Consider the following 68,313-nt stretch of genomic DNA (forward strand, 5'->3'; position numbering starts at 1 on the left):
ACCTGGGTTCGATCCCTGGGTTGGGGAGATCCCCTGGAGAGCATGGCAACACACTCCAGTATTCTTGCTGGAGAATTGCTATGGCTGGAGGTGCCTGGCAGGCTATGCCCATGGGGTCACAAACAGTCAGACACGACTGAGCGACTTTGGGCTTGCCTGGTGGCTCCGTCAGTAAAGAATCTGCCTGCAGTGCAGGAGACCTGGCTTTGATCCCTTGGTTGGGAAGATACCTTGGAGAAGAAAACAGCAAACCACTCCAGTATCCTTGCCTGGAAAATGCCATGGACCGAGGAGGCTGGTGGGCTGTAGTCCATGGGATCACAAAGAGTTGGGCATGACTGAGCAGCTGACTCTTGTACAATTTTACTTTATACACTGTTTACTTACACTGTTTGCCAGGCACACTGAGCCAGCTATTATATTTAGCAAGAACAAAACAGACAAAATCCTTACCGTTGTTATGGTGCTTCAGTCCTAGTGAGGCAGACGGACAATAAGCGAATAAAGGAAGGGAAACCTACACGGTGTAATGCACCGTTGTTTTACAAAGAAAAACAGTTCAGGTGAGTAAAGCGGGCCAGGGGAGGGGACGCAGAGGATGCTTCTAAAGGTCAGGGTCCACAGAAAGCCCTGCAGGGACTTCCCTGGAGGCCCAGCGGTTAAGGCTCTGCTTCTGCGGCAGAGGGTTGGTGGATCCCTGCTCAGGGAACTAAGATCCCCCACATGAAGCATGGGCAAAAGAAAAGTGAGAGAACAAAGCATGTAACTGTCAACCACAAATTGGCACTTGCCAAGAGCATCTGCCAGCAGCTGAACAGCAGCAGCAGCGCTCGCTATCTGCCTCTGTGGAGACGGAACCCTGTGGCTCTGCAGGGGCCTGAGCTGTGAACCTCCAACACCCGGCGTGGGAGCTCAGGGTGGACGGAGGCACTCTGTGCTCTAGGGAATCCAGTAGAGCAGGTCTTTAGGTTTAGATGTTTTCAGGAACTGATTTCATGGTCCCAATCCTCGCATCTCTTCATCTCTAGAAAAGCACTGAAGTCCTTTCATGGTGACAGCCGCTCCTCGCGACTAGCAGCAAACCTCTGGTAAAGTAAGCCCTGGATGGCACTAAACCCCCCCTTCAGCAAAATTTTCTATATTGATTGACCTTCCCCAACTGCCTCTTTGGAGCCGTCTCTCAGAGATATATCTGAGGTGCTGTCTCCCAGGCTGCAGTCCTCATTTTGCCCCCAATAAAACTGAACTTGCAGCTCTAACACTGTGCACCTTTTTAGTCGACATAACGACTTGGGGGAAAATTGGGGATGAGCTCACCATCTAGGAACAGAAAACAGAGAACATCTCCAGGACGGAGCAGTGTCTGAGCCAGAAGACACAGGCGAGACGCATCTGGAAACGTTCAGAGGGGTGGCCTGTTTCAGTGTCCATAGACACAGGTCAGGAGTTGACGATTTTGTTCTGATTTGACCGGAAGCCGAGGTAAGGCTGCGTGTCCACTGAGGACTGTCTGAGCCCCGCCGTGGCTGTGGCCCTGCTCCAGGCTGCGTGCGTGCTAACTCGCTTCAGTCGTGTCTGACTCTGTGCGACCCCATGGACTGTAGCCCGCCAGGCTCCTCCATCCATGGGATTTCCCAGGCAAGAATACTGGAGTGGGTTTCCCTTTCCTCCTCCAGGGCATCTTCCCAACCCAGGGATCGAACCCACGTCTCCTGGGGCTCTTGCATTGGCAGGCAGATTCTTTACCACTGAGCCTCCTGGGAAGCCCATACATCACACCATTGGCCAAAGCGAGTGGCATGGCCCAGAAAGATGCCAGTGGGTGGGGAGGCATTGTAACTCACAAGAGAGAGCGCCAGCAGGGACACAGAAGCTCTGAGAAGGGGGGGCATGTTTCTGTTCTCAGTCTGTCTAGCCATAGCTTTAGTTACTTTGATCTTGGGAATCTATATTCAGCCCAAATTTCCCCTGTTGGTTACAGAGTGATACATTCATCAGACTGCCTCGGAGAGACTTATACCCAGGTGCCTGTCACCTCTCAAAGGTAACATTTCCCAAACTGAACTTACCGTCTTTCCCCCCAGTTGTTCTCCCAGGCTCCTTCAGGGTCGCTGCAGCCATTCAGCCGTCCAGCCCAGAAACTGGGGCTCTTGCACTCCTCCCTTTCCTCCCCTGCTTCCTCCACCTCCAGCTGATGGTCAAGTCCTTTGGATTCTAACGCTTCTCCATTCATCATCTCTTTTTCCCGCTCAGAGGATTTATCTCAGGTCCTCAGCATCCCTCTCCTTGACCTTGTCTTGCCCTCCAGAACATGCCCCATCACCTGACATACACATCTGATTGTATCAAGTTATCTATTTCCTGGAAGTCAATTCCAGAATCCTGGCCAGAGCCTGTGGTGCGTTTGTAAATAGCCTCTTCTTTCCACACTCCTCTGAACAGCCAGCTATGCCAACTAGCTACTCCCCAAACTGTGTCAGGCCACACTTCATACCTCCTCAGCTTTTCTCAGGCTCCTCTGCCCAGGAAAGTCCCTCCACTCCTCATCTGTCAAAATCAGCCCATCTTTCTCCTTTTTGTTTAAGTGAGCTTTTATGACCTTCATCCTCAAGTACACCATTCTTTTCTGCACTGAGTGTAAATGTGAACATCGACAAAGCATTTTGGACTTGCTTGTCTGTCCGTCTCCCTGTTTTTGTGGGTGGCTGGCCCTTCCTCAAGTTTTCATGGGGGGAGGGTCTCCAGCTGGAGGAAGCTGTTGGCTTCTCCTCCCACCCCAGCTTCCTCCTCTCCATGGAGAACTGACATCCACCTGACCTCTGTTCCTCACTTGGGTAGAGCTTATCTACTGAAACTTCGAGACCACTCAAGATTCGCTCTTGTTTTCTTCCATTAACTTTCCCCAAGCCAGTAGTTTTAGGAAGTGGGTCTAATCTGCCACAACTTTAAGCTAGAAATCCTTTCCCCTATATTAAACGAAAACCCTCCATCAGGATACGATTGGTGGGAATTCCCTGGTGGTACGGTGGTTAGAACTCTGAGCTCCCAACGTAGGGAGCGAGGTTTTGACTCCTAGTTGGGGAAGTTTAAGATCCCACCTGCCGCGAGGCAACTAAGGCTGTGGGCTACCACTAGAGGAGCCCGAGGGCCACAACGAAGGCCCAGCGCAGCCCCAAAATTAAAAACAAATAATTTTTTGAAAAGATATAATTGGCACATACATTGAGTAGGTTTAAGGTGTGCTTATTCGAAACACGAATATATTGCAAAACCGGCACAGCAGCTGCGTTAGCTAACACCCCCGATCACGCCTCATAGTTATCATTTCTTTCTTTGTGGAAAGAACATTTTAAAATTTACTCACTTAGCAACTTTAAAGGCTATGATGAAGCGCTCTTAACCATAATTACCATCCTGCTCATCAGATTCCCAGAACTTATTCAGCTTCTGACCGGAAGTTTGTACCCTCCCTCTGACCAATTTCTTCCCATTTTTCCCCACCACCCCCCTGCCCCTGGGAGCCACTATGCTGCCGATTCTCACAGTTCAGTTTTTTGAGAGGTCACTGAGATCACATTGTGTTTGCCTTTCTCTGTCTGACTTATCTCACTTACCATAATGCCCTCAAGGTTCATCCATGTTGTCACCAGCATCAGGATGAGAAGCCAGAAGTCTTAGAAAGTAGGTCTGCTCTGTAGACCAGTCTCCGTGGGTGGACTCTCAGGAGCCCAAGGTCTGTCTAGATTTGGGTGATAAATCTAAAGCTATGTTCTCCAAACCTTATGTCAGTAATAATGCTGGTATTCTGATTCCTTGTATGTCCCTTTGCTTTTTATTTTTCTAAGTTATTAGTATTAACTGTAAACCCGAGAGAAAGAGAAGATTATAAGGTAATTATCTATGCTGCTGCTGCTGCTGCTGCTGCTGCTGCTGCTAAGTCGCTTCAGTTGTGTCCGACTCTGTGCGACCCCATAGACAGCAGTCCACCAGGCTCCGCCATCCCTGGGATTCTCCAGGCAAGAACACTGGAGTGGGTTGCCATTTCCTTCTCCAATGCATGAAAGTGAAAAGTGAAAGTGAAGTCGCTCAGTCGTGTCCGACTTTTAGTGACCTCGTGGACTGCAGCCCACCAGGCTTCTCCGTCCATGGATTTTCCAGGCAAGAGTACTGGAGTGGGGAGCCATTGCCTTCTCCGGTAATTATCTATAGATTGTCTAAAACTTCAATAACTCCCTTTTAGATGGAAATTTCCTTGAGATTTTATTCATATTTAAATCCAAAATGCTTAGCACAGATCATGGCACATAACAGAGGCTCTGAAATATTTATTAAAAAGGTTTTTTCTGAAGTATGATCTTAGTGTCTGTAACACTAAAATGCACACGTCTTAAATGTATAGGCTGATGAATGCACCCTTGTAACCACAATCCCAACCAAGTTACAGAACGTCCCCCCCCCCACTTAGGAAGTGCCCCCATCCTTCTTCCAATCAGTATTCCCTTCCTGCCAGAGATAACCACTTTTCTGATTTCTATCATGATGCACTCGTTTTTCTTCTTCCTTTACTTCATATAACTGGAATCGTGTGTATTTTTTTCCAGAGGGCTTGCTTCTTTCACTCAGCATAATCATTTTAAGATTTATTTATGTCATTCCACATATCAGTAAGTTTTTCTCTTTTTTCTATTACTGTATAGTATTCCACTGTATAAACAGACCAAAATTGTTTATTCTTCTACCAATAGGCGTTTCGAATATTTGCAGTTTTTGATTATTATAAATAAATCTCCTGTGGGCGTTCTCTTTTTTTAATTTAATTTTTTAAAGTGAAGTATTTTGGGGCTTCTCTGGTGGTGCAGAGGTTAAAGTGTCTGCCTGCAATGTGGGAGAGCTGGGTTCGATCCCTGGGTCGGGAAGATCCCCTGGAGAAGGAAATAGCAACCCACTCCAGTATTCTTGCCTGGAGAATCCCATGGATGGAGGAGCTTGATGGGCTACAGTCCACAGGTCGCAGAGAGTTGGACACGACTGAGCGACTTCACTTCCCTTCACTTCATAGTTGATTTACAGTGTTGCGCCCATCTCTGCTCTACAGCACAATGGCTGACTCATTCACATTCTTTGTTTTAATATTCTTTTCCATTTTGGTTTATCAGAGGACACTGAGTATGAGTCCCTGTGGTATATGTCAGGGCCTCGTTGTTTATCCATCCTACATATATCAGCTCACAGCTGCTAATCCCAGATTCCCAGACCGTGCCCCCCCCGACCCCCGCCACTTAGTAACCACTAGTCTAGTCTATTACGTCTTTGAGTCTGCTTCTGTTTTGTAAGTAGGTTCGTTCGTGCCATATTTTAGGTTCCACATGCAAATGATATGATATGGTACTTGTCTTTTCCTGCCTGACTTTCTTCGCTTAGTATGAAAGTCTCCAGGTCCGTCCATGTTTGCTGCTAATGGCATGACCCCATTCTTTTCTTGGCCGTAGTATTCCAGGGAACACACCCAGCACAGCTTCTTTATCCATTCATCTGCTGTCGCACATGTACCTTGTCTCCGTGTTTTGGCTGTTGTGATAGTGCTTCGATGAACGTAGGGGCGCACAGATCTTTTTGAATTATAGTTTGCTTGGGGTGTATGCCCAGAAGTGGGATTGCTGGGTCATATGGAAGTTCTATTTCCAGTTTTCTGAGGGACCTCCACACTGTTTCCCGTAGTGACTGCACCAACTTACAGTCCTACGACCAAAAGTGTAGGAGGATTCCCCTGTGAACGTTCCTTTTTTTAAAAATTGATTTATTTATTTAATTGGAGGCTAATTGCTTTACAATATTGTGGTGGTTTTCGCCACACATTGACATGAATCAGCCATGGGTGTACATGTGTCCCCCCCACCCCGTCCCGAACCCCCCTCCCCCTCCCTCCCTGTTCCCTCCCTCAGGGTCGTCCCAGAGCACCAGCTTTGAGTGCCCTGCTTCCTGCATCAAACTTGAACTGGCGATCTATTTCACACATGGTAATATACATGCTTCAATGCTATCCTCTCAAATCATCCCACCCTCGCCTTCTCCCACAGAGTCCAAAAGTCTGTTCTTTATCTCTGTGTCTCTTTTGCCATCTCGCATAGGGTCATCATTACCATCTTTCTAAATTCCATATATATGTGTTGATATACTGTGTTGGTGTTTTTCTTTCTGACTTACTTCATTCTCTATAATAGGCTCCAGTTTCATCCACCTCATTAGAACTGATTCAAATGTGTTTTTTTAAAATAGCTGAGTAATATTCCATGGTGTATATGCACCACAGCTTTCTTATCCATTCATCTGCCAATGGACATCTAGATTGCTTCCATGTCCTGGCTATTATAAACAGTGATGCAATGAATATTGGGGTACATGTGTCTCTTTCAATTCTGGTTTCCTCGGTGTGTATGCCCAGCAGTTCTATTTCCAGTTTTTTAAGGAATCACCACACTGTTCTCCATAGTGGCTGTACTAGTTTGCTTTCCCACCAACAGTGTAAGAAGATTCCCTTTTCTCCACACCCTCTCCAGCATTTATTGTTTGTAGACTTTTTGATAGTAGCCATTCTGACATGAGAGGTCATGAGATGGTACGTGATGTGGTTTTGATTTGCATTTCTCTGAGAATGAGTGATGTTGAGCATCTTTTCATGTGTTTGTTAGCCATCTGTATGTCTTCTTTGGAGAAATGTCTGTTTAGTTCTTTAGCCCATTTTTTGATTGGGTTGTTTATTTTTTGGTATTGAGCTGCATGAGCTGCTTGTATATTTTGGGCATTAATTCTCTGTCAGTTGCTTTGTTTGCTGTTATTTTCTCCCATTCTGAAGGCTGTCTTTTCCCTGGGGACCTTCTTGTACAACGTTTTTGTTGACATACTCAAGTTTGTTGGTATATGTTGGAGTGTTGACTACGCAACTGCCAATCACTTGAATATTGCCAATGAACAAAGCTGCTAATAGCATTTTTGTAGATATAGATAGTCAATTCTCCTGGGAGGCTTCACTACCTAGGTACAGTTGATTGGCCAGTGGAGACTGGACTCCATCTTCAGCCCTCTCCCCTCCCTGGAGGTCAGTGAGAGCAGAACTGAAAGTTCCAGCCCTCGAGTCACATTGTTGGTTCCTCTGGTCACCAATCTCCATCCTTGGACGCTTTCTAAAATTCATCTCATTAATTACTCCTTGGAAGAAAAGTTATGACCAACCTAGACAGTATATTCAAAAGCAGAGACATTACTTTGCTGACTAACGTCCGTCTAATCAAGGCTATGGTTTTTCCTGTGGTCATGTATGGATGTGAGAGTTGGACTGTGAAGAAGGCTGAGTGCTGAAGAATTGATGCATTTGAACTGTGGTGTTGGAGAAGACTCTTGAGAGTCCCTTGGACTGCAAGGTGATCCAACCAGTCCATTCTGAAGGAGATCAGCCCTGGGATTTCTTTGAAAGGAATGATGCAAAAGCTGAAGCTCCAGTACTTTGGACACCTCATGCGAAGAATTGACTCATTGGAAAAGACTCTGATGCTGGGAGGGATTGGGGGCAGGAGGAGAAGGGGACGACAGAGGATGAGATGGCTGGATGGCATCACTGACTTGATGGACATTGAGTCTGAGTGAACTCCGGGAGATGGTGATGGACAGGGAGGCCTGGCGTGCTGCGATTCATGGGGTTGCAAAGAGTCGGACACGACTGAGCAACTGAACTGAACTGAACTGAACTGAACTGAATATAACAGAAGACACTTTTATCATCCTTAAAACTCAGGAAATTCCAAGGGTTTAAGGAGCTCCTTGCCAGAAATGGGAAACAAATACCAAATATATATATTTCTTATCAAAAACCACAATATCACACTCCCTGTTTTCTTTCTCAACAGGTTCAGAACTCAGAGGGGAGAGAGATGAAGTTAATTAGCACCTTGAAATCCCAGCACTGTGGGTATAATAGAGAAGATTTACACATTGAATAAGGTTAAGCCTCTGTCAGCCCTATAATGATACAATCCCATGATGACTGTTCAATTCCATCCCCTTCTCTTACTCAAGAAAGCATAGAGGCTTGCAGGCAAGTCACTTTACGGCCTTGGATGAGCTGATGACCCATATCAGATTTCAGGAAAGTGTTTTTAAACTGCCTTCTTTTCTTCAATGATGTTCAGGTCCAGACAAACAAAATGTCTCTTCCTAGAGCAGGGAAAACCAACTATCAAACAAGAGGAAAATGAACAGATGGAAATAATTATGTTTTTCACCTTTCTTGTAGCAGAGAAAAACTGTTTTTGCTAAAGGAGGAGGTCTCAGCTTTAAAGGAAATGAAGGAAGGCTACTTGTGAAAAAAACAGTTCACTAGCATTTCTCGTTCTGTTTCTTTGAAGGTCACAATTACAGATATTTTGATAAAGACATCCTCTTCAATGCTTGTGGTCTTTCCACTTGATGGAGGAGATACAGTTGGCACTGTTTAGTTACAGCTGTCATCTTATCTTGAAATATGGTAGAATATAGGAAGAGGGAAACAGAAAAATTTTTTTTTCATTTTCCCCAAGGTCATTTCATCATTTTCTAGCCATATATGTCTACCTAAACACTTTCATTTTGATTTCCATACTCCCTGTTAAGAAACAACCCTCTGGTTTAAGAATGTGTGTTTTGGAATATGAGAGTGGGTTGTGGGGAATCATTATTTGGAATTTCACAACTAGGACAAAAAAAAAAAAAAAGAGTTTGAAATGCAACCTGCCATCAAGTAGGATCATAAATAGACCACTGAATAAATCAACAATCCATCACTGAATTTGTCATTGAATCAAGAAATGAGAGACACTGGTGAGTTTTCACTTCATAAAGCCAAAGGCAAACTTGAATAATTGTTACATTTAGTCCAAAGGAAGATTGTGACTAGCCTGTGAATTATATCTGTAGTAAACCTAAATAAAAACCTCAACAGCTTCATGGCAAAAAAAGAAAGAAAGAATGAGAGATTTTCTTGAAATTTTTATTACAAAGGACATTTTTATATGAGTCCCTCAGGAGCAAAAGCCCTGTCTGGGTTCTGTGGATCCTCAATACTAGCTAGAATCTAGTGGCTGGAAGAGGCAGTAGGGAGGGGTTCTCTCTTGTGCAGAAGAGGTCTTTGCATCTTCTTGAAATAAAGAGGATGCTGGCTGGACATGATTTTCACAGTGTCTTCCACCCTCCTGCCTGCTCAGGAGATGAGAGACCCTGTATGCTGTTGCTGCTGCTAAGTCGCTTCAGTCGTGTCCGACTCTGTGCAACCCCTTAGACGGCAGCCCACCAGGCTCCCCCGTCCCTGGGATTCTCCAGGCAAGAGTACTGGAGTAGGGTGCCATTGCCTTCTCCGGAGAGACCCTGTATAAGCTTCTGGAATTCCTTTGGCTTTCAGTTGCTCTTTAAATGCCCACAGCTTTTTATTTCCTTTGTGTAAAACAGTAATGGAACCCAGAGACAGCCATCTGCTATGGTTTAAATGTTTGTGCCCCCAACCTCAATTCGTATGTGAGAACCCCAAAGCTGATGGTGTCAGGAGGTGGGGCTTTGGGAAGATGAGGAGGTCATGAAGATGGAGCCCCCATGAATGGGATTAATGCCCTTACAAGACACCCTGGAGAGCATCCTTGCCCCTTCCTCCACGTGAGGACACAGTGAGACTATGGCTGTCCACGAACCAGGAGGAGGGTCCTCAGTGATCCTGAATCAGCCAACAGCTAAATCTTGGACTTACCAACTTCTAGAACAGTGAGAAGCATGGTTCTGTTGTTTACGACCCACCCAGTCTCTGGTATTTTGTTATAGTAACACATTAACCTCAGACAGATCTGGGTTCTCATCGTGGTTCAGCCACCTACTGTGTTTAGCAAATTATTTGATCTCTCTGAGTCTCAGTTCCTGTTCATAATAACGCCTGTCTCATTGGGAGTTTAGGGATAAATGAGACTGATGCACATTAAAATTCCCAGCACACAGTGGGCACTAATCCTCCTCTGCTGTTCTAGGAGCACCTTACCTTGGAGGTGAGCTGTCGTTCTGCCTCTCTGCAATGCTTTTGCTCCAGAGAGGCACAGAGTGTAACTTGAAAGGGTTACTAATCCCTCGAAACCCTCTGATCACAGATAAACTCATTTCCCGATCCTGCCACGTAAGCCACTGATCTGGCTTTGATGGCCCGATCACAAGTTGAGGACCACATGAAGGTTGCCACTCAAAGCTGTACTTAAGATCAAAGTTCTGGAGCCAGGCTCGCTCCTGCCCACGCTCTCCGGGGAGGCACCCAACGACTTGATGGAAAAGATAACAGACCCCCGCGAATTATTGCCTACAGATCAGGATGTTGGTCTCCCTGCTCAGAGAGCAGGGACCTTAGTGCTGGCAAATGATAAAGACATCTTAAAACTCACTGGCCTATTTAGGTGTGTGCATACGTGACCTAGGACTTCCCTTGTGGCTCAGCTGGTAAAGAGATACAGGTTCAATCCCTGGGACAGGAAGATCCTCTGGAGAAGGAAATGGCCTCCCACTCCAGTATTCTTGCCTGGGAAATCCCATGACAAGAGGAGCCTGGTGGGCTCCCGTCCATAGGGTTGCAACAAGTCAGACACGACTGAGCAACTAAACGTGTGAACTCGGCTTCTAAAAAATATCCACAGGCAAGTCATAAAACATGCACAAAAATCATTTTTAAAAAGGTCCGTTTCTTATTGGAAAGACTAGTTTTCAACCAGTCAAAGCAACTAAAAAGTTATAGAAAACCTTGTCATAAAAGCAGGACAGACACCAATTAGTAGCAAATGAATTAAAACTTTTTTTTTAATTTAGAAAATTGTACATTCTTTAACAATGTTTTTTACTGAGAAAAAATACAAACAAGCAAAAAAGATATATATAAATGGCTATAATCCTACTTATCTTGATAAAATCTAATTGGTAAATATCTGGGTTTGGTTTTTTTTTGGTAACTATCCATTAAATACTGTCTGTGTATATATTTCCATATTTTTAAACCAAGACTGGGATCCTTCAATATAAATTGCCACCGAACATCATTGAATTTCACTAAATCCTTATTATTGGACTTCTGAATTTGTTTCTAAGTGTTTGCTGTTATCAACATTACGGGAATAACTGTATAGAATGACTTAGGAAAGAAATGAAGGGGAAAAAAGTCAAAAAAAGTTTCTGAAAAGTGAACAAATTGTTTAGCGATACATTAAACAAAAATCATCCTCTGTGGAATATCAGAAATATCTCTACACACAGAGTCCCTGGGAATTAATTTTTGGTCAGATTATAATTTTGATCTAACCATCATCTTAATAAGTTATTTCTTCTGTATTCAGCATCCTTTTATTTCTCTCCTCTGCTCCCTTCCTGCTCTGTCTTCCGAAAGCCAAGGCATTTCATGCCAGCCTTTCTCCTGCCAGTCCAAGCTCCTCCCAAGCCTCCTCTCTTTCTAGGACATCTGCTCTGCTAATGTCTAGCTTGTGATTAATTCTACCACCCACTTTCTGCCCTTCTCCCTCCAGGCTGCTGAGCGCTGCTGGAGAGAAAACCCACGGCTTGTTTTGCTGGTGTCACTAGGTAGGTTTTTCATCCTTGCTGGACTGGCCCTCTCCCAGGCCCCTCGTGTCTCGTCCCAGTCTCCACAATTTGGTCATCCTGCCCACTCATCAGAAAGCCCGAGTTCTATCCTTCCATCTAATTAAGCCTTAGATCCTCAGTTTGTAAAAGAAAAGGAATACTGGATACAATGGACAAGAAGTGAATGTAAGAAGGATGTTTCTAATGTGCTCAGAGACGAGAGGGAAAAAAAAAGATTTCCTCCTGAGAATTAAGCTAGAAAATTCCAGAAAGAGAACTGTATCTATGGTCTGTAACCCAAACTGTTGTTGTTCAGTTGTTTTGCTGTGTCTGACTCTGTGATCCCGTGGACTGCAGCACGCCAGGCTTCCCTATCTTTCACCATCTCCTGGAGCTTGCTCAAATTCATGTCCATTGAGTTGGTGATGCCATCCAACCCTCTCATTCTTTGTGGCCCGATTCTCCTCCTGCCTTCAATCTTTCTCAGCATCAGGGTCTTCTTCAGTGAGTCAGCTCTTCTCATCAAGTGGCCAAAGTATTGGAGCTTCAGCTTCAGCATCAGTCCTTCCAATGAATATTCAAGGTTGATTTCCTTTAGGATGGGCTGGTTTGATCTTCTTGAGGTTCCCAGGACTCTCAAAAGTCTTCTCCAACACCACAGTTCGAAAGTATCAATTCTTTGGTGCTCAGCCTTCTTTATGGTTCAACTCTCACCAAAAAGCTGTCTATAAGTGTGTGACAACGATTTGTGAACACAAAGAATCCAACTGGAAAAGGAGGCGGAGCTGGTGGTAAACAGCTTGCACACTGGACACGTCCAGTCTGTGAAGGAGACCCCAAGGGACAGAAGATTCCACCTAGAAGTGCCCGCTCTGCCCCACTGAAGGCTCTGGCCTCAGAAGGGAGGTCTTTGCACCCCCACCTGTAACTCCATCAGGGAGGTGGGGACACGGGGCTGGACACCTTCTGTCTTGCCTCTGGGCTCTTTCTCCTCCAGAGCTTGGTGGACAAGAGGTGCTCAGCAAGTTCACCTCATGTCTCAGATGCTCAAGGGACACGTTTTGTTGCAAGAATGACTCCTCAATCCTTTTGCACTAAATCAGCCTGAATTCTTGGCCCCAGCCGCCTTCCTATCTGGCATCTGGGGAGGTGAAGCTGCCTTGGCAACCTAGATGTGTGTTCAGCGCCGGCTGTGCCCTGTGAGAAAGTCACTTCCGCTCAGGAGACGTCATTGGTTAAGTGAGGACGACACTGCAGCTGTGTAGAATTGTTCAGTGCGACCCAAATAAATGTTCTTCCTCCCCCGCCCAGCCTCTGCGTGAGGCGACAGGGCCCGAGGACCCCAGTCTGGAAACTTTGACCCAGAAAGAGCAAAAGCAGGCCGTTAGCGCACCTTCCCTTGAAAGGCTCGAGGCAGCACTTGGTACTGCTTCGCGCGGAGCGGTTCCCCAGACTCCAGTAGGGACGTCTCTCCAGCCCTCAGGGTTTCCAGAGGAAGAGAAAAGGCTGAGATCTTGCTCCTCTGGGCACTGTCCGCCTTCTGGAAGCTTCTCAGAGCCCATATTCTGGGCCCACAGACTTCAGGACCGGGAGAGAGCTGTGCAGGGAGCCAGGGCTCCCTCCTCCCCCTTCAGCCCCCTGGAAACGAGGCGTCCGGGGCCCCCGAGAAGTGTGGATCTTTTCTCTCCCTGGCGGTCAGCATGTCTGCGTCACCCCAAAATTCACCCCCCCCCCCCGACCCCACCCCGTGTGATGGTGCTGGGAGGCGAGGTCTTTGGGAGGTGATTAGGCTTAGATGAAGGCTGGAGGAAGCAGTCCCCGTGATGTGAAGATGGAGACGGGAGCGCACAGCGAGAGGGTGGCGCAGACAGCCCAGGAGGGCGCCCTCCCCGAGGTCCGGGCTCGGAGGAGATCTGGTTAAGCCTCACAGTCTGTGCTATTTGTTACGGCAGCCTGGGCTGACTAAGACGGCCTTAGTGCTTTTCCATCAGTTTCTCTGGGGAATTTTCGGATGAACGTAGGTCTCCACCATATCACATGAGATTTAAGGTGAGGTTGCTAAGAGTCAGATAAGACAGAGCGACTTCACTTTCACTTTTCACTTTCATTCATTGGAGAAGGAAATGGCAACCACTCCAGTGTTCTTGCCTGGAGAATCCCAGGGACGGGGGAGCCTGGTGGGCTGCCATCTATGGGGTCACATAGAGTCGGACACGACTGAAGCGACTTAGCAGCAGCAGCAGCAGCAATGTGAGTCAGACGCCAAGAGCAAGAGTAAATGGTAAGCTCTCCGAGATGGGCTGCGCCTCTGAATCATACATTTAGTGCTCTCGTCAAAAGACTGGCAGGGTCGGGACTTCCCTGGTGGTTCAGCGGCTAAGACTCCTTGCTCCTCATGGAGCGGGCCCTGGGTTCCATCCCTGGTCAGGCAACTAGATCCCATATGCCACAACTAAGACCCAGCACAGCCAAGAAAATAGATAAGCAAAACAACAAAAACAGACTGGCAGCATTTCTTCACCAGAGGGACTAAGAGAATAGTCTGTCTCCTGCCCACCTTGTAGGATGTGGGGTGGCAAGGTGCACTTCCTTATGCCCTAAGCTGAACGTTACTCCCATTCCCTGTTTCCCTTTGAGCTTGATTTCCACAGGATTGGCTCCTTCTAACATATTCTGCAAAATATCAGGTGCTATAGACTGAATGTTTGTGTCCTTCCCAACATTCACAGGTTGAATCCCGATTCCCAGTGTGATGGCGTCAGGAGGTGGAGCTTTGCAGAGGACATGAGGGTGGAGCCCCAATAAATGGGATTAGTGACCTCACTGGAGAGACCCCAGAGAGCTCCCTCACCACTGTAGATGCCTGAGGACAGACGGAGACATCAGGCCATGCTTGCTTATCCAGCTGGCCCCTGCATGGTCCTGCAGCTGCGTTCAAATAAGTAACAGACTGGAAACAAGAAAGCAAAGACGGCAGCTGGCTCGTAGGCTGCACGGCCAGATGTGCAGGCCATCATGTGTCTGGCTCGGGTTCTCTTCCTGAGAGACAGCCAGAATCCGGACAAACATATTTGCTCCCATCTGTATCATCTCTATGGTGGTCTTTGGACCACGTGCAGGAGTGCCATCTACTCACTTCCTGCCACTTCCTGCGTGGAGAGGCAGCCAGGGATTTACCTTGAGGCTGTCTCTCTCTCCACTGGGATTCTGATCTCCTGCTAGTTGAGCCATCACCTGCATGTCTAAAACAAAGTTCTACCCCTGAGGATTGAGCCTCAGCACTCCCTAGTCACTACACCACTTCCTGCCCTCGGCTGGCTCCCTGTGGCAGGCATGCTCCCTGGGTTGTACCCATCCTTGGTGCACGACCTATCTCTTCCCAATTGTGTCACCTCTAGCAACTTCTTCAATGTGTCTAATCCTTTTTCCCTACCCGCTTCTCCTTCCACCCAGGCTGCAATGCTGCATGGTCCACTACAGGCTCCTAAGAGCAGCAGGACCCTTTAAGGAGCCCCCAGAGTCCACAGCTGAGTCCAGAGCTTCGAATCAGATCTATTTATGACCCTGACCCTAAGCCTGATTGCACTTGAACCTGCATCAGGGTTTCCTCCAGGAATGACTCCCCAGCTTTGGAAACCCTCACTTCTAAAATGGAGCTGACCCCAGGACTACCCTGGTGGTCCAGTAATTAAGACTTCCAATGCAGGGAGTATGGGTTCAATCCCTGGTCAAGGAGCTAAGATACTACATGCCTCAGGGCCAAAAAAACAAAACATAAAGCAATTTCGTAACAAATTTAGTAAAGACTTCAAAGACTGCACATAAAAAAAAAAGATGAAGAACTAAAAAAAAAAGATCAAATAAAAAATATTTTGAAAAATAAATAAAATGGAACTGAACCCTACAAACCTAGTTCTCCAAGCAACCTTAGAAATAAATGCTTTTAAGTCAGGACTGATTCCTCCAAAACTACAGCAGAGCACTCTAGCCCTGACACATTATTTTACTGTCAGAATGCTTTACATCTCACCCAGAGCTGATCCCCAAGCCTTGGGACTGACGATTTCTGTCCTAATGCTGCACTAATATTTTATTTAGGATTTTTGCATTGAGGGTCATACATGAGGATGGCTGACAGTTTTCTTTGGGCTGTATTTGTTGGGTACAACTGCTATACTAGCTCTGTATGAGAAATTTGAAGCTTTCCTTCTTTTTATACCCTCTGAAACTGCAGAACAGAGTTCATTGGCCCTGGAGGTCTCATTGCAGGATTCCCCTGGTAGCTCAGCAGTAAAGAACCCACTAGCAATGCAGGAGACTTGGTTCAATCCCTGGGTCGGGAAGCTCCCCTGGAGAAGGAAGTGGCAACCTACTCCAGTATTCTTGCTAGGAAAATTCCACGGACAGGCTACAGAGGAGCCTGGCAGGCGATAGTCCATGGGGTCACGAAAGAGTTTGGATACGGCCTAGCCCTGAACAGCAACAAACAGCAGAAATCTGATAAAATTTCTCTGTGGAAGCATCTGTACCTGGTGTTTTGGAGAGCAGCTCTTTGCTCTTTCCTCCTGTTTATCCTGTGATAGTTCATTTGTTTAAATTTTATAACTCATCTAAAGTCCATTTTGAGAAACTATATTGTCCTAAAAATTATTTAATCCAGATTTTGTTGGTGGTGTTGTTTAGTCACTAAGTCATGTCCAACTCTTTGCAACCCCATGAACTGCAGCACGCCAGACTTTGCTATCCTTCACTACTCCCTGAGTTTGCTCAAACTCATGTCTACTGAGTCAGTGATGCCACACAACCATCTCATCCTCTGTCACCCCCTTCTTCTCTTGCCCTCAATCTTTCCCAGCATCAGGGTCTTTTCCAATGACTCAGTTCTTGGCATCAAATGGCCAAAGTATTGGAGCTTCAGCTTCAGCATCAGTTTTTCCAATGAATATTCAGGGTTAATTTCCTTTAGGATTGACTGGTTTGATCCCTTTGCCATCCAAGGGACTCTCAAGAGTCTTCTCCAGCACCACAGTTTGAAAGCATCAATTCTACACGCTAACTTTGCTTTATGGACCAGCTGTCACATCCATACATGACTATTGGAAAAACCATAGCTTTGACTATACAGACCTTTGTCAGTAGTGATCTCTGCTTTTTAAATATTCTGCCTAGGTTTGTCATTGCTTTTCTTTCAAGGAACAAGCGTCTTTTAATTTTGTGGCTGCAGTCACTGTCCACATTGATTTTGGAGCACCCCCCCAAATGAAATCTGACACTGTTTCCACATTTCCCCAGCTATTTGCCATGAAGTGGCAGGACTGGATGCCATCATCTGGTCCTACTGTTTTCTGAATATTGAGTCTTAAGCCAGCTTTTTCACTCTCCTCTTTCCCCTTCATCAAGAGTTCCTTTAGTTCCTTTTCACTTTCTGCCAGTAAAGTGATATCGTCTGAGTATCTGAGGTTGTTGATATTACTCCCAGCAATCTTGATACCAGATTGTGATTCATCCAGCCTTGCATTTCACATGATGTGCTCTGCATATGATTAAATAAGTAGGGTGATAATATACAGCTCTGATATATATAAATTAAATAATAAATAAATATTATAAACCTGAACAAAGTCATCTCTTAAGCTAATTTTACTTTCCTTTGTATCTGGAGTTTATTCCCCTTAGCCCATGCTTTGTATTTTTGTGCTTTCTTCCATTTTTCTTTTTTAGTTTATGTTGATTCACATAGATGTGTGGTCTTAGTTCTGACTTATTGTTTTGTTATGGTTTCTGTTTTTTATTTTTTTCAAATATTTCACTGAGTGATTTTATGTGACTTGCTGCTGTTGTGTGCATGTGTCTTGAGAATTTGAAAGGTTTGTATTTTAGTTCTGATTAATGATAATCAGAATGCCATCTGATATCCTTAACCACCTATTTCTTTAGGTTGACTACCGACTCCCTACACTATTTCCTTCTTTTGTCCCTTCTCCTCTCTTTTCTTAACCACCAGTTTTTAATTATATTCTTTCTTCATATGTCCCTTTGTACTAAGGTGCATATTTAAATGTCGACTATTTGATTTATCAAACTAGAATGTTTTTACCCCAAAATATGTTATTGAACCAAAGTTGGGTCCACTTGCCCACAAGCAGTAAAACCAATCTATTGACATGGGGTTGTGACAAAGAGAAGTCCAGCATTTATTGCAGGCATCTAGCAAGGAGAAGTGGCAGCTCATACTCAGAGGACCTGAATCTGATAGCTTTGAGGAAGAGGTTTTAAAGGCAGGGTTAGGGAAGGGGCTGCAGGCGGCCTGATCATCTCCTGAACAGTTCTCAGACTGGTTGGCATCAAGGTGAAGTTTCAAGCCTCTTCAACCTTCTGGTTTCAGCCAGTTTAGTGTCTACATGCTTGCAGTCAGCAGTTCTCATCTGGCAGAGGCTGCTTCCTGTAAAAACAACCTAGGGACGTGTGTCAGACCTTTATCGTTCAGGGCCCTGGGAAGTGAGTGATTCTGCTCTGTGGTGGGTTTATAGTATAAATTGTTACCAGTTTCCTGGCTCAATAGCTATTTTATATCTTCACATTTCCCAGTCATTAACTCTTGAGTCAGCCTTTTGAGACTTGGGGAGGCCCGGGAGATTAAGCAAAATCATTTTACTTCAAAGGACAGGGACCTAGGGTTTGTATATGATTTCAAATATAGACGAGAAAATCGCATTGACACAGAATCCTATTTTCTCTTTCGTCCCAAATTTTGTCCTATCGTTTTGAAATCATGAGGCTTTATAACATGTACCGTGTATGTATACATGTATGTATACGTATATAACATGTATCCTGTAACTCTAACTTCATACCCATGATTTTCTTATCCCTTCCCTTGTGACTCAGCTGGTAAAGAATCCGCCTGCAATGTGAGGGACCTGGGTTTGATCCCTGGGTTGGAAAGATACCCTGGAGAAGAGAAAGGCTACCCACTCCAGTATTCTTGGGCTTCCCTTGTGGCTCAGCTGGTAAAGAATCTGCCTACAATGCAGGAGACCCAGGTTTGGTCCCTGGGTTGGGAAGATCCCCTGGAGAAGGGAAAGGCTACCCACTCCAGTATTCTGGCCTGGAGAATTCCATGGACTATACAGTCCATGAGGTCTCAAAGGGTCAGACACGACTGAGCAACTTTCACCTCACACAGTTAATTCAGCACCCCTGGTCTTGTCTTTTACAGCCCTTTGGCCATTCATCTCTCCTACTATGATTTATCTTTAGCTTTGTGCACACTGATGATGAACAGTTTTTTTAATATAAATTTATTTATTTTAATTGGAGGCTAATTACTTTACAATATTGTATTGGTTTTGCCATACATTGACATGAATCCGCCACAGGTGTACATGTGTTCCTCATGAAGCCCAACTTTGTAGCCCTCCTCTCCGCCTGAGGTCAATGCCAGGCTCCCGGGTCTGTAGCGTCACAACTTTTGCCATTGCGACCCCTCTTGGCTGCAGAGGAAATCTCTCGGCTCTGCGGGCGTGGTCCTCCGGACGGCAGGGGGCGCACGGCAGCAGGGGCGCCCTCAACGCAGGCGCCGGGTGCCTCTCTTCCGGCCGTACGCGCCGTGACCCCGCGCCGCCGCGCGTCCCGCGAAGTCTGCGTAGGGGTTGGCGCCGGAGCGGTGCTGCGGTCGGGGGCTGACGCCGAGCCCCCAGCCCGCGGTGTCGGCGGCGCGTCGGCCTCGGTGCGCCGCCGCGGCCCGGGATCGTCTGCCGGGCGGGCCGGGTAAGTGGTCTCTGGGGCCGGTGGGCGGGCGTGGGCCGGGGCCGGCGCGCCTCCTCGGGCGGGCGTCGCGACAGGCGAGGCCGCGGCTTTAGGCCGCACCGCGAGGGGCGCGGGGCGGGGGTCCTGACCGGCCCCGCGCCGCTGGCTGCCCTGGCCGCTGGCAAGCCTCCCGTCTTCTCTCTCTCCCTGCTCCCCACGTCCTTTATGTGCCTCGGCTTGCCGGGCCCTCGCACCCCTGCTCTCCCCTTTTTCTTCCTCGTCTATTTGCTCTGGCCTTGTGTCTCCTGGACCCGAGGGCGCCTTTCCCTCTCCTGTCCCCTCCCTCTCGCTGTCGGTCTGTCCGGGAACAGCTGTTGGTCCCTTGAACCCAGTAGCCGGGGCCGCCGAGGAAGGAATCCGTTTCCGCCCCTGGCTTCGAATCAGGTGTGGCCATCCCTCAGAGACGAGGGTTTTACCTGGACGAGGCTCTGGCACTGCCTCGGACCCTGTCTTTTCTTAAAGCGGTGTTTTAGCTTCGATATCCAGTCACAAAGCGTTTTTTGTTTTTTGTTTTGCTTGAGCGTTTCCTTTTGCCCAGGTCATGTTTAGGAACAGCAAATAGTTAGATCAGTAAGATTCTGTCTCTACGCTCCCGTGAGTTTAGTTTCCAGAGAAACAAGTGTAAAAAGCCACGCCTCGGTCGGTCTGGAAAGGCTTCCTAAGGAGTGAGGCGTGTAACTGAGCCTTGGGGGTGTTTTGTTAAATGTGCAGGATGGGGGAAAGCTTCCTTGCAGAGGAAATAAGGGTAAAGGTAGCGGAAGGGAAGCACCGTAGTGCATTCTGGAAACTGCAGGAAAGGTAGATAGTGTGAACGTGGGTAGTCAGGTCAGATCAAGACGGTTCTCTGAGAAATCAATGGAGGAGGGCCCTGGGAGGTGCTTATTCCTAAGGGCAGGCAGAATAGTGTATGGTGAAGTCGCTCAGTCGTGTCCGACTCTTTGCGACCCCGTGGACTGTAGCCTGCCAGGCTTCTCCGTCCATGGGATTCTCCAGGCAAGAATACTGGAGTGGGTTACCATTTCCTTCTCCAGGGGATCTTTCCAACCCAGGGGTCGAACCCGGGTCTCCCGCATTGGGGGCAGACGCTTTAACCTCTGAGCCACCGGGGAGGCAGGCAAGTGGGTGGGAAATAGGATATTCTAGGGGAGGGCAAAATTCTGGACATTCTCAGGTAGGTGCGGACTGTGTCTCCCCTCAACAGGTGGAGTTTTTAAAGGATGCAGTTCAGTTTCCACAGTTCTGTGAGTTAAGGGCCACAGGCATTTTGACTATAGTGAGGATATTTAGGCGATATGGGATATTACATTAGTAACTTAAACTGTGGGTGATTTATTTTTAGAAGAAATAAAGCAAATGGTATATACTAAGAAATGTGCTGTGTGCTGACTGACCACTCACTGATATATTTAGAAAATATTTAAAAAGTGCTTAACAATGTCCCACGCAAGGTGCTCAGTTGGAGATATAAAGATGAAGACAGAAACATCCCTTAACGCCTGTGAGGGGTTTATGATATAGTAAGAGACAGACATGTCACCCAGTGGAGCCTAACAAGACGTGTGTTCAGGGGGTAGCTGGTTTTATGTGAGGTTTGTTGTCAGCAAAGGCTTCAGAGATATACTTAAAAGATGAGCACATGGGGTGCTGCTGAGAAGACGTCTTCCTTGTTCTTTTTTGCTAGTTGCACGTGTTTTAAAAAAAATACTTCTCTAGCTTGGGTAGAATCTTGAAAAGTCATCATTCTTCCAGAAGAGCTGTGTTTACCGTGTTTCTTTTTAAGTAAAAGAAAAAGCATACCTGGAAGATGTGTTGATCAAAGGCTGATGTTACTATGAAAACGAAGTCAATAGTGAGGCGGTATTTTAAAGAGGTTATGAAAATCAACTGTTTGTATTTCCATTTGGTCCTGGCTTCCTAAGATATATTCAGATGTTAGAAAGTGCTCCGTTTTTATTACCTGCCACCAGACTTCATGAAATAAATGTGTTGTATCATCTGAAAGACATCTGAGCATTAAGCAGGTGAAGTTCAGGTCCTAACAGAGTCTTGTTAGTGCGCTTGTTATTTTCAGCGTTTGCCGTAGAGAGGATGCATGAATCAACTGTGACATAGTTACAAGTACTCAAGGCAGCCACAGTGAAGATACATGCGCCTTTTAAGGAATGGATGCAGCAAGCTGTGTCGGTAAGGTGATGTAAAAGGAGGAAAGGAAGGAGTTAGCATGGGGTTCAGGCTGCTGCTGGGCCAAGGAGATCACTTGGGTGGATGGGATGGGATGGGGACCATATGGGTGGAGGGTGGTCTCTTGTCTCACTGGTGCTTGTTGCATTATAGTAGTTACTTAAAGCAAGTCTTACAAGTGCAGGTGGGTAGAGCGTGTTGTTGCTGTGGTCCATCCAGTTCTATGAATTTGAAGGTCTGTGGAGAGAAAAGTGAAGAAAGCTCTTCTGCCTTTACTGTGATGAGATCTGATGTGTAAGCTCCGAGGTACAGAAAGCTAGCAGATGCTAGTAAGGGGGCATCACTTTCTGATATTTAAGGTATGCTTTTGAAGGTTCTGAGGACAGAAACGGGGAACTTTAAATGAACATAAGATTTTGCTGCACAGTGACTTTTGAAGCTTGCAGAGCAAGGTGAATCGGGTGCCATTGTCAACAGCTAGCTTCCGGTAGACTGGAGCTGGAGGAAGTATGGTGGCATGGAGCCTCACCAGCTGGGTGATGAAGTCTTAGGAGTTGGGCTCTTGGCTGAAAGGACTCTGCTGGAGGTAGAGCGCCTCTGCACTGTGTGAGCGTGTAGCCCTGAAATAGGGAAAGTTTCCATCAGCGTTCACTCCTTCCCTAGGGGGACGGCCAGCATCCTGTTAGCACACACTGCCTCGCCTAGTGCTGCTGCTCCTCTCCCTTTTACCTGGTTTTTAAAAAAATTTTGATGGTGGTAAAATATACATAACATAAAATTTGTCATTTGAACTGTTTTTAAATGTGGTGTTGTGTGCCTATTACCACCCAACTCAGAAGCTTTTGTTTCCTCTTTACTTCCTAGTGGAGCCTGTGGGCGTTGTGTAGTTTGACTGCTGATTCATGTGGCTAAAAAAGAATTTATTTAATTGTTGATATTTAAAAATGTTTATTGAATGCCTCCTCTGCCAGAAATTGGAAATGCAGAAGTGAATAAGTTGGTCTTTTCCCTTCAGTTTAGTGGGCCTTTGGTTATTTGATTTCCATTGAGACCATTATTTGTATCCTGCATGGGAGTCTGTGCTTCCTAACCTTGGTTGATTATTTCCTTTCCCATGTTAGGGAAGTTTTCAGCTATTATCTCTTCAGATATTTTCTCGGGTCCTTTCTCTCTTCTTCTGGGAACCCTAGAAGGCAAATATTGCTGTTTTAATGTTTTCTCAGAGGTCTCTTAGGCTGCTTTCATTTCTTTTCCTTCTTTTTTCTCTATTCTGTTCTGCAGCAGTGATTTCCACCGTTCTGTCTTCCAGGTCATTTATCCATTATTCTGCCTCAGTTATTCTCCTATGGATTCCTTCTAGTGTGTTATTCAGCTCTATTTATTTGTTCTTTAATTCTTCTCAGCCTTTAGTAAACATTTCTTGTATCCCCTCCATTCTTTTTCTGAGATCCTGGGTCATCTTCAGTATCATTATTCTGAATTCTTTTTCTGGGAGGTTCCCTATCTCCCTTCCTCTAGTTTTTCAGGGGATTTATCTTGATCCTTCATCTGGGACATAATCCTATTTCTTTTCCTCTTGGCTAGCTTTCTGTGATTGTAGTATTAGTTTTGGAGGCTTCTGGAATTGTAGTTCTTATTTTTTCTGTCTGCTGTCTGGTGGATGAGGATAAGAGGCTATGCAAGCTTCCTGATGGGAGGTACTGGCTGTGGGAATACTGGGTCTTGCTCAGGTGGGTGGGGTCATGCTCAGTAAAACTTGGCTCCAGTTGTCTGTCGATGGATGGGGCTGTGCTGCCTTCCTGTTAGTTGTTTGGCCTGAGGTGACCCAGTCCTGGAGTCTACAGGCTCTATGAGTGAGTGAGTGAAGTCACTCAGTCATGGCCGACTCTTTTGCGGTTCCATGGACTGTAGCCCTCCAGGCTCCTCTGTCCATAGGATTTTCCAGGCAAGCGTACTGTAGTGGGTTGGCATTTCCTTCTCCAGGGGAATTGTCCCAACCCAGGGATCGAACCCGGGTCTCCTGCATTGCAGACACACGCTTTACCCTCTGGGCCACCAGGGAAGCCCTCAGGCTCTACAGTAGGGCTTTGGCGCCTCCCAGAGGGCTTACAGCGGGCCGAGATGCATCTCCCAGTACTGCTGCTACCCGTGCCCCGTCCCTGGCGGGCCACTGCCAACCCCCACCTCTGCAGGGACCTGCAGACACTCATGGTAGGTCTGGATCAGTCTCCTGTGGGGTCAGTGTTCCTTGCCCCTGGGTTCTAGTGAGCACAAGGTTTGGTTTGCACTCCAAGAGTGGAGTCTGTTTCCCCCCAGTCCTGTGCGAGTCCTGTAATCAAATCCCGCTGGCCTTCAAAGTCAGATTCCTAGGGGATTCCCAGTCTCTAGGCCAGACCCACTGGCTGGGGAGCCTGATGAGGGGCCTAGAAGCTTCAGAGCAGTGTGAGAACTCTGGTGGTGGTGGTGGTGGTTGCCAGAGTGTGGGTCACCCACCTGGCGGGTGTAAGATGTAATTTTGTCATGATTGTGCCCCTCCTACCATTTCACTGCAGCTTCTCCTTTGTCCTTGAATGGAGGGTATCTTTTCTGGTGGGTTCTGGTATCTCCCTGTTGATGGCTGTTCAACAGCTAATTGTGATTTTGGTGCTCTGGCAGGAGATGAGCGCACGTTCTTTTGCTCCACTGTCTTGAGCCAGTCTCTAGAGACCAGCATTATTTGTAAATACCCTTTCTTGATAATGCTTTCAAATTTCTTACCGAGCAGTATTGAGAGGAGTAAAGTGAAAAAGGACTCCCCTGTAGCTCAAACCGTAGAGAATCTGCCTGCGATGCAGGAGACCAGGGTTTGATCCCTGGGTTGGGAAGTTTCTCTGGAGAAGGAAATGGCTATCCACTCCAGTATTCTTGCCTGGAGAATCCCACGGACAGAGGAGCTTGGCAGGCTACAGTCAGGAGATCGCAGAGTCAGACACAACTGAGCGACTAACACACACGCACACAAAGTAGAGTTTGGTTTGTAAACAGAGTTTGATAGTTTAGCTTTATAATTTCCCAGAAAGTGTTGTTGTTTATATTTGTTTGCCAAAATGTGTCAGTCTTCTCTTGTCTTTATAAGAATAAAGAAAGATAAAACAGATGAACCCACAGTTTGTTTACTAGGCTTTGGTCTGGTGATCAACTGAATGATGAGGTCTCAAAAAATTAGACTAGGTTAGATGAAAGATTGCAGGGTCATTTCTGAAGCAGTGTTCTGGAAACCACAGTACAGTTGACCCTTGAAAAAGGCAGGGGTCAGGGGCCCCGACCCTCCGCAGCCGACAATCCTTATAACTTCACCGTTGGCCCTCCATATCTGTGGATTCAACCGACCCCGATGCTGTGGTCCTGCAGTATTTACCATGGAAAACAGGCCACATGGAAGTGGACTCGCGCAGCTCAAACCTGGCATTAGTCACGGGCCCTTTGCAAGCTGGACACTCAGCATTGTTTTTTCTTTGCTGTTGTTCTGAGTTGTTCAGGTTAAATCTAAACTTTAAGGATGTGTACCTGGAAAAGAAGGATTAGTTTTGAATACCAGGTAGGCTGGAAGAAAAGTGCATGACAGCCTCTGCAGCTCTGTGGTCTTAGGCCGTCACCAGTGGCCAGAAATTTCTGAAGTCCTGGATGAGAGGGGGTTGCAATTAGTGTGTTAACTGAGCAGTTGGCCTGATTCTCTGTTTGACTCTGGGGCAGATACTGATCTTAGTCTGAGGGTAGAGCAGTGACCTCCACACACTGAATATAGGTTTTTGTGGAGTTTACAAGACCGTGGATTAAAATAGTAGGTTCTGAAGTGGACCCCAGTGGTATTCCCTGCAAAACTTTGGAGACCTGGTCAGATTTCAGGCATGCTTAGATGAGAAATGGAATTCATGAACTCTTCTACGTTTAGCCTCAGTGTCTTGCGCTTGTCTTGCACTTGTCTCAAGCTTAATACCGTGACAAGGTGTTGCCAAGTCCGCTTTGTCTGGTGCTGAAGGCAGCGTGCATACACTCTGCAGGATACACTCTGCAGGGAATTCTCTGTCCCTGCTGAGCCAGCGAGTGTCCCAGAAGCCTTGAGGAGGAGAGCCGTTAGGCATGTCTCAGTTGTTTCGTGTGTCACTTGGAGCACTCAGCCTCCAGTACCCTGGGCTCTGCTTTATTCACCCTGCTTCTGTACTGCCTTGGGGCCTTTCATTTAGCAGTCAGCACTGAGCACTCAGGTCATCACAGGGTTCAGGTATAAAGTAGGGAAGGAACTCGGAAAGGCACCCATAGGTGACCAAGACTGACCTCAGCTCAGGAGCCGACAGCTGTCCTGAGGGAGGGAGGCGGCATCCAACCCCTCACCCCCGCCCCACGCACCGTGGAACCAGGTCAGCCGAGGTGTTGGGGTGTCGGGGTCTTAAGATCCATGCACAGAAGGGTGGAGAAGTGAGCAGACACAGTTTTGCCCCAGGTCAGATGTGACTCTGGGGGAAAATTAGATACTTCCCTTCCTGTATGTATCACCTTCTCTTCCTGAGACATAAGACAGGCAAAACAGGATTTGTGTGACACAGTCTCAATGGCGAAATGCTGTCTGAGCCTGGGAACTGACAGACTTTTGCGATGTATTCATAAGTTAGCAACTCCTGTGTTAAGCATTTCTTTGTAGTTTAGGGTTTTCAGTCAGTTTTTTTTTACCTCTTTCCAACTGTGAGAAACAGATTGCTGTCTTATTTTGAGAAATGAGCCATCTTTTGGGTTTCAGAATGTTGAGGTTTTCAAATGTGGCAGTAAGGACTTAGCAGCTAGAGGTGTGGACTTCTGACTCGGTTTGACCTGGAGCAGATTTATTTCTGGCAGTCCCCACCCGCTCCTGGACTGCTCTTGGCTTTACTGGTAGCCTCCTCCTAGGCTTCTGTAGCAGATACTGCCTTTGACCACCCTGGCGAGTGTGATAGGCTGTTATCCTAATGTCAGAAAGCAAGGAGGAACTAAAGAGCCTATTGATGAAGGTGAAAGAGGAGAATGAAAAAACTGGCTTAAAACTCACATTCAAAAAACTAAGATCATAGTGTCTGGTCCCATCAGTTTATGGCAAATAGATCGGGAAAAAGTGGAAACAGTGACAGACTTTATTTTCTTGGGCTCCAAAATCACCGTGGATGGTGACTGCAGCCATGAAATTAAAAGACTTATTTCTTAAAAGAAAAACTATGACAAACCTAGAGAGCGTATTAAAAAGCAGAGACGTTACTTTGCAGCCAAGATCCATACAGTCAAGACTATGGTTTTTCCAGTAGTCATGTATGGATGTGAGAGGTGGACCATAAGGAAGGCTAGGTGCCGAAGAATTGATGCTTTTGAACTGTGGTGTTGGAGACAACTCTTGAGAGTCCCTTGGACTGCACGGAGATCCAACCAGTCCATCCTAAAGGAAATCATCCCTGAGTATTCGTTGGAAGGACTGAAAGCTGCGATCCTTTGGCCACCTGATGTAAGGAGCCCACTCATTGGGAAAGATCCTGATGCTGGGACAGACTGAGGGCAGAAGGAGACGACGGAGGATGGTTAGATGACGTCACTGACTCAATGAACATGAGTGTGAGCAAGCTCCGGGAGCTGGTGAAGGACAGGGAAGCCTGGCGTGCTGCAGTCCATGCGGCCCCGAAGAGTTGGACACGACTGAGAGGACTGAACAACAAGTGTTAATTGTTGTCATTTTCGCTGTCCTCACCCTCTGTTCTGCCAGGGATAGCGAGTCATTCACATGTAGATTGTTGATTCTCGCTTCGTGCTCAGAGTCATTAAAGATCACAAGGTGGGATACGAGGAAGCCTGGGTATTAATGCAGTCTAACCTTCTACTCTCCTGTCACATCTGTGAGATCATTTCTGGGTTTTCCCCCTTATTTGTAGGCATATAATTTATAAAAGGGTAGCTTCCCCGCCATCAACCCTGCCCCCCTGCCGCCCTGAAAAGGTGGTTAATTGTGCTAACTCACCTGGTAATAGGTGTTTTTGTAAGGCTTCTACTTTTTGTTAACTGACACAAAGTAGAATTTTTTTTTTAAATAAATATATGTAGTTAAGAATGTCCTGACTCTAGAACTTCCCTCTTCCCTCATTTTGTAGAGCAGAATGATTTCACTCCTGAATTACTTGATCACATGATCTTATATACAGGAAAATTCATGCTAGAGGTTTATTTTGAAAATAGCACATGGGTATTAGAAAGGGCACTGATTGGTGATACCAGGTGTCTTGGCTTCTATCACTGAATGTTCCTGGACGAAGTGATCTCATCAGATACCTCCTACCTCTGAAATTCCATGCCACTGCATATTCTAACATAGGAAAATTAGAAATCTTCACTACATTCTTGCATTCTTTAACCCCTATCCACTTTCCGTTTCAGCACTGAACTGAGAAGATGTCCCTGTATGATGACCTGGGAGTGGAGACCAGTGACTCAAAAACAGAAGGCTGGTCCAAAAACTTCAAACTCCTGCAGTCTCAGCTCCAGGTGAAGAAGGCAGCTCTCACTCAGGCCAAGGTGAGAGAAGCTGAGCCCACCTGTGAGGGAAGAGTCCCGGCAGGTGGCTGCCGAGGCATGAGAGCCACTCCTCTACCTCTTTGTTAAATATGTAGGGCTCATGTGTTGCAGGGGTAGGGAGGCTGGGGTAGAGAGGGAGAGAAATAGGAGCTGAAGGTCATTTCACATCTCCTGGAAATAGAACTGTTTGAGAGAATCAGGATGAGGAAAGGAGTACTTTCGATTTCCAGCAGTGATGCTGGTTTTCAAACTTCAGTATGTCCAAGCATAGAGTTTTTTCAATGTATTATTTCATATGAAAATTTAACAGCGGCCAATCTTTCTGTAAACCTTTTTATAAAAATCGAGATTTGTGTTGTAAGGAAAAGGAACTAGTATATGGTTATCGTAATAATTGAATTAAAAGGCTATTGTTTTAAGATTGTTTCTCTCATATCTGACAGGTTTGTTGCAGAGACCAAAAAAAAAAGCTTTGTTACAAGTAATCTGAATTTTGATTTGAAGCCTCAGTACACTTTTCTTGGTTTTTGATGATTTTAGAGCCAGAGGACAAAACAAAGTACAGTCCTTGCTCCAGTAATCGACCTAAAGCGAGGCGGCTCTTCAGATGAGCGGCAGATCGTGGACACTCCGCCGCACGTGGCTGCAGGCCTCAAGGTACACCCCCCGCCCCCAGCACACACCCCCCTGGGTGGGCTCTCCTGCTTTCCAGGCTGCACTTTACACACGCCGCTGAGCATACCTCCTCCGTAGGCCTTGCACTCTAGTCAGGATCATGTTCAGTTTAATTTTTGCTCTGGTTTTATCCACTTTAAAACAGTTAAATCTGTTTAAAGCTCAGTAGTTAATCAGAAATTGGAGGTGGGCGAAAAGAAAAGCAAATGACTTAAGAATTTAAACACTTGGTATCGTTTTCCTCCTGGATCTTCTGTCCCCCCCTTGCGCTTCTCACTTAACGTACTGCGGTGTCCACCTGTGTCAGAGAGTACAGGGCCCCACGCTCAGCCAGTGGCTCCACTGCGCTCCCCTGTGTGGCAGGCGCTGAAGCTCTCGGTGAGGTTTCCTGGCCAGAGGAGCTGATCCTTCTGCAGTCTGGTAGTCTGGCAAGAGGGAAAACCACTTGGTTCCCCACAAGGGAACTTTTCTGAGGATTCTTAGTCATTTAACATTTTTTCCCACAAATTCGTCACCTAATTTTTTCTTGCTGCATCTAATCAAGAACTGGTTAATCATCTTCTGTTATTGTATATTGACTCCAGAACCTATAATATCACCCCCAAATTTAATCAGTTAACATTTTCCTTCTTGCTACATAGCCAATTTTTAGTTGTAAAGTATTCCCATCAGGTAAGTGTATGGTGATTTACACACCCATTTCCTAACTGTAGGACCAGTAACCCTTTTAGGGAGCACCTTTTCAGAGAGCTTTCTGTGCATTTAAAATTTTCTTAGGATAGATTTCCAGAGGTGACTTTAGGAGATCATTCCCTTTCCTGGACGGTTTATTTATTGCCAAGTTGTCCCTGGCAGAGTTGTATCACCTGCAACGTGTGAGCATTTGAGTTTTTCCACCCTCTGCAGTGGGTATTAACTGTCAATCTGTTAAAATGAAGCAAGCCCTTTATTCTTTATGGCATTTAGAGCAGGATGGCTCATTGTTGAACTTAGCAGGGTTCACACAGTAAAAGTTGTTTGCTGTCAGATTTTAAATGACAGAGAATTAACCTTCATGCTGACAGTTTGTTCTCTGAGTTGGAACTTTGTGATGGCAGTGTTAAATAAATTGAGTTGCTGATTGTTAGCTTCTCTTGTCTTAATAATAACTGAATGGAAATGTTGTTCAGGTGCTTTTGTGTTTTAGAAATGTCTTTTATTTGCATACAAATGAATGCCTTCCCTTTGGGAGCCTTGCAGTAAATAGATTTGTGTCAGATTTCCAGTGACAGGGCCTGGGAGGTGATGACAGTTATTTTTCTAATTTTGTTTATTCAACAAATCAAAGTGGTTTTTTGTTTTTAATTGTAAGGAGACCATGAAGTGTTTGTTTTATCAATATGATGAGAAAATGTCATCCACATTGTAATTCAGTGCACAGTGTAATCCAGGAGTTGTTAGATTTAGGTCCGTTGATACTGAGCATAAGCTCTCTGTGTCATGCCTGCTTTGTGTTCATATGTAAAATACATTTTGCAAACATCCGTCCTGCCTTTGGCAGTGCTGGGCACGCTTCTCCCGACAGTTCCAGAGTCGGAGCTTCGGGACCTTGACCTGCACTCATTTGGGTGTCTGTGGGGACCAGGAAAGGCATCGTATTTTTACAGACAATAAGGGGGTGTCATGCTAGAGAAACAAACAGAAGAAAGTACGAAGATGTAGGAACCTGAGACCATGCAGTGGGTCAGGGCTTACGAGAACCACGGAGATCAAGACCACCAGCCCAGGGCAAAGCCCCCTTTTTATCTTGGGTTTCTAGTGCACTGTTAGCCTTTTGTTCTTTTTCCTCTCAAAGAGCAGTTTGTAAATGTACAAAAGAGAAATGCAAAAACCTGACTTAGTGGACTTTAAAAAATGAACCATGTTGTGAAGGGAATTACATGCCCTGTTCAGACTCAGGGTCTGAGATGCAGCGGCCTTGGGAGGCTGTGGACTCCAGAGCATTCAGAGCCCAGGAGGCAGCTTTCTACTTTTCTTTCCTCTTTTTTTTGAGAGTCTTAATATGTCATGTCTCCATGTAATCAAAATCTGAGATTATTATATTAAATGACTGCAAGAACATGTTATTCATGACTTGTTTTGTATTTTAAGTTTTTATATATATATAAAAATAGAAGTATTCTATATTTACTCTGAAAAGTCAAATTTATTGCTTAAAATTTTGGGTGATGGCAGCTTTTTTAAAGAAAATGCTGTAGGGTGTTTATGGAATTGATCCTGAACTGAGAGGTGAACTCCCGTGCTCTGCTGCTCCTGGGCTGGGCGCCTGAACAGGTCAAGTCTCCTAGCCTCCTCGGGCATCTGCTCCCTCATCTGTGAACAGAAGTGGACAGGTGGTCCTCGGGGCCCTGCATGGTCCTTGACCTTAATTCTGTGAATAAAACTCCAAGACAGAGGGTGATACTTACTTTGGCATTTTCCCTTCCTCAGGACCCTGTTCCCAGCGGGTTTTCTGCAGGAGAAGTTTTGATCCCCTTAGCTGATGAATATGATCCCATGTTTCCTAACGATTATGAGAAAGTAGTGAAGCGCCAAAGAGAGGAGCGACAGAGGCAGCGGGAGCTGGAAAGACAGAAGGAAATAGAAGAGAGAGAGAAGTAAGGCCTCGTGCAAGTGTGGGATGGGGTTATGTTTGAAATGTTCATTCAGATGTTACGAGAACTTTAGTGCTGTCTGTGGACTGAGTGGGTTTTGTGGTTGGTCTGAACAGTCCTCAGGAGTCAGACTGTTGTTAAGAGTGTGTGGTTGTTACATCCCATCATGGAAACAAACTCCAGAGCAAGTTCAAGTACACACGCAGAAAACTTAGAACATGCATTTTGAGTGAGTTTTTAGAAAAATAGCTTACAAACTGATGTGGAATAATAGGTTTTGCTTTTTTGTCCCCTATGTTCTGACTCTACTAGAGTCATACTGCTTAAAATACTTAAAATGTTTTTCTCACCTTTTACTATTTTTGAGCCAGATAGAGTTTTTAAGAACTCATAACATCTTTTATGTTTTTCGAAAGTATGGGTAACAGATTTATTTGCATTTCTTCTTTTAAAAATGCTGAGTATTAATTTTTAAATGATTATATAAAACATTAATATACTATTTCTCATTATTTATTGACTTACTTCATGAAGTGAAAGTATGCTCTAGAGAATCGAAATTATTTCATTAACTCTTACCTGTGTTGATTCGCTTTAGTGTTGAAAGAGGTAAAATATCAAGGAAACTCTTTTCTTGCTATTTATATGCATATACCTGTTAAATTTGTTCAGTTTATCTTCTGGGTTTTTCTCACTTGTCACACGTTGGCTGCTTTAGTCTTTAATCAGTTGTTTGCATATCCCCGACGCCCCCCTAAAGTCAAGGTGACATCCTTGGGTTCACATCTCTGAATTGTTCCTTCTGTTATCACAGGAGGCGTAAAGACAGACATGAAGCTAGTGGGTTTTCCAGGCGACCCGATCCAGATTCTGATGAGGATGAAGATTATGAGCGAGAGAGGAGGAAAAGAAGTAATGCCTGAGCATGGGTGTCCTGTTTGGGATGTGCAGTTCTGCCCTTTCCTTCTGCATTCAGTTTGATAACTAGTTCAGCTGCAGTGGTTTGGGTAGTTTCCTGTCTGGAATCTCGGCAGAAGCCCACATCTGTATGGGGTTTCCCTTCGTTGTGTTCACAGATGGTCTCCCTAACATTCACGTTGTGGGCCTTGGAGCACGCCTTAAGCTGCATGCCTGTGCTCGCCCCCGTCCGTAGCACAGCCATGCCCACCTGCTCTCTGTCCGTCTGCACTCTGATTCATAGCACTGAGTGGAGAGTCTGCGCTCGTGTTCAGAACCCTTGCCACCCACATGCATGGCTGCGCTTCCCTGGACGCTGGCTTCTGGCAGAGTTGCCAGCGGGGCAGGGAGACGGTGTGAGCTCGTGCTCTGTCGGGCCGCCTCCATCTCTGAAGCCTCGCAGGTGGCATCGTTGTGTGAGAGCCAGGTGCTTGGTGACCACTAGATAGCTAAGCACTGTCCATTCTGAGAGAACGGCTGCATCACGTGTGGTTGCCGCCTGTACACTGATTGTGGGCAGTTTCTTTGTGAAACATTTCATGCTGGTGCAGCATGGCTTTGTAATTGGTTTCTTTAATTTACATTGTACCATTTTTTGGAGTGTCTCATTGGTGATTAAGTTATAATGCATATGTTAGGGCTTTTCTCTGGGGGAAAATCCCTGTGTTCCTATTCATGTTTCCCCTCTGGTTGTCTGATAGCAAACAGAGTCCGCTTTGGTTTGTTTGTGTCCACCGTTCTCTGTCACGGAAATGTGAACAAGAATGACGACAGCACAAAGCAGACTGTGGCCAGAAGTACCCACACACCCCAGCAGGGATACCTACTTGTGTACTTTTAACCCTGGTTTCCAACACTGAGCTCTTGAGGTGTTAGCGAGAGGGTGGAGTAGTGTGCCTTCCTGCCTCTTCCTTTGGGGTAGGGGTGCGATTCAGGGCCCGGGCTGACTCCTCCCTCCTCACTCAGCCCTTGCTCAGCGGAAGGTCTGTTTTGCAGGTATGGGCGGAGCTGCCATTGCGCCTCCCACGTCTCTTGTGGAGAAGGACAAAGAGTGTAAGTACCTGTGTCTTCCCTCTTCTCCTCAGGTACTCGTCTTTAACCCAGTCTTGGGAAGCCTTAGCTGGAATCAGCCAGGCGCCTGGGTGCAGGGAAAAGGCCCCCAAACTCTCCTCACTCTAGCCCTCAGCCAAGAGCACCTTCCACCCCTTATGCTTCAGGAGTTTTTACGCCAGTCTCTAGGGGTTTTCTGCAGCAAGATGCTTTTTTGTTGTTAAAAATAATTCATTTTGTTTTCTCTAACATTTCATATTTGGAGTTAGGTTAAAACAAATAGTAGCTCAGTTGGCAAGTTCTGTGCTCAGTGATCTCAGTTCAGTTCAGTTGCTCAGTCATGTCCCACTCTGCGACCCCATGGACTGCAGCACGCCAGGCCTCCCTGTCCATCACCACCTCCCAGAGTTCACTCAAACTGTGTCCATTGAGTCAGTGATGCCATCCAACCATCTCATCGTCTGTCGTCCTCTTCTCCTCCCACCTTCATGCTTCCCTAGCATCAGGGTCTTTTCCAGTGAGTCAGCTCTTCGCATCAGGTGGCCATAGTATTGGGGTTTCAGCTTCAACATCAGTCCTTCCAGTGAACAGTCAGGACTGATCTCCTCTAGGATGGACTGGCTGGATCTCCTTGCAGTCCAGGGGACGCTCCACAGCTCTGTGATCCAGGAGCTGTTAAATTTGTGACCCTCCACAAGGTGGCAGCGCGTTCTCGAGTTAGGTCCCTCAGTCACAGGGTGTGTGCCTTTACTCAGGTTCCCAGAAGTCATCTCCAGGGATCGGCTCTCAGATTGGGGATTGGAACTGGACTTTGATGCATCTTCTAGTTCATTTTCCTGCTCTCTGTGTTGGAGCATGCCGAAACTATCCCAAGAAAATGTAACCATCCCCCAAGTTTTTAAGTACCTATTGCACTATGAATGTTACCTTTTTATTAAGAAGATAATAGAGGGAAAAAAAAGTTAATAATGAAAATACCTGACAAACCATAAACCCCAACTGAAACCAGTCTCTGGGAGTGGAGCCCAAGCATCTGGAGCTCTCTGAGCTTCCTTGCTGATTCTGTTGCACAGCTGGGGTTGCATTTCACTGAACTGGCATGTGGTCCCTGACCTCAGAGACCTTTGTTGTATGCTGGCATAAGGAGGCACAAAAAATAAAATCCTGTTTCCTGTCATCCAACAGTACCCCGAGACTTCCCTTACGAAGAGGATTCACGACCTCGCTCACAGTCTTCCAAAGCTGCTATCCCTCCCCCAGTGTACGAGGAACAAGACAGACCCCGATCCCCAACTGGCCCTGGCAACTCCTTCCTCGCCAACATGGGGTAATGGTCCGGGCACTTGCGCCTCGGCGGGTGCAGGGAGGGTGGGACTCTAGGGGGGCAGGGGTGGTGTGGTCAGACCTTCCAGTGGATGCAGCGCGTTTGGAGATGAGGGCTTTAGCGGGTTTACAAGGAGAGCGTGGCATGCTCAGTCACACGGATCAAGGCTTGAGTCACTGGGAGGGTATTGCAGCACCACCCTGTTAAAAAACTTTTGTTACAAGCTTTCTATCAGAAGTGTTGAGTGATTAGGATGCTGAACATTATATTCTCTAGGTAGGAACAGTTTCTGATTGTTATCTATAATTGTTTTCAGAACATTTGCAAATAAACAGCTCATACGAATTAGACCTGACTTACACTATGTCCAAAAGATGAATGACATCCTTTTTTTTTCTTGATAAAATGACCTTTGCTTTAAGGTCATGAGTCTATTATACTTTTGGTATAAAAACTTTCAGTTATTCTACTTATAATTAGAAATTTGTTTGCCAGTGTTTGAAAATCAGTTTTAAGGTTGACTTCGGGTGGGGCTTGTGGGGCTTTTTAGGACTTGCTGGATTTGGCATGTGTTTTGGTTAAGAGAGTGTTGTGTATTGTTTATTCCGCTAGCACTCTGGGGGGTGGCAGTGGAGCAGCGTTGCGCTGAGGCCTTTGCTCTCTGTCCTCTAGAAGGAGGGCGCCTCTGGTGGGGAGGCTGTGCCTGCAGAGGCCTCTCTGGTCTGCCCTCGCCTATGTGAGCGCTTTGATTCTGCCTTCGCTCCTTCGGGGCCGGGCTGGCCAGAGCTGAGGAGCGGGCCAGGGTTCACACGCTGTGAGAGGATTTGGAGTTCTCATCTTGATACCTGTCTTCTTGACCTGTGCTGTTCTCTGGGGGCTCCTGGCCACTCAGGGCTCTTGAATTAATTGAACGTGAATAGAATTCAGCATATATTTCTTTCCTCACGCTAGTCTCGAGTGCTCAGTAGCCACACAAAGCTCACAGCTACTGCCCTGGGCAGTGCAGACAGAGGATGTTCCCCTCATTGGAGAGAAGCCTGTTGGGCTGTCCTGGAGTGTACTGAAGGGGCACAGGCGTGACATCACTGGGGGCTGGTTTTGTTTTTTTGCTGGTGAAAAAAATTGCCTTATTACTGGCAAGAGAAAGGTATTAAATCTTTATGCCTAAAGAAGGTACAGTATAGTACAGTTATCAGTCTTCAGTCTTTTTAGCCCTGGAACAACTTGTTCAAATGAAATATTTAAGGAAATTACGTATGTGAAAAACGTAGGTAAGGTCCATCTAGTCCAGGCTATGGTTTTTCCAGTGGTCATGTATGGATGTTAGAGTTGGACTGTGAAGAAAGCTGAATGCTGAAGAATTGATGCTTTTGAACTGTGGTGTTAGAGAAGACTCTTGAGAGTCCCTTGGACTGCAAGGAGATCCAGCCAGTCCATCCTAAAGGAGACCAGTCCTGGGTGTTCATTGGAAGGACTGATGCTGAAGCGGAAGCTCCAATACTTTGGCCACCTCATGCGAAGAGTTGACTCATTGGAAAAGACTCTGATGCTGGGAGGGATTGAGGGCAGGAGAAGGGGACGACAGAGGATGAGATGGCTGGATGGCATCACTGACTCGATGGACATGAGTTTGGGTAAACTCTGGGAGTTGGTGATGGACAGGGAGGCCTGGCGTGCTGTGATTCATGGGGTCGCAAAGAGTCAGACACGACTGAGCGACTGAGCTGAACGGAACAGTTCGGGTTGAAGCAGGGTTTTGGGGTTCAGGCCCTAAGAAGCAGTGGTCAGTGCCCCTGAGGCTCCTCCCTGTGTAGTTTGAAAGCTGTTACTAATTAGAGGAAGAGCAGTGGACTAAGAATTCAGAGCTGCGGGTTTCAGTTTCAGTCCTGCTGTTAATACCAACATGTGGTGTCTTGCTTTGCTGTCAGTCAGCCTTAAGCGAGGCAGCCACTGTGGGCCCCAGTTTCTTTATTTCCATCTATTAAACAGGTAGTCCTTAAGCATCCTTCATTTATGAAGCCAGTCATTGGAAACTCTTCTGTACTACTTAGAAAAATGCAGTCATCTTCATTACATGAGACTATACTTAGTTTTTGACAGGATTACTTAAATTGGTTATGAGCCTTGTAGCAGAGCAGGTACAGGGGCACCCAGGAAGTCTGGTATTTTCTAACAGAAAATGCAGTTCCCTGGGGAGCTCTTACCAGAGGAACTAGTGTTTCCTTCACCTCAGAGGTAATCTCAGTGCACCCAGGATTCCAGCATCCACTTTTTAATCTGTCTTCTGAACATCCCACAACTTCTGTCTCTTAGCCCGTTAGTAGATAAATGGCATCATCAACGCCCTTGTGGAATCTACATTCTCTCCTCCCGGAAGGAGATTACTGTGATGTAAAATCCAATCTGTGCTGTAGCTGATGGCCCAAGTACAGGGACCTTTCTCCTTTTCCTCCTCGCAGGGGCACGGTAGCACATAAAATCATGCAGAAGTATGGCTTCCGGGAAGGCCAGGGTCTCGGGAAGCATGAGCAGGGTCTGAGTACAGCACTGTCGGTGGAGAAGACCAGCAAGCGGGGCGGCAAGATCATCGTGGGCGATGCCACCGAGAAAGGTGGGCCTCCCCTCGGGCAGGGCTCCTGGGGGTGTGGGCAGGGGCAGGCCATCCTGAATGAGAGAATTCCTCATCGTGATGCCTTCCAGCTCTGGGTGGTGGAAACAGTTCTGAGGCCCATCTTTACAAATAGTTCAAGACAGAGAGACAGAACGCCTGTGGGAGGAAAAGAAGACGAGAGGCTTTGGCAGCAATGAACAGGACTCCAGAAATCCTGTCATGCCTGCTTCTCCTCGGGAAAGAGCCTTGTTATACTGATAGAACCGTTACTGAGTTTTTATAGCAACGCAGAGCCATACGCAGTATATCAGTAATTCTTTCTGCTGTATCTCTATTCTGTAAGGGTTCTCTGCTTTTTGCTTTTTTCTGCCCTTTCATCCTAATTTTCTTACTGACTGCTCTGTAAAACTAGCATTATTTTGCAGTCTTCTGGTAGGTGATGCCTGCTTGGTGTTCTATTTTCATTTGACTGTTACAGTCTGTTCTGTAGTGAGGGCACACTGGAATGAGTCAGGCATGATTTAGCACTTCAAGCAGGAGAACTCCGTAGTTTTGAATCAGTCTTAGCTGAATGCTTTTTCCTGAAGAAGGAAGAGAACTTTCCTGCCAGGCATGTTGACGTCGAGCTTGAAGCAGCACTAAGCCTCACAGGCTGGAACCAGAAACCAGCAGTCAGCCCAGTCTGTGGGGGTATTTGACACTGGTCAGCTCATGGCTGGCTGATGAACTGCTCGTTTACACTGGGCTCACGACCTCTGACCACTGCCTGAGTCAAGACTCGCTTCTGAGGGTGGTGATCACTGTGCCCTGTTGGCCCTTTAGGAAGTGAGCTAAGCAAAAATGCACCTGAGGATATTAAAAAGTTCTAGAATTTATGGTAAAAATTATACCAAAGTAAAGTGATGCTTTCGGATAGGAAAGGCTACATCTTGGCTCAGAGACTGTGTAGATGCTGGCTCTAGGACATAGAGAGTGGGGATTGGTGTTCAAAGTAAATTGCTCGTTGTAACTTAGACTTGGTGCCCTGACACTTCTGTCTGATGATGTTTTCTTACAGACGCAGCCAAGAAGTCAGATTCAAATCCATTAACTGAAATACTTAAGTGTCCTACCAAAGTGGTCCTACTCAGGGTAAGGAGCTGAGGGAGGAGCCCTGTTTGCCCTGTGTCCCTCCCCCCACCCTGTCCCTGCAATCAGTCAGCCCGGCTGATGATGGGATAGCTGAAGCGAACTGAAGGTGGTAATTGTGGGAAGACTCCCTGGAAGACTGGTTTTTAGATTCCTTTTCACTAGTGTTTCTTTGCTAAACATTAGTATTTAAGACTACAGTGAGAAATTACTTTAAAATGTTTGAAGTTGTCAGAAATTCAGCTTGGTTTGTGTATTCTGGTGCTTGCCCAGTTGCTCTGGTAACTCTTATTGAAGCCTAATGTATATTTTTTAATTTTTTTAAAAAAACTAACCTACTTCAGGATATTTCAGGAATGAAAATTTTCTTTGAATCATTTGGGTTTGGAAACATTTGCCATCTTGGAAAAAAGTTACTTATACATCTCTTTGACATAGTTGTCAATTATACTCAGTACTGGAATTTATATGTTTATTTTTGTTTCTAGAACATGGTTGGTGCAGGAGAGGTGGATGAAGACTTGGAAGTAGAAACCAAGGAAGAGTGTGAGAAATATGGCAAAGTTGGAAAATGTGTGATATTTGAAGTAAGAGAGATTTCTTTGTTTATAACCCAAGTTATGATTGATAGGTCACAAAGCATTTTCTGTAAATAGAGGATGCATTGTAAGTAACATACTGTCTTTAGAAGGTGACATGTGTTGGTTAGTTATACTGCTTTTACTCAGTTATTGCAATTTCAGATATTAGCATACGAAGAACTTCAAATTTTATTTGGTGAAGAGACATTTCATTTTGTGACTGACGTTTAGACTTGATGACAGTGGGCTCAGTAGTTTACTGACGGGCGTCACATGTGCCTTGGGCTTCCTTCTTTTGGCAGGTATTTTATGTAGTGCCTCCCACATACCGGTACTGACTGTCCTGGGGTCAGGGAGGGGCCTCCTGTGCTCTCGGTGACACACTCAGTTGAAGAAACATGAAGTTAGAGAGTGTTCAGTTGCTAGACTCAACACTGACTTACAAGTACAGGAATTTGAGAGAAGAGTTAGATCAATACCGAATAGTTGGAGGAGGCTTTGTGAACAGTATCAGATGTGAGCGGAGCTTTGGACTGTGTGCGTAGGATTTGGGTAGGAGGGAACGGGCCTTCACATAGGGTCATGGCTTCTGGAGACTGGGGAGGGCTGCACGGTGGTGGGTGTGGTGGGGATTAGCTTACACAGTGCAGCAGGGCCTAGAAAGCTTAACAGAGGAACTCAGCCTGGTATGAGAGACAGCATACAGATGTTTTATTTTAGTTCCTGCTCACCTCAGCTTCTCCTCCATGCTGGGTTGCGTCTGTTGACTGCATAATTATCTGTTCATGTGTCTGATGGCATAGGACCTGCAGAGGTCTTGTTTAGCTGCCTTTTGCTCGCACTTAGCACACAGCCTGTCCAAAAAAAAGACGTTCAGTGAATTTTGATGACAAGTAAATTACACTTAACTGGAAAAGGAAAATGGCAACCCATCCCAGAATTCTTGCCTGGCAAATCCCATGGACAGAGGAGCCTGGTGGGCTACCGTCCATGAGGTCACAAAGAGTTGGACACAACTGAGTGTGCACATGCACACACAAACGCAGATTACACTTATGTCTTTGGCATTTGAGCACTGCTTGTCTGGAATTGGAACACTCACTCTGACAAAAATCATTTTACGGAGGAAAACTCACAGTCCGTGACATCTCTGATGTTATCTTTACTTACTGTACTCCATTTCTTTTCCAGATTCCTGGTGCCCCTGATGATGAAGCAGTACGAATATTTTTAGAATTCGAGAGGGTTGAGTCAGCAATTAAAGGTAAGCTGTACAGCTAATGATGAAGAATTAAAAAGTTGAACTTGTGATCTTAATATTTTGAAGACATACTGTTGTAATGTCTCGTGGAATTCCTGCCTTAACTAACTGTCTTTTTGTTTGCCTTTTAGCTGTTGTTGATCTGAATGGGAGGTATTTTGGTGGACGGGTGGTCAAAGCATGTTTCTACAATTTGGATAAATTCAGGGTCCTGGATTTGGCAGAACAAGTTTGATTTTAAAAACTAGAGCCTGAGTCATCTCCAGCGGTCCTTCATCGAGGTGCAGACTGAGCAGAGAAGAGCAAGGCGTCAGGGGCCTTCATGGCTGTGGGTGCAGAGACTCTGTAAGACTTCTAAGATATATGTTGACTGATCCCTTTTTTATTTTGTGGTTTTTTAATATAGTATAAAAATCCTTTTAAAAAAAACAAACAAAAAGCAATCTGTGTGCCTCTCTGGTTGTTTCTCTTTTTTATTACCACTTCTGAGGTGATTACATTTTTGGCTAGGATTTCATGATAATTCTCAAGTGCTTCAGTGATACAGCATTTCTTGCACTTAAAAAAAAAATCTAGAAAGTTTTGGTGGGGTAGTGTTCCCCTTTTCTTTCTTTTTTTGATTTCTTTTAATAAAACCTGCAAGTTACTAAACTGTAGCTTCATAAATTCTGTAATAAAGTACCATCTTGGCAGTCTGCCTAAGGTGGAAACCTCTGCTTTCTCTAACAGAGAAATTCTTATTGACTCCAGTTATAGAAAAAGCTCTTTACAACCTAAACTAAGGTTGAAGAATCTTGAGCCTACCATGACCTGTTTGGATGAATCATTTTCAGTTAAGCTAAGTCAGACTCTAGAGATTGTGATGGATTTAGGAGCATTTGGGTATAGAAATCATGAATATAGCATTTGTTTTCAGATTGAAGTCTCGTCTTTAGCGTAGCTCAGCAGTGACAGGTTCACTCAGAACCTCATGGGTGCATTGAAAATGTGTGCCCGATAATGTTGTAGAAGTGGTGATTCCCTGGGGTCATGGTTCTACTGGCAAAATTTGCAGTCCTGTTAGTTCTCATGTGTAATTTTTAAATGGATAAAATTCCGCCACATCAGCTATTTAAACTGTACTCCCAATTAATACAATTCTGGAATTGTGAAAACGTGTACCATCGAAGTACCGTGGTATATGTGGCTTAAATGTTTAGCAGGACTGCAAGACCAAACAAATAATAATATTTGGCCCGAGCAGGAAGTGTTTCCAGAGCCTGCCTGCCTGTACTCTGCGCCTTGCTTGCCCGAACATTGCACGTGGCTTGGCCTGAGGCGGCGGCTGGGGCCACGCGCCGTGCTGTCTCTTCAGGCCCTTTCAGCGTGACAGTGTGTGACCGTGCGGGGGGGTAGCCAGCGTCTCTTCGCACCCATGCACTTGGTTTGGAGACATAAGGAATATTTTGACCCTTTTTAAAAAAGGATTTTCTCATGTTTTTATTTGACATAAAATAAAAGAATAACATTTTCTCTTTTGTGGTGGTATTTTACTGAGTTAAAGTGAATTAAGACTGCTTCTGAGAAGAAAGTGCACATACTCTGTGAAGTAAATTTGAGCTGAGGAACAAAAGGTGAGAGAACTACATAGTTAGACACTTTGTAGGACCTGAGGGTCAGCAGCCAGCCTCTCGCTTGGCTCCGGATACCCGGGACAGAGTTGGGCTTGGGCTTACAAGGGCTGAGATGTGCTCATGCTAGGCACTCGTTATGACAGCTTAGTTTAATTTGGGTGAACCCTGTGGTCTTGAAAGTATACGTTCCAACCCCCTTTGACAGCTCATTACTATTGAGCTTTATGATAACATCATTGTTGAGGTGGCTTTTCCCAACATTCTCACCATCAACCAGAGAAATGCAAGTGCTTCATTAAGATTTCTATTAGCATGGGTAAAATTTAGTGAATATCCCCCTAATCTCTCTAATTGTTAAACTCTCCATGATTGCAGTAATCAGCTAGTGCATTACTAGCAATGAATTTCCTGTATTAGAATAATTTAAAAATCTTATACAAGGTAGTGCTTGAGAAATGTGAAATTAATTTTCAATATTAATTAAAATTCAAATCAGTGTCAGTGGAAAGTTTCCAGTGTAAGTTGAAAATGAATGAAGCTCCAGTACAAGTAGAAAGCCTCAACATCAGACATTTGTCTTCGTGGGCCTGCCTCTGATCTGAAAGTCCTTCCTGGCTTTGCGGGTCCCCTGCGTTCACCTGCCTCCCTGAGGTAGAGACACCGAGTGTGCTCTCCCAGCCTGTCTGCGAGCCCGTCGAGGCAGGAGAATGGCCCTCGGCTCTCCGTCAGCCGTCCTCAGCTGGTGTGGGTAGGCCCAGTGTTGTCTAGCCTTGGGGGCAGAGATCTATCTTGAGACAGGGCCTCTTGTGTGTCAGGGCAGTCTTTGGAGCAGTTTGTGGCTGTGATTTCTTTATGTAAAGCCTCCAGGCGTGAATGGAGCTGGTCTGGAGATTGCATTTGCTGTCTAGGTTTTGTTTTTCTCATAAGTGCTTTTTCTGCTTAAACCAGTCAGAGTGAGTGCACTCACTTGTAACCAAGAATAAGTCGATACCTGGAACTGAAAGAGACAGATCTTAAAAGACGGAGGAGGGAGGGCCTACTCTGCTAGGTTAGTGGGTGAATTGATGAACTTAGTTGTTTAGTAGCAAAACATTCTGCCAAACTGTTACTGTTCTTTAAGGTCCTGACCGACCGGTATTGACTGAAGAACAGGGAAATCTGCTGGGTGTGGCTGTGCTGGTCGTCTGCTGAGGCAGTTGTGGTAGTGCCAGGCCTCGTGGGGTCACTCTGTGTGTTGACTAGGTGGCTCTGCTCAAAACAGAAGTGAGTGATCATACCCACTTTTTAGGGTTGTCAGGAAGGCTAAGCAAGCCATACATGGGGAGCTGCAGAGCTCTGTTCGAGAGCTGGACAGTCAGACTGACGGGAGATGATTGAAAAGCAGGGTGAAGAAGAAAGTATGGCCTTGCCAAGAGAAGCTTTCCCAGACTCTGGCTTGCAGTCCAAGTTGGTTGAGAGTTGCATGCTTAGAGTCCTGCTGGTTTGGGAAAACCTACCAGAACAGCTTCAGCCAAGAGCCCAGCAGCTGGCAGCCTTAGCAGTTGAGACTGGAGAAATAGGGTTAAAGGCATTCTTTCCCAGTTCAAGCGATGGTTTGAATTGCCCCAAGACACTGGCCACTGAGGTCCAGGAGGAACTGGACAGCCCAGGATCAGCTGCTGTAAGACAGAGCACTTGGACGAGAGCTCGTCCAGGGAAGCCCTTGCTCGCTCAGGCAGGCCTGGGGCGTGAGGTCTCTCCTGGTCCTCTCCAGCCATGGCGTGTTGGGTCTGTGTCCAGGGCAGCTGGCCTCGCGCTCTAGCAGATGCTGCGGCACAGAGGCCACGTCTGCCCCGAGAAGACGCCTCACCCCGAGACTGCATTGAAGTCGACTGCAAGAGGCTGGAGTCCCCTTCCTCAGCCCAAGGTGAGTGCTGTTAAGCCAGTGTGGGAGGATGGACGTGTGCTTTGTGGGGAGCCAGAAAGGTCGGCTGTGGCAGACACTGTCCAGCACAGCACCTGTTCCCAAGCTCCTCCCCTTCTTAGGCTTCTGTTTTAAAGGCCAAGAGACTGAACTTCTAATGTGGAACTAGGGGTGGCCCCATGTTTGGCCAGTGAGCTGTAAGTGGCAGTTGAGGTAGTTTTAGAAATGCTTTTCATGTTTCCAGTTAAACCAGGGCAGCCCTTCAGTGAACTTGAGGCCAACATGCTAAGCATGGTGGGGAGGGGATTCCTGGTCACAGGCAGCGAGGGGCTGCCACAGTCCTGGGTGCAGGTCTCGGGGGGGAAAACGGAACCCCTGGACCCGTGGGCTCTCAGCTGCTTGCAGGCAGAGTCACCTCTTGCTGATAGTTTGTCTGTCCCAAAATGTGTGTGATATGTTCAAAAGCTGGGGGAAATTACTTTGTAGACAATTAAAAACTAGTGAGTATAAAACCTCACAGACTTACTTTCTTATAATCTGTCTTCTTAGTCATCCATACCTAAAGGAGAATTCAGTTCTTCATTGTGTTTCAACAAGCATTTCTTTGTGAGTTGCTATGTATATATTGCTAATTGCTTTTAGCACTGAGAATGAAAAAGATGAACAAGGGAATAATACTTTCAAAGAGTTCATAGTTTATTTTAGAGAAGCAAAAGCAAGGTGAAAGGTGAAACAGGCTAACGTGAGAGATGTCCCTTGACTGAGCTCTTTGGGGTCAGTGGCACTTTATCTCCAGTCCCAGCGTCTGGCACGCACAAGGTGGACAGTAAATGAGCAGTGAGTCCGCTGCCTGCGTGTCGAGTACCGAGGTCACAGATGACTGAGCAGCTCAGTTAGGCGTGGTTAGGTGCAGCATGGCCATAAACATGAGGAGATGTGTGCTGGGGCTGAAGGCAGAGGAGGCTTTGCCCTGGGGAGAGGCGAGGCGACTGCTTTCCAGGCAGAACTGCAGGGGAGGGATGGAGGAGCGACAGTGCGACCCCACCTGTCTCGCTGCGGCCTGCTGACCCAAGGCTAGTTCTGATGGCACGTCCCTGCTCAAGAGTATTCCCTCCACCACCCCCACCATGGTTTTTAGAATAAATTTTTCATTTTAGATGTACACTTTACCGTGACAGTAGCAGAGTTCCCTTCTGCACCCCTCGCTTCCCCTGTTAATGACACCCTACCTCAGTGTGGCATGTTTGTCACAATTAAGGAGCTGCATATACACATACACATATACACACATATACACATTAGCATATACTTGCAGAACACATGGTATTAGCGTATTATGTACTTTACTCAGATTTCTCTAGTTTTCAGCCGAAGTCCTTTTTCTGTTTTGGGATCCCGTTCAGGATTCCTCATTATGTGTAATAGTTTTATCTTCTTAGGCTCCTCTTGGTTGTGACTGTTCCACAGACTGCTTGATTTTTGATGACCTTGACAGTTTTGAGCACTGGTCAGGTGTTTCATAGATCACCCCTCAAATGGGATTTGTTGAGTGTCCTCACGGTTAAGGCTGGGGCGATGTTTCAGGGAGAGGAAGGGAGGTGGAGTGCGTTCCCGTCACTTTATGTCGGGGTGCACACTGTGAACAGGACTTGTCCTGATGATGTTTTTTCATCACCTGGCTGAGGTTGTGCTTGTCAGGCCTCCCCACTGTGAAGTGACTCCTTTCTTTCCTTCGCTCCTCTGGAGGAAAGTTGCTGTGCCCAGCCCACGCTTCAGGAGCAGGAGTGTTCCACCTCCTTAGAGTGGAGTAGCTTTTTTGAGCTCTGCACGGAAGATTTCCTGTTACCTGTTCAGCCATTTATATCAGTATGAGCACATGGATATTCCGCTTTGGGTTATAATCCAGTAGTCCTTTGTGGTGTTGCTCACATGGTTCAGCCTTGGCTATTGGAAGCTCTTGTGGTTGGCATCTGTACCCCTGTGGCTTTGACATCCCTTTGCTGGATGGTGTTTGCTTTTGTTTCTTTAGCACTTGCTCACTTTCTAGAATTGCAAGATCTTCCAGGCTCATCTTGTCTACTTCCTGCCCTAGTCCTAGATTCAGCCATGGTTCCTTTATTAAAGAGTGGGGTTAGGATCCATAATCTGGGCATCAGGCGTGCTTATTGCTATTGGGATGTCACTGTGACTTGGCCCTCTCAGCTAATAGAGCAAGGAAGTATAGATGGATGGATATGTAACCATGTGTATGTGTATTAAGGTGAACACAAGTTCATACTGATGTCTGATCTGGCCATTCTAGCCTCCTCCACTTGCTCAGCTGAAACCCCCCAGTGCCATGGGGAGAACCTCCCACTTCTGCCATCTACTCAGTGGTTCAGTTCCAGTATACACATGCAGCACTTTGAGAATTGTTAGTCCATGCCCTTGTGGGAAACAGCCCTATCAACCGGAGTCCAGTGCTCTGTGCACTGTTTATCATGCCCTTAGCCTACAGACTCCATGTGTTTCCAAAGTTACTTAGCACTGTTTCCCCGCCCCCGCCTTCAGCAGTACTGTTTTATGTATTTGTAATACATTTAGATTTATTTGCCACATTCTACTTTTCATCGTAGGATCACCTAGCCTGTTAAATGAGTTATTAAACATGTATATACATTAAGGCTTACTTTTCAGGCTGTAAAGTTGTATGGATTCTGACAAATGCTTAATATTTTGTGTTCACCATCACACTATCACACAGAACGGTTTCACTGCCCTGAAAAACATGCCCTGTGCTGCACTTCCTCAGATTTCTCCCTCCCCGATCCCTGGCAGCTACTGCCCTGTTTCTTGTCTCCTTACTTTCGCCTTTTCCAGAAGGTCATGTCATGAAATCGTATAGTGCGCAGCCTTTTCAGACTGGCCACTGGCCCTCCTTCAGGCAGCATGGTGTGTTTCAGTCATCCGTGGGTTTCTGTTGCTGGATAGCTCCTTTTATTCCGTTACCTGGATGTACCAGTTTGTTTGTCCGCTCCCCTGCTGAAGGACACCTTCCAGGTCTGGGCGACCAGGAATCAGTGAATAATGGCACGCTTGTTAGTGTGCAGGTTTTCACGCACATAAGTTTGTCTGCTCGTGTGAAGCTGGATTGCATGGCAGGCTGTTCAGTTTTGCCTGTCCTGGACCCGCATACTCTCCCTGGGCTGACTACCTTTGTGACTCATAAGCATTCTCAAATCTCGCCCTTCTTCAGGGGAAAAATGTGAAACCCTTAAATTTGAACTCCCCCTGCTGCTCCCAGCGCCCCTCCTCTTCCTTCTTTTCACAGCGGACTTCTCACAGAGTCACCTGCCCTCTGCTGCCACCTCCTTCCTTTTATCACCACCTCAGTTCAGCCCGCACTCTGGGAACGGGGGCTGTGACTGTTACGAAATAGACCTCTGTTTTCACCAGGCTGCCTCTTGGCCACTCTGCAGCAGATCGCCGTGTCCCACGCCTCACGGGGTCTGCTCCGTCCTCTTCCTTGACCTTTTGTGGCATCTGACACCGTTAGCCACTCCTTCTTGAGGCCGGTGACCACTCTTCCTGTTAGTGTTTCCCTTTCTCTTACCCTTCATCCTCTTCCTAGGTGTTCTTAGCTCCTCTCCTGGCCTGGAGTTTCTTCTGTGGCTGACACACATTTTTGTCACCACCAGGCCTCATTGTGAAACTTCAGGTCTGTACCAAACTACCTGTTAAGTGACCCCTTTCCATCCCAAACACGTGTCCTGAACTGTGCTCAGTTTTCCCCTTTCAGACTGGCCAGGGTCTCTAATTTGGGGAAAGCAATGCCCAAGTTAGAAGCCTAGGCACCATCCTAGGTCCCTGCCTTCCTCTTGTGCCCAGCCCAGTCTGTCACTGAGACCTGTGGATTCTGTTTCTCATCTTTCACATTAACCTGGAGGAGCTCCTTGATCTCAGATCCTCATCATCTCTTGCCTGTAATAGACCCTGGTCTCCAGCTAGACTCCCTGCTCTAATCCACTTCTCCCATCTCCCGAAGCAGTGCCCCAGCTGTTCATGTTACCCCCGTGTATTAGAGTCTGTGACCGTTCTCCATAGCCACGTCTGTACTCCGTAAGTGAATAAACTGGGGAGTTCAGCCTACCCCATGTTCACGCTTCCCCCGCCGCACCTTCACCTTCAGTTCCAACAGTAGAGACACTGGCTGGGTTTTTGCTTACGTTCTTCCCTCTGCCTGGAGTACTGGACCTTTCCCCTAGTCTTCCATCAATTATCTTGCCCCTAGCAGATTGCTACTCATGCACCAGAGGCTTATAGTGGAAAACAACCATCCTCTATTCTGTACCTCTCATGCGGTCACTACTTTTAACTGTTTCATCTGGTGGCTTCTGGCCTCTGACTCCTTGTTTCCAAATACACCCTCATGAAGCTTTCCCCCACCAGCCACACACACATTGCCCGCTTTCTTCGTCCTTCTCTCCCTGAGCAGGAATCTAAGGCCAGTAGTCTGAACTCAGTCTCCACCTCCCTAATTCCCACTACAACCCAAGGAGTAAATCCAGAAAGGATGACATTGGCTCAGGGAAGCAGGGGACCTGATAGAGGAGAGAGGGAGAGCCGTCCCAGGATGAGGGGAAGGAAGGCTTGGCCCAGGAGCCGTGACGTGCAGACAGCTTGGAGAGCTCAGGCCCCCGGGAGCGGGAGGAGCAGGGCTCTCAGACCCGTGTCTCCCCGGGGGGAATGGAATGGACTTACTACAAACTTGACTCCCTTCCAGGAAAAAGTTGACTCAGTTAAGTCCAGGAAAAGTTGTATAACAATGAAAATTAGTCACTGTACACGGTTGACTCTATTGAGAGCAATATACAGAATGTCTTAAAAATAGAAGTACTAATTTCTGACTTGTTTTTAATGTTTTATGACTAACTTGAAAGAATGAGCAGAGAGGGTTAGAAGGGGTGTTTGGAGGCTGGACTCTTTCGTAGCAAACGGAAGTCAGTGGATTACTAAAATTCTGTCTCTCCTGTATTGGATCTTTTTCTTGATATCCTCTCTATTTCAGATGGAGCTTATTCTCTAGTGGTTTCCTGAGAAAAGAGACTGGGGAGGTACATTTGTTTGAAGCTTTGCCTCTGAAAATATCTTTCTGTCATCATACTTCATTGGTAATTGACTAAATATAGACTTCTGAATTAAAGTCCATTTTCCCTCAGCATTTTGAAGGCACTGCCGCTCTGTTCTCTTCCTGCATTGCTGTCGAGAGAGGCAGTGCCACTCATGATGCTCTGTCTTCCTTCTCTGGAAGGTTTTGGAGCCGCTGTTCTCAAGTGTCATAACTGTGCATCTGACGTGTCTGTGTTCACACATGTGTTGGGTGTCGGAGACAGACTCTTTCAGCCTGGAATTCACATCCTTTGAGTTCATACCCTGAAAATTCGTGATATCATTTTGCTTTGATAATTCCCTCCCCTTCCTTCATTGGATCTCTTTCTGGACCTTATATTAGTTTGTTACGAAGCCCGTGTGGCTTCCAGTCCGCACCGCACCGGCCCCAGACTGTGCAAAAAAGTGTCCACACTGCCAACATGCCCAGCATCAGTGGGCACAGAGTAGATGCTCTTGTCTCTGTTTAATGAAGGAGTGACAACTTCTTTGAGCTCTGAATGTTTTTGGTGTGACTTTTGCACAATTATTCTTGACTTTTTCCCCCTTTGTATCAGTAAGTTAAGGTTTGTGGTGTTTTAAGGGAATTGATAATGTGTATCAATAAACACAAAGGAAACTTTTTTTTTTTGCTGTCCTAACTTCTGCCATCAGTAGAAGGGTTTATTATTTTTTTCAACTTTTTATTTTTTATTGGAGTCTAGTTGATTAACAATGCTGTGATAGTTTCAGGTGAACAGCAAAATGATTCAGTTATATCGGGTTGGCCAAAAAGTTTGTTTGGGTGTTTCCACAAGATGTTATGGAAGAACCTGAATGAACTTTTGCCAACCCAGTACATATGCATGTATCTGTTGTTTTTCAGATTCTTTTCCCAATTAGGTTGTCATATAACACTGAGCGGAGTTCCCTGTGCTATACAGTAGGTCCTTATTGGTTATGTTTTAAGTATAGCAGTTGTGGATGTCCATCCCCATCTAACTATGCCTCCCCCTACTTCGTAACCATAAATTCATTCTCTAAATCTGTGAGTCTGTTTATTTTGTAAATAAGCTCATTTGCATCATTTAAAGAGGGCTTCTATGCCTGAGGAGACACTCAAAGCATGGAAGTAATGCATCAGAGGTATTAAGGTACTTGAAGATTGAGAGACGAGTGCAAGTCATCCAGTGTTGGAAAAAGAAGAACTTGACACACACGTTCTTGAGGGTTGTTGCTGCAACAGGGAGCCTTGGCTTAGGCTGACAGCAAGGGTTGTGTGTGCCTGTCAGGTTGACATCTGCATTACATCAGGAGGCGGAGCCAAGAGCAAGGCTCTCTCAGATTGCACAGAAAGTGCCTCTCACATGGCAGTTACCCCGCTCAGATGCTGCTCACTCTGTTTTATTTTTGGAGTTAGTACAGTTATGAACCTGAAGTTTGGGCATAGAAGACTTAGTTACCACAGCTCCTCTAGATGGCTCTGAATGTACTTCCCGGGTAGCAGTCTGTGACTGGGCTCTGGGATGGCTCAGGGAGAGGAGGACAGGAGAGGGCACAGAGGGATGAGGGTACAAGTGTGGAAGAGAACCTGAATGTTGGAGAGGAAGCTCTGAGTGACCTTCCTAACTGGGCACCTGTCCTGCTCTGCCTTCCTTTCCTCTAAGGCTCTCCTTCGGTATCCAAGGGGCATTGGTTCCAGGGTGCACACACCCCCCTCATACTCCTAGAATACCAAAGTCTAGGATACTCAAGTCTGTTGTATAAAATTGCATAGAATTTGCATATAGCCTACCCACATGCTCCCATATACTTTAAATCATCTCCAGATTACTTATACCACCTAATAATGTAAATGCTGCGTATAGTTGCCAGCATGGGGCAAATTAAAGTTTTGCTTATTGGAACTTTTTTCTGGAAGTTTTTTCAGATATTTTCATCTGTAGCTGGTTGAATCCACAGATGTGGGACCTGTGGATATGAAGAGCCAACTGTCCTGCATTTTTTTATTAGTCGTGCAGAAAGCTGGTCACAGAACACTGCTGAGTCCCAGTTGGGGGGTGCAGGGAGGAAGTTCTGGGCAGAGTTAGAGGAGCTTGTAATAAAACCTTTATCTCCTGTAAGTCAGTGGAAACCATCAGCCATTTGCCAGCAGAATTTCCCATCCCTGAATGAACAGTGATGTTGGCGTAGAGATGAAAAGAGCGTTGGTTCTGCAAGGTTAATACAGAGGGCTGGGCTAGGCCTTGCGTAACAGAGACAAAACATAGAGCAGGAGCTGTACCGGTTTCCTGGGGCTGCCGTAGCAAATGACGACAAACTGGGGGGCTGAAAACAGCAGACGTTTTTTTCTCCCACAGTTCTGGAAGCTACAAGTCTGAAATCAAGGTGTCGATAAGGCTGAGCTCTCTCTGACGGCCTCTTCCTTTCTTATGGCAGCTGTGGCCAATCATGTAGTTTCCTGACCTCGATCCTGTGGCGTTCTGTCTAGGTATCTTTTTCCTTACAAGGACACTAGTCATCTTGGATTTCAGTTCAATTCAGTTCAGTCGCTCAGTTGTGTCTGATTGTGCGGCCCCATGAATTACAGCATGCCGGGTCTCCCTGTCCATCACCAACTCCCGGAGTTCACTCAAACTCTAGCCTATCAAGTCGGTGATACCATCCAGCCATCTCATCCTCTGTCATCCCCTTCTCCTCCTGCCCCCAATCCCTCCCAGCATCAGAGTTTTTTCCAAAGAGTCAACTCTTCGCATGAGGTGGCCAAAGTACTGGAGTTTCAGCTTTAGCATCAGTCCTTCCAATGAACACCCAGGACTCATCTCCTTTAGGATGGACTAGTTGGATCTCCTTGCAGTCCAAGGGACTCTCAAGAGTCTTCTCCAACACCACAGTTCAAAAGCATCGATTCTTCGGCACTCAGCCTTCTTCACGGTCCAACTCTCAAATCCATACATGACTACTGGAAAAACCATAGTCTTGACTAGACAGACCTTTGTTGGCAAAGTAATGTCTCTGCTTTTGAATATGCTATCTAGGTTGGTCATAACTTTCCTTCCAAGGAGTAAGTGTCCTTTAATTTCAAGGCTGCAGTCACCATCTGCAGTGATTTTGGAGCCCAGAAAAATAAAGTCTGACACTGTTTCTACTCTTTCCCCATCTATTTCTCATGAAGTGATGGGACCAGATGCCATGATCTTCGTTTTCTGAATGTTGAGCTTTAAGCCAACTTTTTCACTCTCCTCTTTCACTTTCATCAAGAGGCTTTTTAGTTCCTCTTCACTTTCTGCCATAAGGGTGGTGTCATCTGCATATCTGAGCTTATTGATATTTCTCCCAGCAATCTTGATTCCAGCTTGTGCTTCTTCCAGTCCAGCATTTCTCATGGTGTACTCTGCATATAAGTTAAATAAGCAGGGTGACAATATACAGCCTTGGCGTACTCCTTTTCCTATTTGGAACCAGTCTGTTGTTCTATGTCCAGTTCTAACTGTTGCTTCCTGACCTGCATATAGCTTTCTCAAGAGGCAGGTCAGGTGGTCTGGTTCAGAATTTTCAGAGTTTTCCACAGTTTATTGTGATCCACAACAGTCAAAGGCTTTGGCGTAGTCAATAAAGCAGAAATAGATGTTTTTCTGGAACTTTCTTGCTTTTTTGATGATCCAACAGATGTTGGCAATTTGATCTCTGGCTCCTCTGCCTTTTCTAAAACCATCTTGAACACAAGGAAGTTCATGGTTCACATATTGCTGAAGCCTGGCTTGGAGAATTTTGAGCATTACTTTGCTAAGAGATGAGTACAATTGTGCGGTAGTTTGAGCATTCTTTGGCATTGCCTTTCTTCAGGATTGGAATGAAAACTGACTTTTTCCAGTCCTGTGGCCACTGCTGAGATTTAGGGTCACTCAAATCTGGTTTGCTCTCATCTTGACAGTTGCGTCTGCAAATAGCCTATTCCCAAAGAAGGTCACATTCTGAGGTTCTGGGTGGACATAAATTGGGGGATACTGTTCACCCCAGTACCGTAGCTTAAATAAGCTAGAAACAAAAGACGTGTTATCATCTCTCATAGAAGAGTTCCAAGACGAGCCGTTTGAGGGGCCCAGATGAGAGTATCAGGAGCCCAGCGGCTGCCTATCTGATTGCACCATCTTGTTCAGCACATGCCTTCTACTCATGGTCTGTGAAGACTGCCTAAGCTCCAGCCATCTCATTTGCCTCCCACCTGCAGGAAAGAGAAAGAGAGGATGAAGAGTTTACAGAGGCATATGCCATCTGTTCTTTGAGAAACAGTCCATTATTTCGGTTTGTGTTATATCAGATGAACCTCTGTCAGATGCACGGTCAGCTGAAAAGGAGCCTGGGGATGTCACCTTTTTTCAGATAGCTTTGTGTCCTGCTAAACCTTGGAAGTTCTCTTTCTGAAAACAAGAGGGTTAATAAGTAGGCAACCGGCAATCTTCCACAGTCAGGGTGGGTTGTCTTTATTTCCCCATGATATGTAAGAAGTAGTTTCTTAAGTGTATCTCCAAAACCTACTGTGCTTATTAAATGATTTTCTAAATGTCTTGATTATATATTCTCTTAAAAAGTGACCTAGGTTCTTAGGAACCAGAGATGACTGAAGAACTCCAAAGATGACTTAAAAAAATAAATAAGATGCAGGCTGTTGGTTGCCTGAGAAGCTCAAGGGAAGTGATGGTGCTTCGCGTCTGCCCCCTTGCAAGCACACAGCCAAGCCTCCCATCCCTGCCCAGGCTGCCCTTGTCCTCAGAGAGTGGCGCTCTCCTCTCCCGCACGCGTGTCCAGGTGTCACGGAGTCTCCTCCTTGCTGTTCTTCTGGATGTGTTCTCCATGCTCCCTCCTGTGGGGGCTTTTCTAAGCCCCTGAAGGCCTGAAAAAAGTTAGGGTTTCTTGCCACGTTTTCTCAAGTCTGGATGTGATCAGATAACACGAAAGGGGAGACATGGCAGTCACTAAGAATAACATCCCCGGTCCCATAGAAAGCCTGAGGGAGGCTGGGAGAGGGCTGGAGGAGGAGAGCTTTCTGCTTCTGTTGCCTTGCTCATGCCTGGTGCAGTGAGTTGTCGTCTTCTCGCTGACGCAGATCTCTGACTCACTTGGCTGCTCTCTTGGCAGTCCGTTCCCGGCGTTCCCACTGAGGGGAGCCTCCTGCCTGTGCAGGGCGTGGTCCTCTCAAGCTTTTCCTCACAGTTGTCTTCTCTTTCGCTCTCACTCCCCACCCCTCCCACCCCCCATTGGACTTCCCCAGTAGCTCTGCGGTAAAGAATCCTCGTGCAGTGCTGGAGCTGTGGGAGAGGAGGGTTCAGTCCCTGGATGGGTCAGAAGATCCCCTGGAGGAGGAAGTGGCACCCCACTCCAGTGTTCTTGCCTGGGAAAGCCCATGGACAGAGGAGCCCGGCGGGCTATCATCCATAGGGTAGCAGGGTGAAACATGAGTGAAGCAACTTAGGATGCTCGCGCGTGCACACACACCCCCTTGTGAGCGAGGTGTAGGAAGGGCTTAGTCACGTCTCAGCTCGAATCCAGAGCTTGGTGTGGGTAGAGGGGTGACGCGGGGGCTAGGACCACAGATGGAGACAGTGCACAGGCCGGAGGGCACTGCTGTCCTCAGGCTTCTGCCCTGAGCCCGCCCTCGGCCTTTGCGCCTTCTCGCGAACGCCTGCTCTTGCAGCGCAAAGTCCTGCCGACCCAACAGCAGGGCCTGATGCTGGACGGCCTCCTCCTGAGCACTTGTAGCCGGCCGTATGTGCGTGCACAGTCGTGCCCGACTCTTTGTGACCCCATGGACTGTGGCCCACCAGGCTCCTCTGTACATGAGATTTTCCAGGGAAGAGTACTGGAGCGGGGTGCCGTTTCCTCCTCCAGGGGATCTTCTCACCCACCCAGGGATTGAACCGGAGGCTCCTGCAATGCAGGCAGGTTCGTTGCCGCTGAGCCACCAGGGAAGGAAGCCCTCTAGTCCAAGACTCCATTCCTTTCCTCAAGAGGAGAGCTGACAGTTTCTCTGATTGTCTGCACCCTTCACAGTGGACGGTTGCTTATAAAACTCAAGAAGGCCGGTGTATAATTTCCACATTTGCCACATCTCGCTAGCTGTGCTAGTTTCATAACAATGACTACGCAGGACTAAAGGCAATGCTTTTTCCTCCAGGCGATCAGGCCTGTTTTTCTGACAAAAATAAACTTTCCTCCTCGCATGTCCTTTTAGGTTTCCCACCAATCACCCACACGCCTCTCATTTGGAATAGCTGGTCCCTTCCTACTAATGACAGCCCTTGGGGGCAGACCCAGAAGTTGTGTCCAGAGACTGAAATAACATTGCCAGCTGGGTGGTGCCACTACAGTACTATTTGATGGCTCTTATCGAGTTTAACTATGTTGAAACATTTTGTCTCCCCAGGGCTTAGAGGGAGGAACAGGCTAGAGTAAGATGTTTAACTTCTTTTTGAAATAAGTCAACTTGAAAAGTATTGGGCGAGGCAGGGAAGAGTGATAGAACTTGCTTTTCCCAGTGTTGGAAGATGCCATCTCTCTGCTTGTTGGCAGAGAGGAGTCATTTAAGCCAACTTGTGTAATTTGTTTATTGGGGCAGGTCGAAAAATGTATTCAGGGAAATCATGTATCTTTATACCAGTTAGCCTCTGAGTAAATATTTATGAATTGCTTACCATTCTGTTAGGCAGTAACATAAATTTAAAAAGTATATCAGCTGTCCCAAATCCACATTGAAAATGAGGGAACAAATACAGTTCTAAAATATGAAAACCGTAATGCTGACAAACAGATGAAGGGATAATTAGGCTTAGAAGTTTGTTGTTTTCTTTTTCCAGCTTTTAGAGCACCATTAACACATTCAGTTCAGTTCAGTTCAGTTCAGTCACTCAGTCGAGTCTGACTCTTTGCAACCCCATGAATCGCAGCACGCCAGGCCTCCCTGTCCATCACCAATTCCCGGAGTATATCCAAACACATGTCCATTGAGTTGGTGATGCCATCCACCCATCTCATCCTGTCGTCCCCTTCTCCTCCTGCCCCCAATCCCTCCCAGCATCAGGGTCTTTTCCAATGAGTCAACTCTTCGCATGAAGTGGCCAAAGTACTGGAGTTTCAGCTTTAGCATCAGTCCTTCCAATGAACACCCAGGACTGATCTCCTTTAGGATGGACTGGTTGGATCTCCTTGCAGTCCAAAGGACTCTCAAGAGTCTTCTCCAACACCACAGTTCAAAAGCATCGATTCTTCGGCACTCAGCTTTCTTCACAGTCCAACTCTCAAATCCATACATGACTACTGGAAAAACCATAGCCTTGACTAGACAGACCTTTGTTGGCAAAGTAATGTCTCTGCTTTTGAATATGCTATCTAGGTTGGTCATAACTTTCCTTCCAAGGAGTAAGTGTCTTTTAATTTCAAGGCTGCAGTCACCATCTGCAGTGATTTTGGAGCCCAAAAAAAGGTCTGACACTGTTTCTACTGTTTCCCCATCTATTTCCCACGAACTGATGGGACCAGATGTCATGATCTTAGTTTTCTGAATGTTGAGTTCTAAGCCAACTTTTTCACTCTCCTCTTTCACTTTCATCAAGAGGCTTTTTAGTTCCTCTTCACTTTCTGCCATAATGGTGGTGTCATCTGCATGTCTGAGGTTATTGATATTTCTCCCAGCAATCTTGATTCCAGCTTGTGCTTCTTCCAGCCCAGCGTTTCTCATAATGTACTCTGCATATAAGTTAAATAAGCAGGGTGACAATATACAGCCTTGATGTACTCCTTTTCCTATTTGGAACCAGTCTGTTGTTCTATGTCCAGTTCTAACTGTTGCTTCCTGACCTGCATATAGGTTTTTCAAGAGGCAGGTCAGGTGGTTTGGTATTCTCATCTTTCAGAATTTTTTACAGTTTATTGTGATCCACAACAGTCAAAGGCTTTGGCGTAGTCAATAAAGCAGAAATAGATGTTTTTCTGGAACTCTTGCTTTTTTGATGATCCAGCAGATGTTGCCAATTTGATCTCTGGCTCCTCTGCCTTTTCTAAAACCAGCTTGAACATCAGGAAGCTCACGGTTCACGTATTGCTGAAGCCTGGCTTGGAGAATTTTGAGCATTACTTTACTAAGAGATGAGTACAATTGTGCGGTAGTTTGAGCATTCTTTGGCATTGCCTTTCTTTGGGATTGGAATGAAAACTGACCTTTTCCAGTCCTGTGGCCACTGCTGAGTTTTCTAAATTTGCTGGCATATTGAGTGCAGCACTTCCACAGCATCATCTTTCAGGATTTGAAATAGCTCAACTGGAATTCCATCATCTCCACTATCTTGGTTCGTAGTGATGCTTTCTAAGGCCCACTTGACTTCACATTCCAGGATGTCTGCCTGTAGGTGAGTGATCACACCATCGTGATTATCTGGGTCATGAAGATCTTTTTTGTACAGTTCTGTGTATTCTTGCCACCTCTTTTTAAGATCTTCTGCTTCTGTTAAAACATTAGAGCGCATTAAAACAAAAACTCCCAAAGTACTAACCCTTTGCTAAAGCCATTGAAAGGCCGTCATCCACGACCAAACTTCAGTGTTTACTTGGCTCGTTGGTCTTCCCTGAAAGGCAGGCAAACTCCTTCCACCTAACAGAGGGGGATGAGGGCTTTAGTTCCACATCCTCATCAGTGTTCAGTTCTAAGTCCATTGACCAGACATGGGCTGCTCAGCGTCCCCTGTTAGCAAAGATGTGGACACTGACTTAACCTAGGAGAGAGCAAGTCGACCATGAACTCCAAGCTGATCATGGACATCAGTTCATTTTGAGTGAAGTAAAAGTTGCTCCGTCGTGTCTGACTCTTGGCCACCGCATGGAATTCTCCAGGCCAGAATACTGGAGTTGGTAGCCTTTCCCTTCTCCAGGGCATCTTCCCAACCCAGGGATCAAATCCAGGTCTCCCACATTGCTCTCTTTATCAGCTGAGCCACAAGGGAAGCCCATTTTAGTTCATTTTAGTCAGATGTTTTAAAATCCTGGGTCCATGATTGGTGCTGGTCTAGAATCTTTGCTTTGAGTAAGTTCTCAGGACTGGGAATGGAAGAACCTTGAATATCCTACAGAGCCTGCTTCTCCTCATGATCCTGAACAAGACTGAAAAGCCTCCAGATGCCCTCCTCCCCACACACTGGGGTCACACACTGTCCCCTGGCCTTCCTTTTTCTGCCTGCTCTACCCTAGGAGACACACTTTCTGCTTCCCCAGCAGCAAGCCTTAAGTCTGCCTCATGAGATGAAAGTAGGACCACGTTAGGCCCTCCAGGCAGCGCTTTTGCTTTCCTGGTTAAAGGGGAAAGGTGAGCTGGTGCAACCCTGTGTCCCTGTTGTAGCTTGTGCCACGTGGCCCCAGCACCCAGAGGTGCAGCAGTGGCTGCACTGTGGGCAACAAGCTCACTTGCCAACAGAACCTGTAGACTCATCACCAGCTCTGAACTGCTCACCTCTGGACTGTTTCCCCACAAAAGAGGAACCTTTTCTTAATAAGGCCCAGCAGACCCAGGTTTCTATAACTTGCAGTTAGAAAAATCCCAGACTGGCACAGAGTTAGAGATCTGAAATCCATAGCTCTCTGCATTATTTTTTTAAAATATAGAGTATAGGAGGTATTAGGAGGCCTGTCTCCCTTGCACCAGAGGCAAGTCACGCTACTTTCATCATGGAAAATGTAGTCTGTGGATGGTGGGAAAAGGACTTGGTCAGTGCCCGGACTGTGAAAACCAAAACAGGTGCGGCAGCCGCGCTTTGCTGGAGCGAGCGGCTGTGAGGGATGCCCCACGCCCAAGGCCAGAGAGACCCCAGTAAGACGGCAGGTGCTGGAGCGAGCGGCTGTGAGGGATGCCCCACGCCCAAGGCCAGAGAGACCCCAGTAAGACGGCAGGTGCTGGAGCGAGCGGCTGTGAGGGGTGCTCCACGCCCAAGGCCAGAGAGACCCCAGTAAGACGGCAGGTGCTGGAGCGAGCGGCTGTGAGGGGTGCCCCACGCCCAAGGCCAGAGAGACCCCAGTAAGACGGCAGGTGCTGGAGCGAGCGGCTGTGAGGGATGCCCCACGCCCAAGGCCAGAGAGACCCCAGTAAGACGGCAGGTGCTGGAGCGAGCGGCTGTGAGGGATGCCCCACGCCCAAGGCCAGAGAGACCCCAGTAAGACGGCAGGTGCTGGAGCGGCTGTGAGGGATGCCCCACGCCCAAGGCCAGAGAGACCCCAGTAAGACGGCAGGTGCTGGAGCGGCTGTGAGGGATGCCCCACGCCCAAGGCCAGAGAGACCCCAGTAAGACGGCAGGTGCTGGAGCGGCTGTGAGGGATGCCCCACGCCCAAGGCCAGAGAGACCCCAGTAAGACGGCAGGTGCTGGAGCGGCTGTGAGGGATGCCCCACGCCCAAGGCCAGAGAGACCCCAGTAAGACGGCAGGTGCTGGAGCGGCTGTGAGGGATGCCCCACGCCCAAGGCCAGAGAGACCCCAGTAAGACGGCAGGTGCTGGAGCGGCTGTGAGGGATGCCCCACGCCCAAGGCCAGAGAGACCCCAGTAAGACGGCAGGTGCTGGAGCGGCTGTGAGGGATGCCCCACGCCCAAGGCCAGAGAGACCCCAGTAAGACGGCAGGTGCTGGAGCAGCTGTGAGGAGATACCCCACGCCCAAGGCCAGAGAGACCCCAGTAAGACGGCAGGTGCTGGAGCGAGCGGCTGTGAGGGATGCCCCACGCCCAAGGTCAGAGAGACCCCAGTAAGACGGCAGGTGCTGGAGTGAGCGGCTGTGAGGGATGCCCCACGCCCAAGGCCAGAGAGACCCCAGTAAGACGGCAGGTGCTGGAGCGAGCGGCTGTGAGGGATGCCCCACGCCCAAGGCCAGAGAGACCCCAGTAAGACGGCAGGTGCTGGAGCGAGCGGCTGTGAGGGATGCCCCACGCCCAAGGCCAGAGAGACCCCAGTAAGACGGCAGGTGCTGGAGCGAGCGGCTGTGAGGGATGCCCCACGTCCAAGGTCAGAGAGACCCCAGTAAGACGGCAGGTGCTGGAGCGAGCGGCTGTGAGGGATGCCCCACGTCCAAGGTCAGAGAAACCCCAGTAAGACGGCAGGTGCTGGAGCGAGCGGCTGTGAGGGATGCCCCACGCCCAAGGTCAGAGAGACCCCAGTAAGACGGCAGGTGCTGGATTGAGCGGCTGTGAGGGATGCCCCACGCCCAAGGTCAGAGAGACCCCAGTAAGACGGCAGGTGCTGGAGTGAGCGGCTATGAGGGATACCCCACGTCCAAGGTCAGAGAAACCCCAGTAAGACGGCAGGTGCTGGAGTGAGCGGCTATGAGGGATACCCCACGTCCAAGGTCAGAGAGACCCCAGTAAGACGGCAGGTGCTGGAGCAGCTGTGAGGGATACCCCACGTCCAAGGTCAGAGAAACCCCAGTAAGACGGCAGGTGCTGGAGCAGCTGTGAGGAGATACCCCACGTCCAAGGTCAGAGAAACCCCAGTAAGACGGCAGGTGCTGGAGCAGCTGTGAGGAGATACCCCACGTCCAAGGTCAGAGAAACCCCAGTAAGACGGCAGGTGCTGGAGTGAGCGGCTGTGAGGAGATACCCCACGTCCAAGGTCAGAGAGACCCCAGTAAGACGGCAGGTGCTGGAGTGAGCGGCTATGAGGGATACCCCATGTCCAAGGTCAGAGAAACCCCAGTAAGACGGTAGGTGCTGGAGCAGCTGTGAGGAGATACCCCACGTCCAAGGTCAGAGAAACCCCAGTAAGACGGCAGGTGCTGGAGCAGCTGTGAGGAGATACCCCACGTCCAAGGTCAGAGAAACCCCAGTAAGACGGCAGGTGCTGGAGTGAGCGGCTGTGAGGAGATACCCCACGTCCAAGGTCAGAGAGACCCCAGTAAGACGGCAGGTGCTGGAGTGAGCGGCTATGAGGGATACCCCACGTCCAAGGTCAGAGAAACCCCAGTAAGACGGCAGGTGCTGGAGTGAGCGGCTATGAGGGATACCCCACGTCCAAGGTCAGAGAGACCCCAGTAAGACGGCAGGTGCTGGAGCAGCTGTGAGGAGATACCCCATGTCCAAGGTCAGAGAAACCCCAGTAAGACGGTAGGTGCTGGAGCAGCTGTGAGGAGATACCCCACGTCCAAGGTCAGAGAAACCCCAGTAAGACGGCAGGTGCTGGAGCAGCTGTGAGGAGATACCCCACGTCCAAGGTCAGAGAAACCCCAGTAAGACGGTAGGTGCTGGAGCAGCTGTGAGGAGATACCCCATGTCCAAGGTCAGAGAAACCCCAGTAAGACATAGGTGCTGGAGGGGCTGAGGAGATACCCCACACCCAAGGGCAAAGGAGAAGCCCCAGCAAGATGGTGGGAGGGGTGAGTTTGCGTTTAGAATCAAACCCCATTCCCGCCAGAGACGCTCAGAGGGCTCAAACAAACCTTGTGCGCACCAGGACCCAGGGACCACACAGAGACTGAGACAGAACTGTGTTTGAGTGTCTGTGGAGGTATGGGTCAGCACTGCACTGCCACAGGGCCAGGGCTTCTGGGTGCAGTAGATGTGGGAATGGCATAAGCCCTCTTGGGAGGATAGAGCTGCCAGACCTTACACAGGACTGGGAAATAGGCTCTTGGAAGGCACCAGGACCCAGGAGAAAGGAGCAGTGACCTCACAAGAGACTGACCTGGACTTGCCTGTGAGTGTCCAGGAGTCTCCAGCAGAGGCATGGGACGGTGGTGGCCTGCTGCACGGTTGGGGGCACTGAGTGCAGCAGGGCCTGCATGGGACCTTTTAAAGGAGGTCTCCATTATCTTCATTATCTCTACCATAGTTTGGCCCCGGATAAATAGCAGGGAAGGAACACAGCTCCACCCATCAACAGATAATTGAATTGAAGATTTACTGAGCATGGCCCTGCCCATCAGAGCAAGACCCAGTTTCCCCCTCAGTCAGTCTCTCCCATCAGGAACCTTCCATAAGTCTCTTATCCTTCATCAGAGAGCAGACAGAACCACAGAAAACTAACCAATCTAATCACATGGACCATGGCCTTGTCTAATTCAATGAAACTATGAGTCATGCCATGTAGGGCCACCCAAGACAGATGGGTCATAGTGGAGAGTTCTGACAAAATGTGGTCCACTGGAGAAAGGAATGGCAAACCACTTCAGTATTCTTGCCTTGAGAACCCCATGAGCAGTATGAAAAGGCAAAAAGATAGGTTAGTGAAAGATGAACTCCCCAGGTTGGTAGGTGCCCAACATGCTACTGGAGAATAGTGGAGAAATAACTCCAGAAAGAATGAAGAGACGAAGCCAAAGCAAAAACAACACCCATTTGTGGATGTGACTGGTGATGGAAGCAAAGTCCAATGCTGTAAAGAGAAATATTGCATCAGAACCTGGAATGTTAGGTCCATGAATCAAGGCAAATTGGAAGTGGTCAAACAGGAGATGGCAAGTGTGAACAACAACATTTTAGGAATCAGCTAACTAAAATGGACTGGAATGGTGAATTTAAACTCAGATGACCATTATGTCTATTACTGTGGGTGAGAATCCCTCAGAAGAACTGGAGTAGCAACAAGAGTCAACAAAATGGAGAGCAACAAATGGCGTGAACAAAAGATTCTGAAATGCAGTACTTGGGTGCAATCTCAAAAACAACAGAATGATCTCTGTTTGTTTCCAAGGTAAACCATTCAATATCATGGTAATCCAAGTCTATGCCCCGACCAGTAATGCTGAAGAAGCTGAAGTTGAACCATTCTATGAAGACCTACAAGACCTTCTAGAACTAACACCCAAAAAGATGTCCTTTTCATTATAGGGGACTGGAATGCAAAAGTAGGAAGTCAAGAAACACCTGGAGTAACAGGCAAATTTGGCCTTGGATTACAAAATGAAGCAGGGCAAAGGCTAACAGAGTTTTGCCAAGAGAACACACTGGTCATAGCAAACACCCTCTTCAAATAACACAAGAGAAGACTCTACACATGGTCAACACCGAAATCAGATTGATTATATTCTTTGCAGCCGAAGATGGAGAAGCTCTATACAGTCAGCAAAAGCAAGACTAGGAGCCGAGTGTGGCTCAGATCATGATATTGCCAAATTCAGACTTAAATTGAAGAAAGTAGGAAAACCACCATACCATTCAGGTGTGACCTAAATCAAATCCCTTATAATTATACAGTGGAAGTGAGAAATAGATTTAAGAGACTAGATCTGATAGAGTGCCTGATAAACTATGGGCAGAGGTTCATGACATTATACAGGAGATAGGGATCAAGACCATCCCCAAGAAAAAGAAATGCAAAAAAGCAAAATGGCTGTCTGAGGAGGCCTTAAAATAGCTGTGAAAAGAAGAGAAGTGAGAAGCAAAGGAGAAAGGGAAAGATATACCCATTTGAATGCAGAGTTCCAAAGAATAGCAAGGAGAGATAAGAAAGCCTTCCTCAGTGATCAGTGCAAAGAAATAGAGGACAACAATAGAATGGGAAAGACTAGAGATCTCTTCAAGAGATTTAGAGATATCAAGGGAACATTTCACGCAAATATGGGCTCAATAAAGGACAGAAATGGTATGGACCTAACAGAAGCAGAAGTTATTAAGAAGTGGCAAGGATACCCAGAAGAACTGTACAAAAAAGATCTTCACAACCCAGGTAATCATGATAGTATGATCACTCACCTAGAGCCAGACATCCTGGAATGTGAAGTCAAGTGAGCCTTAGAAAGCATCACTACGAACAAAGCTAGTAGAGGTGATGGAATTCCAGTTGAGCTATTTCAAATCCTGAAAAATGATGCTATGGAAGTGCTGCACTCAATATGCCAGCAAATTTGGAAAACTCAGCAGTGGCCACAGGACTGGAAAAGGTCAGTTTTCATTCCAGTCCCCAAAAAAGGCAATGCCAAAGAATGCTCAAACTACCACACAATTGCACTGACCTCACATGCTAGTAAAGTAGTGCTCAAAATTCTCCAAGCCAGGCTTCAACAATACGTGAACTGTGAACTTCCAGATGTTCAAGCTGGTTTTAGAAAAGGCAGAGGAACCAGAGATCAAATTGCCAACATCCATTGGGGATCATGGAAGAAGCAAGAGAGTCCAGAAAAACATCTATTTCTGCCTTATTGACTATGCCAAAGCCTTTGACTGTGTGGATTACCACAAAGTGTGAAAAATTCTACAAGATGGGAATACCAGACCACCTGACCTGCCTCTTGAGAAATCTGTATGCAGGTCAGGAAGCAAAGGTTAGAACTGGACATGGAACAACAGACTGGTTCCAAATAGGAAAAGGTGTACGTCAAGGCTGTATATTGTTACCGTGCTTATTTAACTTATATGCAGAGTACAACATGAGAAGCGCTGGGCTGGAAGAAGCACAAGCTGGAATCAAGATTGCTGGGAGAAATATCAATAACCTCAGATATGCAGATGACACCACCCTTATGGCAGAAAGCGAAGAAGAACTAAAGAGCCTCTTGATGAAAGTGAAAGAGGAGAGTGAAAAAGTTCGCTTAAAGCTCAACATCCCGAAAACTAAGACCATGGCATCTGGTCCCATCACTTCATGGGAAATAGATGGGGAAACAGTGGAAACAGTGGCTGACTTTATTTTTGGGGGCTCCAAAATCACTGCAGATGGTGACTGCAGCCATGAAATTAAAAGACGCTTACTTCTTGGAAGAAAAGTTATGACCAACCTAGATAGCATATTAAAGGAGATCTGTCCTGGGTGTTCTTTGGAAGGACTGATGCTAAAGCTGAAACTCCAGTACTTTGGCCACTTCATGCAAAGAGTTGACTCATTGGAAAAGACTCTGATACTGAGAGGGATTGGGGGCAGGAGGAGAAGGGGATGACAGAGGATGAGATGGCTGGATGGCATCACCGACTCGATGGACGAGTTTGAGTGAACTCCAGGAGTTGGTGATGGACAGGGAGGCCTGGCGTGCTGCAATTCATGTGGTTGCAAAGAGTCAGACATGACTGAGCAACTGAACTGAACTGAGAGAGCATATTAAAAAGCAGAAATATTACTTTGCCAACAAAGTTCCATCTAGTCAAGGCTATGGTTTTCCAGTAGTCATGTATGGATGTAGACTATAAAGACAGCTGAGCGCCAAAGAATTGTTGCTTTTGAACTGTGGTGTTGGAGAAGACTCTTGAAAGTCCCTTGGAGTGCAAGGAGATCAAACCAGTCCATCCTAAAGGAAATCAGTCCTGAATATTCATTGGAATCGCAATGAATGTTGATGTTGAAGCTGAAACTCCAATACTTTGGCCGCCTGATAGGAGGAACTGACTCATTTGAAAAGACCTTGATGCTGAGAAAGATTGAAGACAGAAGGAGAAGGGGACGACAGAGGATGAGATGGCTGGATGGCATCACTGACTCAATGGACATGAGTTTCAGCAAACTCCGGGAGTTGGTGATGAACAGGGAGGCCTGGCGTGCTGTAGTCCATGGGGGTCTCAAAGAGTTGGACACGACTGAGCAACTGAACTGAACTTAGGAGGTATTGTTTATTAAATTGCACTTTTCCATGTTTACTGAGCATTTTCCACATGCCATACATTGTGCAAGACCAGTGACACAGAGGACAAAATGTTATTTAGAGTCCAAGCCAGACAGAAATAAGAATCCATATTCAGCAAGGGTAGCTTTGTGATCGGCTGACTAATTCCTTTAACAATGGTTGTGTACTTACAGTGAACAAGGCTTTTGGAGCTGGAGATACAGAGATGAATGTCGTAGCTATAAGCCCTTAGGAGCACAATCTCCTAAATATTCATCCTTCATTCATCCAATAAATGTTCACTGAACACCTACTATGGGCAATGGCACCGCACTCCAGTACTCTTGCCTGGAAAATCCCATGGATGGAGAAGCCTGGTAGGTTGCAGTCCATGGGGTCGCTAAGTCGGACATGACTAAGGGACTTCACTTTCACCTTTCGCTTTCATGCATTGGAGAAGGAAATGCCAACCCACTCCAGTGTTCTTGCCTGGAGAATCCCAGGGACGGGGAAGCCTGGTGGGCTGCCGTCTACAGGGTCGCTCAGAGTCGGACACGACTGAAGTGACTTTGCAATAGCAATGTACCAGGCAGGCTCAGAGCTCAAGCTGAGGGGAGAGTAAACAGGATTAAGGAGTCATTCAGCTTTTGAATAGGACCACAGGTGCCGGAAGTTAGATTCAGGAAGGAATGAAACAAGGGGTAGGGGACCTAGCTGGAGGCATAGCATGAGAGGTCAGCTGTCCTTGCAGCGTGACCGGTGGTCTCCAGCGACACTTGAATCACAAGTCCCCTCCCTCATATGAGTTTTCCGTCTGGCCAGGCCATTTCCCTCAGCCCGCATCGTTTTCTCCAGAGCCCGACTTCCTCTAGGCTGTTTACTGTGTGACCCCTGCCTGCGCCAGCCTGCCCAGCGCCCTTGTTGCTGCTAGTTACCTTGTGACCCAAGTATCTTTATTAAAAGTGAAGTCTCCCCTAATAAGGAACATGTAGCCTTTTTCTCAGGAAGTGATTATGTGACTAATTGAAATCACAATGACTCCTATTTTCCCCTTCAGAGGCAGCAGTGTATTCTCAAACCGTAATGGGGTGGAAAGCCGCCACTTGGCCTGAGAGGTTTAGCCTGATTTCTGGGAAAGAGGCATCGTTGCTACTCAGCCATAAATAGGTTATCAAGACAAAATACACCGAGACTGGATGGCCCCCGATTCCCAGCTGAGCTAACCCCAGAGGATCCTGACATCCCGCCCAAGGTCACTGACAGCAAGAGAGAGCCCAGCTCCCTAGAGATTCGGGCCTCTGTTCTGTCTTGGTCTGGCCCAGCCACCAAGGCAAGCCACTTGCCCCATGGGGCCAGCTTTGTGATTCGCGAAACGGGGTGAATGCTGGACGCTGCTTGACTCAGAAACTTGTCAGTGCAGTGAAAAAAAAAAAACACATGAAAGCCCTTTGTAGCATTAAATAAAAGCTTAGTTGTACTGACAGAGGAGTGGCTTCCCAGCAGCAGACTGGTTATGCTCCGAGTCCTTTAGGACTCTGATGTTTTCAGCAGCTCCCTCCTCAAGGTAAACCCGTCCCTGGGGCCCGCAGGCATCAAAGGCCCGAGTTCAACTCTGAGCAGCTCAAAAAGGCCGACCACTGGAGCCTAACTTAAGCTGGTCTTTACTTCTGAAGAAAGGGGTGACCGTCCCGACGGAGCAGGTTGGCCTCGGGGTGCATGTTCCCAGCAGGCACAGCGGTAACTGCTCCCAAAGCTGCAGGCACAGTTGAGCAAGAGATACAAAGGTGCTTGCCTGCCTTGGGAACATTAATCAAGGGTTTGAGAAGGCTCTGTCCCCTAGAGATTAAATTCTGATTTCTGAAACTCCAGCTGGAAGAGAGGATAACGGATGACATTATCAACATCATGGTCAAGCAGCAGAAGCAGGAGGAGTGCTCAGAGAGAAAGGAGGCCCCTCTGAGAATCAGCCATGGCTGGGCTGGGTCAGACTCACTTGTGAGGCCCTGGGGCAGCCTCACTGTGGGTAGTCCGCTCTGCCGTCCACATGCCAGTTCATACATATGTGTTCGGTTTAAGAGGTTACTCTCCGTGGTAGGCAGGACTCTCATGTGGCCCCCAAGACCCCTGGCTCTGCTCTACACACCCCTCTGCAGCGAGCATGGCAAACATGAGTCTAGGTACTGCCGAGGAGGAAACTGCAGATAGAATTGAGATCCCACGCCAGCTGGCCCTAAGGGAGGGCAGTTATCTGAGCGGGCCTGACTAAGGTGGAGAGTTTTCTCAGACCACTGTCTGAGTGGTCCCAGACGTCAGAGCTCAGTGCATGAGAAGGATTCGTGGTCTTGAAGGAGGAGGGGCCATGTAGCAGGAACGCAGGCAGCTTCTGGGAGTGGAGTGTGGCCCGCAGACAGCTAGCAGGACCCGGGGACCTTGCTCTCGTTGCTGTGGGAACTGAATTCTGCCTCTGAGAAAGGGCCCTGAAGCGTGTTTGTCTCCAGAGCCTCCTGGTGACACCGTGGTTCAACTTCGGGAGACCGAGCAAAGAGCCCAGTCCCGCTGTGTGACCTCTGACCTACAGAACTGTGGCCCAGTAGATGGGCAGTGATAAGGCACTGGGTTTGTCAGCACTTGGGCCACCCGGCCCTTGGGCAGTTCCAGTCACTAGGGTAACCGGCGGGTGATCACACAGCCAAGTCAGTTAGTCTTCTCATTTAGTGAGCTCTCCAGCATC

The 68,313-nt window shown here is 47.0% G+C and overlaps 1 protein-coding gene across 1 annotated transcript; it reads left to right on the forward strand.

Annotated features, from left to right (window-relative positions):
* The first annotated feature begins 19,193 nt into the window (after positions 1 to 19,193).
* On the forward strand, positions 19,194 to 40,829 carry RBM17 (RNA binding motif protein 17). Its single transcript, XM_069547161.1, has 12 exons — positions 19,194 to 19,389; positions 28,033 to 28,170; positions 28,711 to 28,827; positions 31,315 to 31,481; positions 32,293 to 32,390; positions 33,432 to 33,488; positions 34,671 to 34,812; positions 37,269 to 37,420; positions 38,478 to 38,551; positions 39,037 to 39,135; positions 40,321 to 40,393; positions 40,522 to 40,829. Exons 2-12 carry the CDS (start codon positions 28,048 to 28,050, stop codon positions 40,623 to 40,625), a joined length of 1,206 nt encoding a protein of 401 aa, XP_069403262.1. The 5' UTR covers positions 19,194 to 19,389; positions 28,033 to 28,047; the 3' UTR covers positions 40,626 to 40,829.
* Positions 40,830 to 68,313: the final 27,484 nt, after the last annotated feature.

Source organism: Ovis canadensis, chromosome 13 (genome assembly GCF_042477335.2).
Source record: "Ovis canadensis isolate MfBH-ARS-UI-01 breed Bighorn chromosome 13, ARS-UI_OviCan_v2, whole genome shotgun sequence".
NCBI classification, from domain to species: Eukaryota; Metazoa; Chordata; class Mammalia; order Artiodactyla; family Bovidae; genus Ovis; species Ovis canadensis.

Bases quoted from the DNA above. Each gene is read 5' to 3' on its own strand.
- RBM17 (XM_069547161.1), top strand. From the start codon at position 28,048: ATGTCCCTGTATGATGACCTGGGAGTGGAGACCAGTGACTCAAAAACA. The intron at 32,391-33,431 runs GTAATGCCTGAG...TCTGTTTTGCAG, and splicing joins GCGAGAGAGGAGGAAAAGAA to GTATGGGCGGAGCTGCCATT. The intron at 40,394-40,521 runs GTAAGCTGTACA...TTTGCCTTTTAG, and splicing joins GGTTGAGTCAGCAATTAAAG to CTGTTGTTGATCTGAATGGG.